Source organism: Cannabis sativa, chromosome 6 (genome assembly GCF_029168945.1).
Source record: "Cannabis sativa cultivar Pink pepper isolate KNU-18-1 chromosome 6, ASM2916894v1, whole genome shotgun sequence".
NCBI lineage: Eukaryota > Viridiplantae > Streptophyta > Magnoliopsida > Rosales > Cannabaceae > Cannabis > Cannabis sativa.
Genome location: NC_083606.1, coordinates 30,787,488 through 30,859,576, shown reverse-complemented (window position 1 = coordinate 30,859,576; position 72,089 = coordinate 30,787,488). Strand labels below are relative to the sequence as shown.

The 72,089-nt window shown below is 36.3% G+C and overlaps 1 pseudogene; it reads right to left on the bottom strand.

Annotated features, from left to right (window-relative positions):
* Positions 1-27,093: 27,093 nt before the first annotated feature.
* LOC133039230 (WD repeat-containing protein 55-like) lies at positions 27,094-68,989 on the bottom strand (annotated as a pseudogene).
* Between the last annotated feature and the right edge of the window lie 3,100 nt (positions 68,990-72,089).

Below are 72,089 nucleotides of genomic sequence, written 5' to 3'. Positions count from 1 at the left end.
ATTAAGAATTCTAGGTTCAAGTCATTCGAATGGACTGAACTAGAGTTCTTTATCTTATTCTCATAATTCTGATAAGCTATTCCTATCCATGTGAATGTTTAGATTTGCTTTTCAGTAATGTTCTTAAGTATTTATCACAAATATCAACCTAATGAAGATGGGTATAGAACTTTAAAATTCTCCCACTCAATTAAGGTAGTGTGAAACTTTTCCAAAGAACTTTTATAAGTATCAAACTTTTACTTACAACAGTAAAATCGAAATGGAACATACAATCAAGATCAAGAATTTATATTGATAATAGCTAACTCATTATATTACTTCCATGTTTAAGGAAAATATGTGTCACATAGGGAATTGTGGAATAGACTCCACCCCTAAGAATATACATATAGGGTACTTGTGGATAACCTCCACCCCTAAGTATATAGAGATTATGATCCACCCGTAAAAGGTTGTAAAGATCATTATTCTCTAAGTGTGATAGAGTTTATGTAGAGTTGAATACTATCCAGAGTTCATTAGATATAAAATATCGTTGAACTGCATAGTTTTCTTAACTTTTCTCCACCCCTATCAGATCAAAAGATCTTTTTATTAAACAAATTCTTAATAATTGTATTAGAATTAACAATTATTAATAAACATAGAAATAGTTTCTAGTGTTTATTTAATATAACTCTATGAAGAGTTGTAAATATTATAGAATTTGCATCAATAATAAAAACACTCACACATACAAATATATAAATATAATGTGGTAATAGTTGATGAAGATAAAATAAATGAAGCTCATTCTCATAAATTGCAACGGTTGAATTCAAAAATAAACTTTATTAATAATAATAAAAAAAAAAATGTATTGCAACAATATGAGAGAAACAGGGATAAATATCCCTAACTAAAATTTGAAATCCAAATTGTCTTTGAACTAAAACAATTAATTCAAAAATAAATTGAAGAGCTTCATCTTCATCTGGACGATTTCACCCTTGGTCCAGCTTTCCGATCCAACTCATCTGAGTTCAGGTAGCTTGGCCTATAAGAAGAAGAAAACAAATAAACAAAGTTAGTCCAGAATCATAAATCCAATTGGATAATAATTCACTAAAACTCTTAAAGTTTATAAATAGAAATACCTTGTTTCTTTGCAAGAAGTTTAGGACATTGGGGTTTCCAATGACCTTTTTCATTGCAATAGAAACACTTTCCTTTAAGTGTAGCATCACCAGAAGGAGCAGCCTTTTTATTCTTCATGACATTTGCTTCAGGTTTCATCGTCCCATTACCATTCCCAGGATTATGAGGTTTACTCCCTTTCTTCTTGGGTCCTCCAATCAAATTTTCATAAGTTTGAAGGTCATTGACTAATTCATGAAAGTCAATTTCCTTCTTATTCATGACATAATTTGATGTGTATGGTGGAAATGCTGGAGTCAGGCTATTCAAGATAAGGCTTACTTGAGTAGCACTGTCCATTTCAGCACCATGATCCTGGGCTTCTTGGAAATAACTTGACATGAGGAGAACATGGTCACGCACGTTTTGATGAGGTTCCATCCGTGCATTAATGTACTTCTTAGTCGCGTCAATGCGTGACTAAAGTGATGCCTTACCGAATAGCTCATTTAACTTCGTCATAACTTCAGCAACCTTCTCGGTTTTAGAAAACCGAGTTTTTGAGGGTGTCAACCATGCTAGAAATCATAAAGTATAGAGCTTTGTCATTTGCTTTCTACCAACGCTCATACTTTTCTTTCACAGCTTTGGATGCATTGTCCCCAGGCACTTCAGGTGACGACTTAGTTAAAACAAACAAGGAACTTTCTCCTATGAGAGCAATATTAATGTTCTCATTCCACTTAGTAAAGTTAGATCCATTCAGCTTATTTTCAGTCAACAGGGATAACATGGGATTCATTTTGATAATACAGGATACTACAAAATAATAGAAATCAACAAATAGAAATTAATAATGGTTTAACACAAAATCAATTCAGAAATTATAAGCACATAGCAAGTAGGAATGATATGAGAAAATACTTAAAAAATTCAATCCTAAATAATTTCCAAGGTTTTTCAATAAACTGATATCAGTGTCCCGTTTAGGCGAGAGTCAAAGCTACCAACTATTGAATAGAGTTGTCAGCTCATCTAAAATGTTAAACATTCTAGCAACCTTTTATTCGATCAAGATTGGAATCCAGCGTTGTCCCGTTTAGGCGAGAGTCAAGGCTATTCTATCTTATGAGCTTCTACCATTGTTTCACAATTTGCAAGTCAAATATGGTCGCCACCATTAGGGTGATCTATACCATATAAAACACTTACAAACTACTTATCTTTCGAGATTAAACGGTGCGAAATTGCTAATGAACGTTCCTCCATTAGGGAGGATTACTCACTAAAACAAACGCGATGTAAAACCAACAATGGAGATCGAATATCTTAATAATAATAAAGCTCATTCTTTAAAATGTATTTTCGTTATTATTCTAATAAATATATTCATTAAATTCGAAATTTAGAATTAGAAAATTCAAAAATAAGAATTTAATATAATATTTATAAAATTATACTTAGATGGTGATTTGAAATAAAATTAATTATTTCCATCTTAGTAATAATCTTAAATATATATATTAAGGAAATTAATTTAAGTTGTATTAATTTAAATTAATTAGCAACTTAAAAATTTCCTTGAGAATATATTTATTGTATTCGAAAAATAAAGTATAAAAATTATACAATTTTCAAAAAATAAATAATAAAACTTAGAAAAGAAATACTTCAAGCAAAAATATCACCTATCTAGATTTTCTATTGACTAGTTAATTCAATTTCTAATAATATATTTTAATTCATTTATTTTAAATTAATCAATTAAATGAAAAAAAATCATTGATTTAAGTTGGCCCAAGAATTAATTAAAATAAATAATTAATTTACAACTCAATCTATTTTTCAAAATAAAAAATTCAAAAATATTGCATAATTAAAATGCAAATTTCGAAATTGATTAATAAAATAAAGAAAAATATATATTTTGAAAATTATTTAAATTTAAGTTGAAAAATTAAATTTCAACCTAAAAATAATTTTCTATTTAATTAAGTGTCATGAAAAATAAATATTTAAGTATCATGATGAAAATCAACTTAGATATTTAAATTTTCGAGTTAATTAAATGTATTAAATTCAAGAAATAAATAATTAAGTGTAGAGAAGGCTTAATTATTAATTTCTAGTTTAATACTAGGAAAAATATACTTAAATAAAATTGTACCAAAATTAATTATTTAAATAATTAATTTCACAATGTATAAAATTTTTCTATTTAAATATTAGAAATAATAAGTAGTCTAGAAATAACTATCTAGAAAATATCTTATTTGACTAAGTATTTTTTCAACAAAAATTTGAAAAATATCTAATTTAAGTTGTATAGAAAAAATCTAAAACTTAAATAATTTCAAATTTAAATTTAATTAAATATCAAAAATTAAGTTATAACCACTTAATTTGAAAATATTCCATTTTAAGTTAATATTCGAAAAGATATTAACTTAAAAAAATCTCTTAAGAATCTTTAATAACTAATGCCTAAGATTCCTCAACTTGATTTAAAATTTAAATAAAATATTCAAATTTAAGTTAGATAAGAAAAATCAGTTGATACAACTAATTTATAACTTAAATAGGAATATTTAATTAAATAAGTTCTAGAAAGAATCTAGTTAGTTAAAATTCTATATTTAATTAAATACAAGAAAAATACAAATAGTTTGTCTAGAAATAATATCTAAAACTAAAAGTGTTTTTCTTAAAATTAACTTTAAAATATTAAAATGAAAATAAATTTCATATATTTTAAAAGATAATTATGTTGCTAATTCAATTTTATTAGGTCAAACTAATATAATAACCTGGTACAGTTATTCAAATCAGGCAAATGGGCCTTCACAATTGGGGTAGTTCATGTGAGGGGGTGCTGGGTTCAGTACGTCGTACCCACTTCTATGGCTCCCAACTCTCACACAAGGCCCAAAAGAGAAGAATTTAACCTTAAAATAAATAACTGTTATTAATTGAATATGTCCAATAACTAAATGGACCTAAATAAAATCTATCATAATGTGACATTTTATTTAGCAACAACCTATATGCATCTATATAATAAAATAAACACATAGGCTCACACAGGTACACACTTAGATGGATCCTATCATGTTGCTAGGTCATACACAGATAAAAGAAGATTGTAAAATTTACCTGTTACAAATTATTAACTTGACCAAGGGAGCCATGAGTTAAAATCAGATCATTGGATCTGTCAACAAGTTAACCATGGCTATTTGCAATCAAGTAATAATAGGTTTTGAAAACTTACACACAAGCTAAAACTACATACTCCTGCAACAAGGTTAGCTGGATAGTTGGAAGTAGGATTTATTTAATTTTTAAATAAATAAATTTCGAAAAATAAATAATTAATTAAATAAATAAATAAATAAAATATTTAATTTTGAAAAATAAAATAAATAATAATATTAATTTATTTTTCGAAAATAAAAGAAATAAAATTAATTTTAAATTTCGAAATTATATATAAAAAATATTTAAAATTAAACCTACAATTTTGAAAAATTAGGTTTCAACTAACCTAAATATCATTTCAAAATTTGCTAACTACTTTTAAAAATTAAATGTTATTTTATAAATAAAAATTAAAAAAAAGACAAATAAAATATCTTTTTTAGATTTTAAATTTAATTTAAATAAAATAACAAAATTTAAAAGTTAGCAAAATATCTTACATCTATTTAAAATTACATGATTATACTTATCTTATTTTAAATTTAAATAAGGTCAAATATTTTTAAAAAAATTTAATTTAAAAAAAAAATTTAATATCTGACCTTAAATTTAAAAATAAGATAAGATATAATCAAATTTAAAAATAAGATAGATAATTAAGCAAAAAAAAGATAGATATTGACTAATTTCAAATTCAAATTTCCCTAATATCATGAATTAAATAAAAAAATAAAATTAATTCATTATGATAATTAGAGTTGAATTAGGAATAGTAAATGTATAAATACAAAACTACACAAAAAAATCGGAACTTAAATCCATGAAAAAGCATGAAAAACGAAGAAAAACGAAAAATTTGGGAGTTGGGCGCGCATGGGCTGGCTTGGGCGTGAAACCTAGGCGCAGGGGGCTGCTAGAAGCCTCTCCGTGCGTGCAGGTGGGATTCAGCTCAACCCCGATTTTTTCGAAACTTCAAAAAATCATAACTAATTCAAATTAAATTGAAATTGAGTTCTGTAAAAAAGTAACTTGCTTAATTTTTTCCATACTATCCAATAAAAATAATTTCAGAAACAGATATTCAATTATTGTTCATGAAAATTCACAAACATCAATCAATCATCAAATAACACTCAATACAACCATCCAAAACATCAAACAATCGTTTTAAAGTCCAAATTTCATCCAAAACAGCTCGCAATTTTTTCGTTTTTCTTCGTTTTTTCATGCTTTTTCATGGAATTAACTTTCGATTTTATGTGTAGTTCTGTATTTATATATTTACTATTCCTAATTCAATTCTAATTATCATAATTAATTTATTTAATATTTTTTAAATTTAATTCATAATATTAGTGTAATTTAAATTTGAAAATAGTAAATATATATCTTTTTTGCTTAATTATCTATCTTATTTTTAAATTTGATTATATCTTATCTTATTTTTAAATGTAAGGTCAGATTTTAAATTTTTAAATTAAATCTTTTTTTAAATAATTTGACCTTATTTAAATTTAAAATAAGATAAGTATAATCATGTAATTTTAAATAGATGTAAGATATTTTGCTAACTTTTAAATTTTGTTATTTTATTTATTTAAATTACATTTAAAATCTGAAAAAGATATCCATTTATCTTTTTTTTTTTTTAAATTTTTTATTTAATTTTTATTTATAAAATAACATAAATTTTTTTTAAAAGTAGTTAGCAAATTTTGAAATGATATTTAGGTTGGTTGAAACTTAATTTTTCAAAATCGTAGGTTTACTTTTAAATTTAATTTTTTTTTAATTTCGAAATTTTTTCAAATTTTTTCAAAAATTTTCGAAAATAATTTTTTTTATTTAATTAATTATTTTTCGAAATTATTTATTTAAAATTAAATAAATCTTACATCCAACTATCCAGCTAACCTTGTTGCAGAAGTATGCGTTTTAGCTTGTTTGTAAGTTTTTAAAACCTATTATTGCTTGATTGCAAATAGCCATGGTTAACTTGTTGACAGATCCAATGATCTGATTTTAACTCATGGCTCCCTTGGTCAAGTAAATAATTTGTAACATGTATATTTACAATCTTCTTTCATCTGTGTATGGCCTAGCAACATGATAGGACCCATCCAAAGTGTGCCTGTGTGAGCCTATGTGTTTAATTTCATTATAGATGCATATAGGTTGTTGTTGCTAAATAAAATGTCATAGTTCTTGATAGATTTTATTTAGGCCCATTTAGTTCTTGAGCCTATTCAATTAATAACAGTTGTTCATTTTAAGGTTAAATTCCTCTCTTTTGGGCCTTGTGTGAGAGTTGGGAGCCATAGTAGTGGGTACGACATACTGAACCCAGCACCCCCTCACATGAACCACCCCAATTGTGAAGGCCCATTTGCCTAATTTGAATAACTATACTAGGTTAATTAAACTAGCTTAACCTAATAAAATTGATTAGCAACATAATTAATTTCATTTATTTTGAAATTAATTTAAGAAAATTATAGTTTAAAGAATTTTTTGTTCTAAGCTAAACTATATGTATTTTCTTGTATTTAATTAAATATAGAATTAAAACCATCTAGATTCTTTCTGAAGCTTAATTTAAATTTTTCATTAAATATTCATATTTAAGTTGATATTTAGTTATCTCTAACTAATCAACTTAAATCTGAATATCTTTTGAATTTCAAATTTCAAAATTAAGTTGAGGAATTTTAGGCATTGGTTATTAAGATTCTTTAAGATATTTTTTTTTTAAGTTAATATCTTTTCGAATATTAACTTAAAATAGAATATTTTAGATATTTTTTAAGTTAATATCTTTTCGAATATTAACTTAAAATGGAATATTTTTAAATTAAGTGGTTACAACTTAATTTTTGATACTTAATTAAATTTAATTTTGAAAATATTTAAGTTCTAGATTTTTTCTTATACAACTTAAATTAGATATTTTTTCAAATTTTGTGGAAAAGATACTTAGTCAAATAAGATATTTTCTAGATAGTTATTTCTAGACTACTTATTATTTCTAATATTAAATAGAAAAATATTATGCATTGTGAAATTAATTATTTAAATAATTAATTTTGGTACAATTTATTTTAAGTATTAAACTAGAGATTAATAATTAAGCCTTCTCTACACTTAATTATTTATTTTTTGAATTTAATACATTTAATTAATTTAAAAATTAAATATCTAAGTTCATTTTCATCATGATACTTAAATATTTCTTTTTCATGACACTTAATTAAATAGAAAATTATTTTTAGTTGAAATTTATTTTTTCAACTAAATTTAAATAATTTTCAAAATATATTTTTATTTTATTAATCAAATTTCGAAATTGCATTTCTTAAATGCTGGAATTTCGAATTTTATTTGAAAAATAGATTAAAGTTGTAAATTATTTATTTTAATTTTGGACCAACTTAAATCAATGATTTTTTCATTTAATGATTAATTAAAATAAATGAAGTAAAATATATTTAATTAGAAAATGAATTAATTAGTCCATGAAAATCTAGATAGATATTATCTGGTTTTTCTTGAAGTATTTTTTTAGTGTATTTAATTAAATAGAAAATTAATATTTAAGTTGATTTTCATCATCATACTAATATTTGAAATTTTTCTTATATATATTAAATTAAATAGGAAAATTATATTTTTTGTTGTAAATTAATTTTATTAATTAATTTTGGGCCAACATTAAATTAGAATAATTTTTCAAGGATTTATTTTTATTTTAACATGCATTTTTCGAAAACTGTATTCTTAAATACTTTAATTTTTCGAAATGCAATATATATTTATAGAAAATTAAATTTGAGTTGTAAATTAATTTAAATTAATTTTGTAACAACTTAAATTGAATATTTTTCTAAATATTTATTGGAAATTATTACTAAGATAGAAATAATTCATGTTATTTTCATATCCATCTAAGTAAAATTTATAAATATTAAATTAAAATTTATATTTAGAATTTTTCATTCTAAATTGGAAATTTTAATTAAATAAATATATATTTAAAATAAATAGATTAAAATAATGAGATTCAAAGAAAATACAACTCTCTTTAAATAATGAGCTTTATTATTAAGATATTCGATCTCCATTGTTGGTTTTACATCGCGTTTGTTTTAGTGAGTAATCCTCCCTAATGGAGGAACGTTCATTAGCAATTTCGCACCGTTTAATCTCGAAAGATAAGTAGTTTGTAAGTGTTTTATATGGTATGGATCACCCTAATGGTGGCGACCATATTTGACTTGCAAATGATGAAACAATGGTGGAAGCTCATAAGATAGAATTGCCTTGACTCTCGCCTAAACGGGACAACGCTGAATTCAAATCTTGATCGAATAAAAGGTTGCTAGAATGTTTAACATTTTAGATGAGCTGACAATTCTATTCAATGAATAATAGCTTTGACTCTCGCCTAAACATGACACTAATATCAGTTTGTTGAAAACCTTGGAAATTATTTAGGATTGTATGTTTTAGTATTTTCACTTGTTATTCCTACTTGCTATATGTTTAATAATTTCTGAATTGTGTATGAATTTATATTGAACCATGTTATTTTCTGTTATTAAGTTGTAGTTTAATTTCGAATCTTCATTGTTGGTCTAACTAGGTTTGTTTATCTAATGAGATAAATCCCTAGTGGATTTTCACCATTAGACATACATAATAGTGTTAGATCTCGAAAGATAAATATTGTATATGCGACATCTAACTGTTCATCAATTGATGACACCTTAGACTAGTATTTTTTACGATATGAAACAAGAAGATTGTATAAATAAGATTACTTTGACTCTCGCTAATCGAAGCATCGTTGGATTCTTATTTAAACAACGAAATTATCCTAATTCCTCTTAGCTTATTCATTTTGAATTAGCTCAATAACATATCATTGGATGAATGGTCTATAAATCATTTTATGTCATTCTATATTTTCTCTTAAGAAATTAAATGACGCATATGATTATAATCCCGAAATTCTATTCCCAATTGATATAAATCCTCAATCTTAGAAATCTCCTACTTTATGGGCAAATTTGACTTAGAGTTAAATTAGTAGTAGTGGTCCAAGAAAGAATTACTCATTATATTTGGTTGAATTTAAGTCTTTGACTTTAATTTTAGAATCCAAACAAAAATTTTCTTATATTTCTATTTCCAGGAAGCAATACAGTTACACTTTCCAAGTGTTTAATATCCATCTTCTATTAATGGATTCAAATTGTATGGAACATGAGTTTAGTATTCTGTGACCAGGATCCACTTGCACTATTCTAAGAACTCTTTGATGTAACTACACCTAAGTCATCAAAAGACACAACCACACATTTTTTAATCTATGGCATTTGTATCTTGTTCATAGTAGTTTTGACAAGATCAATCTCTGTAAAGAGTAATATGCCTATATCCACAAAAAGTAGTTCATCTCATTCGTAGATGGATGTACATTCAGGGGTGGATATGAGTTTTTCGTTGTATTCTTAAAACGATCACTTTAGATTTTACCTTATGCAAAAGAAATTCGAAATGTTTAAAAATTTTTCATGAATTTCTAGCAATGGTGATTAACCATTAAGGTAAGTGGTTAAAGATCTTGCAAACTGATAGGGGTGGAGAAATAGTTAATAGATATGCAGTTCAAAGATCATTAAATTGATTTTTGAATTATATCCAAACTTACCTCCCTAGAAATTTTGAGTTGCATATTGATGATTAGTTACTAGTCGTTGCCTAAATCCTTCTATGGTAATACAATTTTAGAATGATGTAATGGTTGTATACTTAATGTAAATCATTACTAGATTCATGGATGACCTAATCAAAATCTTAAGAAAAGCTAGAACTGTTAACCATGGTTTGTTAGCTATTCTAAGTGATTAGGGGTGGACCATCCCATAGTCAATAGATAAGAAAGTGTTTGTGTTGGAAATTATTTTACCAGGATCTTAGATCTACTCACAAGTATGTTTATTAACATCCAAAATAAGAACTTTCTAAAACGATAAATTAAACACATATAAAGTTTAGGAAACCTTACATTGGGTGCAGCGGAATTAAATGACTCCTTCCGTTCAGATATCTAGCCCTTGATTCCTTTCTGTAGCAGAGCATTATCAATATCTGAACCCGAATCTCTTTCTCTGAATCCTTGATGCTGAATCTCCTTTGCTGATGATCTTTCTTCACGATCTTCCTCACTATGATTGAGGTATCACTTGATGTGTGTGGGCACTACTCTAACCACTAAGGATTTCGAAATTCAAAGGAAGAAGAAAGAAGAAGTGGCAGCTAAAGATAGGGAGAGAGAAAGCTCAGGTTTTCTGAATCAGAAGAAGTGTTTTTCCTGAAGCCTTCACTATCTATTTATAGCATTCCACTAGGGTTTGATTTGAATTATATGGCATTAAAATAATGAAAAAATCAACTTAAAATACTTACTAAGGTGGCCGGCCATACACTTAGTGGATTGGGCCTTGCTTTTTGCAATTTTGCAATTTTAACACCTTTTGTATCTGATTTTCTCAAAATGCCAATTTCCTAATTCAACCATTTAAATACCAATTCGAACTATTTAATAACTATAAATAATTATTAAATAATATTGTCATTTATCATATTTATTAATTGAACCATACAAAGTATCATAATTAACAAATATGCCCCTATAAACTCTTTCTTTACAATTTCGCCCTTACTTAGTGAAAAATTCACAAATAGACATAGTCTAATTTGAGAATTATAATTGATTAATCAAAACCAATTACATGAGTCTTACAAGCAATATTATCTCAACTAGTGGGGGGACCATGGGTCTATATAACCGAGCTTCCAATAAGTAGATCAAGAATTTAGCACTAAAATTCACTAACTTATTAATTCTTCGTTGAATCCACGCATAGAACTTAGAATTGCACTCTCAGTATATAGAATGCTCTATATGTTCCACCATATAGACACATCATTAGTTATCCATTGTTATAATCCTAATGTGATCAATGATCCTCTATATGAATGATCTACACTGTAAAGGGATTAGATTACCGTTACACCCTACAATGTATTTTATCCTTAAAACACTTGACCCCGTATAAATGACATTTCAACTTATGTGAAATGATTACTCCACCATTTATGTTCGTTTGGTCAAGCTCGAAGGAGATCATCCTTTGCTTACTATTCGCCAGATAGAAGCTATAGATTCCATGTTTATGCTAGCGCTCCCACTCAATTGCACTACCGTGTTCCCAAAAAGTACGTATCACCCTGACCTAAAAGCAGGCTTAACTAACAATTCAAGGAACACGAATAGCCTTTCAAGATTGAGCCTAATCATAACAGGATTAAGATCATTTGATCTAGGATCAACTAGGCGATATTGACTTGAATAGATTTTACGGTAAGTTTAATTAAATCTAAGTCAAAGTTCAATATCGGTCCCTTCCGATGCATACTCCATGCATCCAACCTGAGCTTTACTTTAACCAATGCTCTGGAAAGAACATAGCATTTCTCCAAATGCAAGTAAACTTTGTTGTAGATTATCATATCAGTAAAACCCTATGTCTGATAAATCTAGGAAACTTTATTCACATAGTCATGTTTACTTTCCAATGTGTTGACGGCACAATAAACAGGATCAAGAATGTGAAAAGGGTTTCAGATGAATTTATACATTATGTACATATAATAATGAAATAAATCATGTGAACCATGCAACATTAAATGTTATTTCTGATCTATATTAATAAGTAAATCTGATTATATTGAAATGAGTTTTATTTAGGGCATAAAACCCAACAGTTTGTTCAAACAAATACTACTTTTCTAAGATAATGACTAAGTCTGAAAATAAAGTAGCAAATAAAGGAGATATTTATTTCTTGATTCCAAAAGTGTTCTATCATCTTATTTGACATATGATGATCCCACTGCCTCTGTTGTCTTGTCACAACCAAAGAGGTTAATACCATTTAGTTTTCTTAGACATAATTCACGGTACCTTGTCGTAGTGGGAGAGTTTCTAGGAACTCACCTTCTTATGACTTGGGAGACACTAGTGATTAAAATTCATTGTGAGTTTAAACAATTAATGGATTGTCAAGATAAGAAACTAAGAAGAAAAGCCAATAGAACTATGGTTTAATCCATTCACATGGAATAACCTAAATTATTCTATTACAAGGACATAAAAGGAAATTTTTGTTTATAAGTCTATTCAATGGACTTAACAAAACTTCCTGCTCCTAGTATTATAGGTTTGAGTTTATCTAAACCTATGGCTTGTGGTATACCTGGTAATTACTTACTCTAATGCAAGCAACTTACTTTAGTAAGATGCTGAAGCATTTTCTTTCTAATGGCAATCTATAGAAGCTTCACAACTTCTTAGGCATAGATTTTATTTATCTAAGGAAAAGTCTCAACTATTCCAGAAAAGATAAAGCCATGAAAGAATTTCTTAAATCAACAGTGAGAGGTCTTAGATATGCTTTTGTATGCCTTAGACCAGACACCTGCTGTTGAGTGGGAGTAATGAGTAGGTATCAGATTAATCCAGGAGAAGAACATTGGAAGACAATCAAGTAAATCTTAAGATTAAGAAGAGGAACTATATGTTAGTCTATAAGGGTGTGTTTAAAACTCTTAGACTACACTACATCAGATTTGAAAATTTACCTTTCTGCTAAGATGGTGATTACTCTGGGGGTGGAATAGTGATTTTGGAGAAGTGTAAAAACCTATCTGAAGTCTCTAGGTCTACCAGGAAGGGACTGAATGTTAAAGTTGCAGGAAAGGTACTTATTCAGTCTAAGGAAAGTTCTATACAACTTTGGCACCATTCCAAATTGCCTTAACTACTAGTGTTAATTTCCTGAATAACCAAGAAGTAGTTGCCAAAGGTATAGAATCCAGTATCCCAAGAGAGTAGACATATAGAGAGGAATTTCACATTATCAATGATTTTGTGATTAAGGAAGAGTAATGGTGGAGAAAAGGTTGTGGTTAATTCAACCTTTCAGATCCTATTACGAGGAGTTTACTACTACTACACTTGATTTGTATATCAAGGTGTTGAGATTATTTGAAACACACTTTTTGTTTTATATTAGTGCAAGTGGGAGTTTGTTGGGTTTTATGCCCTAAATAAAACTCATTTCAATATAATCAGATTTGCTTATTAATATAGATCAGAAATAACATTTAATGTTGCATGGTTCACATGATTTATTTCATGATTATATGTACATAATGTATGAATTCGTCTGAAACCCTTTTCACATACTTGATCCTGTTTATTGTGCTGTCAACACATTGGAAACTAAACATGACTATGTGAATAAGGTTTCCTAGATTTATCAGACACAGGGTTTTACTGATATGATAATCTACAACAGAGTTTACTTGCATTTGGAGAAATGCTATGTTCTTTCCAGAGCATTGGTTAAAGTAAAGCTCAGGTTGGATGCATGGAGTATGCATCGGAAGGGACCGATATTGAACTTTGACTTAGATTTATTAAACTTACCGTAATGTCTATTCAAGTCAATATCGCCTAGTTGATCCTAGATCAAATGATCTTAATCCTGTTATGATTAGGCTCAATCTCAAGAGGCTATTCATGTTCTTTGATTTGTTAGTTAAGCCTACTTTTGGGTCAGGGTAATACGTACATTTTGGTAACACGGTAGTGCAATTGAGCGGGAGCGCTAACATAAACATGGAATCTATAGCTTCTATCTGGCGAATAGTAAGTAAAGGATGATCTCCTTCGAGCTTGACCAAACGAAAATAAATGGTGGAGATCTCATTTCACATAAGCTGAAATATCATTTATACGGGGTTAAGTGTTTTGAGGATAAAATACATTGTAGGGTGTAACGGTAATCTAATCCCTTTACAGTGTAGATCATTCATATAGAGGATCATTGATCAAATTAGGATTATAACAATGGATAACTAATGATGTGTCTATATGGTGGAACATATAGAGCATTCTATATACTGAGAGTGCAATTCTATGTTCTATGCGTGGGTTCAACGAAGAATTAATAAGTTAGTGAATTTTAGTAATAAATTCTTGATCTACTTATTGGAAGCTCGGTTATATAGACCCATGGTCCCCGCACTAGTTGAGATAATATTGCTTGTAAGACTCTTGTAATTGGTTTTGATTAATCAATTATAATTCTCAAATTAGACTATGTCTATTTGTGAATTTTTCACTAAGTAAGGGTGAAATTGTAAAGAAAGAGTTTTAGGGGCATATTTGTTAATTATGATACTTTGTATGGTTCAATTAATAAATATGATAAATGACAATATTATTTAATAATTATTTATAGTTATTAAATAGTTAGAATTGGCATTTAAATGGTTGAATTTGAAAATTAGCGTTTTTGAGAAAATCAGATGCAGAAAAGATAAAACTGCAAAATTGCAAAAGTGAGGCCCAAATCCACTAAGTATGGCCGACCACTTCTGTAAGGAATTTAAACTGATATTTTCATTATTTTAATGCCAAATAATTCAAACCTAACCCTAGTGGAATGCTATAAATAGATAGTGAAGGCTTCAAGAAAATTACACTTTTCTTCTCACTTTTCATTCAGAAAAAACTGAGCCTCTCTCTCTCCCTAACTTTAGCCGCCACCTTGCTCTCTTCCTTCCCTCTTCAATTTCGAAATTCTTAGTGTGAGAATAGTGCCCACACACAACAAGTGATACCTCAATCACAGTGAGGAAGATCGTGAAGAAAGACTTTCAGCAATAAGGAGTTTCAGCATCAAAGAATCAGAGAAAGAGATCCAGGTTCAGATATTGATAATGCTCTGCTACAGAAAGGAATCAAGGGCTAGATATCTGAACAGAAGGAGTCATTATATTCCGCTGCACCCAATGTAAGGTTTACTAAACTTTATATGTGTTTATTTCATCGTTTTTTAAAGTTCATATTTAGGGTGTTAATCAACATACTTGTGAGTAGATCTAAGATCCTGGTAAAATAATTTCCAACAGAAGGTGCACAGTCACCTTATCTTTTTTCGAATCTTCAAAAAATCATAACTAATTCAAATTAAATCGAAATTGAGTTCTGTAAAAAAGTAACTTGCTTAATTTTTTCCATACTATCCAATAAAAATAATTCCAGAAACAAGATTTCAATTATTTTTCACGAAAATTCAGAAACATCAATCAATCATATAACACTCAATACAACATGAAACCATCCAAATAACAAACAATCGTTTTAAAGTCCAAATTTCATGCAAGTAAATCAATTACCATGGCTCTGAGGCAAGTTGTTGGAATTTATTTTACCAGGATCTTAGATCTACTCACAAGTATGTTGTTTAACACCCTAAATATGAACTTTCTAAAACGATAAATTAAACACATATAAAGTTAAGAAAACCTTACATTGATGCAGCGGAATTAATGTCTCCTTCCACTCAGATCTCTAACCCTTGTATCCTTTCTGTAGTAGAGTATAATCAAGATCTGAGCCCGAATGTCCTTCTTCTTCAAGTTTGATCCTTCACAGTCTTCCAATCTATGATTGAGTTACTGCTTGCTGTGTGTGGGCACTTACTCTTTCACTAGGGTCGAAATTTATGAAGAGAGAAAAGAGAAGAGAGGTTTCGGCCAGGTATAGAAAGTAGGGAAAGGCTCAGTTTTCTGAAGAGAGAAATTTCTGTCAGATAACTAATGATGTGTATTTTTGACTGAACCATCACTTTCTATTTATAGGCAACTACTAGGTTTAGGTTAGGAATTATTTGGCATTAAAATATTGAAAATATTAATTTGAAATCCCACAATAAGTGGCCGGCCAAGGTGTAGTTTATGGGCCCCACTTGATTTTGCAGTTTTAACAAATTTTATCTCTGTTTTCTCAAAAACGCCAATTTTCCAATTCTAACCTTTTAAATGCCAAAACTAATTATTTAATAACTAAAATAGATTATTAAATAATATTGTCATTTAATTTAATTATTAACTAGACATATAAAGTCCATTAATAAATAAATAAACCTAGAATCTCTTTTCTTTACAATTTCACCCCTGCTTAGTGAAAATTCATAAAATTAGACATAGTCTAACTTTAGAATTATAATTGATCAATCACGAATCAATTAATGAGTCTTAAAAGCAGAATGTTCTCAACTAGAATGGGGACCATGGATCTATATGCTGAGCTTCCAATAAGTGAACCAAATTTACCAAGTAAATTCCTACTTATTAATTCTTTGTTGAATCCACTCTTAGAACTTAGAATTGCACTCTCAGACTTATATAGAGCATATTATATATTTCACGATATCAATATGCTATCTCATTTAACCATTGTTATAATCTTATTGTGATTTAAAGATCCTCTATATAGATGATCTACATCGAGATGGGATTACCGTTCTCACCCCTCAATGTATTTTGCCCCTTAAAACACTTAACTACCTGTAAATGGTGTTTAGTGATCTAATAATTAGTCAGTTAAACAAGAGCTCATCCATTTACTTCTATTTGCTAAGCTCGAAGGGAATCATCACTTGACTTCTATACACCAGTAGAAGCTATAGATTCCATATTTATGTTCAGCACTCCCACTCAATCATACTATCATGTTCCCAAAATATACGTATCACCCTGACCTAAAAGTAAGCTTAACTAATAAATCAAAGAACATGAATAGCATTCCTGAGTTGAGCCTAAGCATATCAGGATTTAGATTCTTTTAATCTTAAGATCAACTACTGATATTGACTTGGAAAGATATATATATAACTGTAAGTTTGTAATATCTTAACTTAGTTGCAATATCGGTCCAGTCCAATGTATACTCCATACATTCGAAACTAGTATACTTTACTAATGTCCTAGAAAGAACATAACACTTACTCCAAGTGTAAGTATACATCATCGCTGATTATCACATTAGTGTAAATCCAATAACACTGATGAAACAGGGACCAAGTCTTTTGATTCATATGATCACAATCACATTCCACTGTGTTGACGATACTGTAATTGTGAATAAACATATGATCTAGATTTAACTGATTTTGTGTGTAAATGTAATAAACATATTAAACTATTAGCATGTAGAATTCATGCAAACATAAATCACTTCAAATTTCTTATATTGATAACTAATCAGATTGTAAAGAGTTTTATTTAGGGCATAAAACCCAACAAACTCCCACTTGCACTAACATAAAACAAACTGTGCAAATAGGTCAATCTGATGTCTTGATCTTCAGATCAAGTGTAGTATGTTTGAATCCACCCAAACTTCTGGAAACTAGTTCATAAATTCACTTATGAAACATCCTTTACTATATGCTTTACTCATCAAGGGATACTGAAATCCTTACTGTTTTAAAAGTACATCTGAATAAATAGAAGACATATCTCTCATATTTTAAAATATGTAATTGAGATAATACAGTGTAGACTTTTCTTCAGTGATATAACTTTCTTGGATTTTCGAATACACAAAGTTATAATTCTTCTCTAGTAGAGCTTAATTATTATAGAATAATTCCTCCACCCCCAAAGTAAGCACCATCTCATGAAATCTCGAAATGAGTTGGTGAGATACCAGGACAACTGATACACAGTTCCTTAACATATAAATCACTTTCATAAATATTTCTTGAATATCTTCTAATGTTCCCTATTTGATTACATCTCAGATAGCTCCCACTCAATAGCAGATGTCTGGTTAAATAATACTTTTAACCTCTGATTGTTTGGAGAGTTACCTAGTTATGACTTTTGTATTAGTCTGAAACTTTAAGTTAAGACTAAGTCATCAACATAGCAGACTAGTATTTACCTGTTCGGCCATCTCACCCCTATGCTGGAAAAGGGAAGGCCGTTATGGCTGAGATATCAGGTGATGATGGACTTCTGAATTTCTGGGCGGGCAGCCACTCTGCACTTTACTTCTTTTTCAGCTTCTTGACTTTCATACTTTGTATTTTTTGCTAGTTTTTGCTAACCACGCTGTTTTTGTTCTGTGTAGACATGTCTCGGCAGATGATCGGCGCTTTAAGGAAGAGGATGAGCGAAAGCTCTAGCGCCTCCCCTTCGGCCAAGAAGTCTAAGGGCGGAGAGGGGTCTTCAGAGAAGAGGCCTTCTGAAAAGGTCATTGACCTTTCTGAGGAGCTGACTACTGCAAATCCTTCCACTCCCAAATCTGCCAAGTCTAAGGAGTCTGGGCCACCAACATCTAGGTCCGAACTGGTCAGGAGGATTCCTGAGCGGGTGCCGGCACCAACTCCACCCGTGCCCGTGAGGCCAAGAAGGGCAAGGAGGTGATAGCTCACTACATGAATTGGCTGGTTCCTGAGGTCGGTGAGCAACTGGCTGGTGCTGATAACTCATCTCTGGATGGTGGGCGGAGTCTTGAAGGAGCTTACCAGGGTTAGTCTTTTCTTTTCGACACTTCCCTTTTAGCTTTTCATACTTAGCTCCATATGCTGACTTTTTCCTTTATGCAGGCCGGTTTGAAGTTGGCTTATACCTACTCCCAGGCTAAATCTGCTACTTCCAAGAGTGCGACTCTATCCGACACCTTGAGGGCGGAGGCGGACTTGGCCAAGAAGGAAGCTGAGGAGGCCAGGGCAGAGACTGCAGCTGTTCACCATGAGTTGGGTGAGGCCAACAAGAAGCTGTTGCCGCTGAGAAGAAGATCACCGTGCTGACCAAGGACCTCGAGGCTGCTGATCGCTTTGAGGAAACCATCGAGACCTTATCTGCTGAAGTTGATCTCTTCAGGATGAGAGGACTTCCCTGCGGCAGGTCCTTCTTCGGCTAAAGGAAGATAAGGACGCTCAGGCGGCCGAGGCGGACCGCTTGAAGGAGAAGGTCAATGCTTTGGAGACTGCCGACCTCGAGCTCTTCTTTGATTTTTGGAAGGCTAATCCCCAGGCCAACTTTGACTACTTGGGCGACGCCAAGGACATGTACCTCGAGTACTGCACGGCCAAAGTTGCCTATGGTGGGAAAGAGGTGGCTGCTTCAACCTCCGGCCAAGCTTCTGACCAGGCTGCTGATGCTTCTCCTGCTCGAACAACAGATCCTCCTGCTCCAGTCGGCTCAAAAGAACCAAATCCAGAGCCTGGGACTCCAGCCGTTTGAACATTGATCTTTTCATCTCTCTTGTTTATATATATATATTATATATGGCCTTAAGGCCTTTAAGACATCATGACCGGCCAAGCGGTCTTTAAACTTAGAATTATTTTTCATTTTTTGGACAACAGGCTGACCGGGCAGCTTTTAATCCCGGTACTTTATGCTCTTGTTATCCTTAATGAATTTCATTCTCTATTTATAATTGCAGGGCAATTGTGATTGTTTTATGTTTACCAAATGCTTTGTACAGGTGTAGGTGCCCCCCAAGTGATCGAGCAGACGTATGACTCTTGGTCACTTGTCTTTCGCAAATATATTGCTTTTCTGTTCGGTGTTTTGGGTTCGACTGAACCTTTTGTACCCACTTTAGGTAAATTATAATCATGCTGATTTTTTCGACTCAATAGAATTGGAAATACTATCTTTATTCTTTTATTGATCGAAAATGTATTTCTTACCGTAGTAACTTACATCAGAGCTAGCGATCCAATAGATCTTTTTAGCTTAACATGACATAAAACAAATAAGAAACTGTACTTTAAAGTGGTCTACCCGACCTGAGTACTTTTGTTTCTGAAACCTTTGTGCGTAGTCCGCCAAAGAGGCCATTCACTTATAAGCGAATGTTCAATAGTACTTTAATGTGGTCTACCCGACCTGAGTACTTTGAAATGGTCTATTTGACCTGAGTACTTTGAAGTAATCTACCCGACCTGAGTACTCATTGGTAGTATTTCCTTAAATGTTCTCCATTCCAGTATCGTGGTACTAAAATGAGTTGCATTTTTCTGTCATACTTACCCAGTTTGTATGCTCCGGAGTCGAGAACTTCGACCACCTGATATGGTCCTTCCCAGTTAGGTCCTAGTACGCCTGACGTGCTGTCTTTGGTGTTTAGGAATACCCTTCTTAGGACCATATCTCCCAGAAAGAATTTTCGAGCTTTCACTTGTTTGTTGAAATACCGAGCTACTTTTTGTTGATGAGCTACCAACTTGAAGTTTGCAGTTGCTCGTTTTTCTTCGATTTCATCAAGTGATTCTCCAAGGAGTATGTGATTGGTACCTTGATTGTACGTCAACATTCTGTGGGATGGTGGTTCGAGTTCGACGGGCAGCATAGCTTCATAACCGTACGCCATTGAGAATGGTGTCTGACCGGTTGCTGTTTTTTTCGTTGTACGGTATGACCATAGAACTTCGGGGAGTTCTTCCGGCCAATTTACTTTGGCATCTTCAAGTTTCTTCTTTAGTGTGTCCTTCAAGGTCTTATTGACTGCTTCAACTTGACCATTTGCTTGGGAACGTGCCACTGCGGAGAAACTTTTGATGATGCCATGGTTCGCGCAGAATTCAGTGAAAGATTGGCTGTCGAACTGCTTGCCGTTGTCCGAAACTATTTTGTACGGTAGTCCGAACCGGCATATGATGTTCTTCACTATAAAGTCTTGAACCTTCTTTGATGTGATAGTTGCGAGTGGTTCGGCTTCAGTCCACTTAGTAAAGTAGTCGACTGCTACCACCGCGTACTGCACTCCACCTTTACCTTTTGGTAATTGTCCGATTAGGTCAATTCCCCAGATGGCAAAGGGCGACGGACTTTGCATTTGTGTCAGCTCGTTGGGCGGAGCTCTTGGTATCTTTGAAAATCTCTAGCATTTGTCGCACTTCTTGACATAAGCTTTCGAATCTTCAATCATCGTCGGCCAGAAGTAGCCTTGCCTTAGAATTTTCTTTGATAAGCTCTGTCTGGCTGCATGATTTCCACAGAATCCGTCGTGAACTTTATATAGAAGCCGTGCAGCTTCATTTGGTGTGACACACCTGAGCAATTGCATTGAGAATCCTCTTCTGTACATGATCCAGTCTACGATGATGTACTGTGTTGCCTCCCTTCTCATTTTCTGAGCTTCATTTCGGTTATCTGGGAGTTCCCCAGAGTTGAGATAGGCTGCTATTGGCGTCATCTAGTTCAGAGATGTGTCGATCATTTCGATTTCTTCCGTGCCGGTGATGCTAAGCTCTTCAAGAAACTGGATCGGGACCAGGTTCGCCTTGTCACTTATATTAGTGCTCGCCAAACGGGCTAGCGCATCTGCTATTGTATTTTCCTCTCTTGGAATCTGCTTGAGGCTATAGCTTTTGAATTGTGCGAGCAGATCATGTATTTTGCTCAGATATGCTATCATTTTTTCTCTCCAAGCCTCGTATTCGCCAGACACATGATTTACCACTAGCTGTGAGTCACTGCAGATCTCATGTCCTCGACTTTCATTTCCTTCGCTAGTTTGAGTCCAGCGATTAGGGCTTCGTATTCAGCCTCATTGTTGGAGGCTTTGAATCCAAATTTGACCGCTGCATGCAGGTGTTGCCCCCCAGGTGTGACAAGGGCAATTCCTGTGCCGGATAGCTCATCTGTGGCCGATCCATCCACATGAATCTTCCAGGTCGGCTTGTTTTTAGTGCTGTTCGGCTGCGGTGTTCGCTCGGGATCGCCTTCTGGGATGCTTTCAGTTTTTCCTGTGCATTCCACCACAAAGTCGGTCAAGGCTTGACCTTTAATAGCAGTTCGGGGTCAGAAGTTGATTTCGTACTGCCCCAATTCCACCGCCCACTTGAGTAATCGCCCAGAGGCATCTAGCCTTTGCAGTATTTCTCGTAGTGGTTGGTCGGTGTACACCCGAACAGGATGAGCTTGAAAGTAAGGTCTTAGCTTTCTTGTTGCTAAAATGAGGCAGTAGGTGAGCTTTTCTATTAACGGATATCGGCCTTCGGTCTCGATGAGTCTTTTGCTGATGTAATAGACTGGATTCTGCACGCCATCTTCTTCTCTGATTAGTACGGCGCTTATGGCATGCTCCGTTACTGCTAGGTATATCCCCAGTTCCTCACCGTCCAGAGGTTTAGAGAGGGCGGGAGGTTTTGCGAGCTGTGCCTTTAGGTCTTGAAAAGCTCTTTCACATTCTTCTGTCCATTCAAACTTTTAGTTTCCTCGCAGGATGTTGAAGAATGGGACACATTTATCTGTTGATTTTGACACGAATCTGCTAAGTGCGGCGATTCGACCAGTTAGGCTTTGTACCTCTTTGGTTTTTGTTGGCGAGTTCATATCCAGGAGGGCTTGGATTTTTTTCGGATTGGCTTCAATTCCTCGAGCGTTGACGATGAAGCCTAGAAACTTTCCCGAGCTGACTCCGAAGGAGCATTTTAGGGGATTCAGTTTCTTGTTGTATTTTCTGAGGACTATGAAACATTCATTCAGGTCTTCTATGTGCCCCCCAGCCTTTCTGGATTTGACGAGCATATCATCCGCGTACACTTCCATATTTCTGCCGATCTGATCTTTAAACATTTTGTTAACCAGTCTTTGGTATGTAGCTCCGGCGTTTTTAAGACCAAATGGCATGACTTTGTAGCAGTAGAGACCCATATCTGTTCGGAAACTTGTATGTTCTTGGTCTGGCGGATGCATCTTGATTTGATTGTAGCCCGAATAAGCATCCATGAAGCTTAATATTTTGTGCCCGGCTGTTGCATCGACGAGCTAATCGATTCTTGGAACTGGGAAGCAGTCTTTAGGGCACGCTTTGTTGAGGTTTGTGAAGTCAATACAGACTTGCCATTTCTTGTTCGGCTTAGGCACGAGTACGGGGTTCGCGACCCAAGCCGGGTAAAAGGCTTCAATGATGAAGTTGTTGTTGCGCAGCTTTTCAACTTCGTCTTTTAGGGCTACTGCTTGTTCTTTATCCAGCAATCTTCGTTTTTGCTGAATTGGCCAGATATTAGGATCGATATTCAGGACGTGCGAAATAATAGAAGGATCGATCCCGACCACATCCGCATGTGACCAGGCAAAAACATCTAGGTTTGCTCTCAGAAATTTTATCAATTCCAATTTTACTCCGAGCAACAAACCCTTTCCGATTTTCAGCTTTTTGGCCGGGATAGCTGGATCGACCTCGATCTCTTCTAATTCTTCCACATGTCCAACATTGCTGCTTGGGTCCCCAAGTCGAGGATCCACATCTTCATCCTCGCCTTGGGAAGTTTCCTACTTGAGAGTATTTATTCCCTTGTTCGTGCTCTGGTTGGAGGATACTTCCTTCTTAGCCTTGGCCACTGCAAGGTTGTAACATTCCCGAGCAGATTGATGGTTCCCTCTAAGACACCCTACCCCATTTTTGTTCGAAAACTTTAGGCACGAGTGGAATATTGATGTGACAACTTTTAAGTCATACAAGGCTGGTCGGCCTAGCATTACGTTAAAGGCTGAAGGAGCATCCAATATAAGGAATTGTGCCATGATAGTTATACTCATTGGAGCTTGTCCAACTGTGAGGGGTAGGTAGATTTGTCCCAGAGGCGCAACTCCTTGGCCGGAGAAACCATCTATGGGCTGAAGGCATGGAGTTAAATCCTTGAGCTGGAGCCCCATCTTCTCGTAAGCAGTTTTAAACAAAATATTTGAAGAAGCCCCATTATCGATCATGGTTTTGGACACCATTTTGTTTGCTATCTGGACTTCCACGACTAGCGGGTCGTTGTGCGGAAATCTTATCTGGACAGCATCTTCGTCGTTGAATGTTATGGTTGGCTCTACTGCTCGTGGAACTTTAGGCTTCCTTTCTTCCACGGCCAGGATGACTTCTTCTTGCTCGTATTGAGCTGTGCGCGCATATCGTTCCCGAGCTTTGCCCGTGTCTCCAGCGATGTGAGGGCCTCCAATGATGACTTGCAAGTGTCCATCTATTGGCGGAGGCATCAGATCTTGGTTATTCTGACCTTGGTTGGCCTTGACATATTTTGTAAGTGCGGGTTGTTCTTCTTGATCAGAAGTTCTATTTCCCGCTTCAAGTTGTAGAATTCGTTGGTGTCGTGGCCGTAGTCTCCATGGAACCGACAAAACTTTGTCATGTCCCTTTTGCTGGTATCTTTCTTCATGGGCCCAGGCTTCTTGTACGGAATTAGCAATTGAGTCGCTATGTACACACTTTCTATATCTTTAATTAAGATAGTGAATGCAGTGTGTTTGGCGCGATCACGGGGAGTCTGTTTGGGTTTTTCGGTGAACTTTCCCTTCTTCCCGTTTCCTTGCTTGTGGTTGCTGCCTGAACGCTTGCCACTTGAATTGCTAGAATATTGGGGAAGTTGGGCGGACGTTCTAGTAGAAGGAGCCTTCGTTTTGTTCGGCTTTTGCTCACCTTTGGCTCGCTGAATGGCTTTTTCGAGCTTGATGAAACCTTCGGCCCGGTCAAGGAAATCACTCATTGAGTCGACCGGTCCGTTTTTCCTTATGTCCTTCCATAGTTCGCCAAGGACTTCAATTCCCTCCAGTATCGCGGAAAACTTTCCATCCTCAGTTACCCGTGACACCTTGGTCGCTTCCGTCATGAATCTACTGATGTATGCCCGGAGTGGCTCGCCTGGTCGCTGTTTTACTTCGACCAATTCTCCCAGATGCAATGGGAGTTGGAGTGAGGAAGAGAATTGTGCATGGAATTCCGAAGAGAAGGTTTTCCATGAACTAAACTTTCCTGGAGCCAACTTGAAATACCATTGCTGTGCGGCCTCTGACAGAGTTGCGGGGAAGATTCTGCAACATACATCTCCTCGTACCCCTTGTAAATCCATTTGCATCTCGAAATACTTGAGATGAGAGAGAGGATCTTCTCTCCCAGTGTACATCTTCCAAGTTGGCATCTTGGACTTGTGAGGTAGTGGCAGGAGGTTGATTTCTGATGAGAAGGGAGTTTCGCGTGCACGGTCTAACTCAAGATCATTGTTACGCTACCCAGCCATGCCAGGAAACATATTCTTCAGTTCGTCAAGCTGAGCCTGTACGGCTGGCTAACTTGATTGGCATTCTGGTCGGGTTAAGCCACATCAGCGTCTTTCTGAGCGGGGATTTGAGTATAGGCTCCGGACTGCACATTCGTTGTAGTATTCTGCTCGTCTGTTCCCCTTCTTCTGTTTAGGTCGTCCCTTAGGTCATGGGTTGTTCCCAACCTATCGAACATAGAAGAACCTGGCTGCCTTAGCGATTGGTTTGCTTGGTTGGCAGGTGGAATGGCTCCATTATTTTGCGTGGATCCATCGAGCATGACTCCTCCTGATGAATTCCCGAACAAGGTCTGTCCGCCTACCTCTTGGCCCACGAGTGGAACTCGTAACCGGGGATTGGACGGCTGACCGTTGGTTGTCTGGGAAGCATTCACCGTTGGGTCATCCTCGGTTTCTCCAAGGGGAATGACGCTCGGCGCCTGCTGGCCTACAGTCTGATAGGCTCTTCGTATCAGCACAGTGGCTTGCCGAGTATGATCTTCGATCTCTGCATGGTGAGCCCTTAATGCCTCCATCTCTTTATCCCTCCACTCCGCGAACATACGCCTCTGTTTGTCAAATGCGAGGTTTACTGCGACACGTAATTCCTCCTGATCGTGATGCATGGTATTTTTATGACCCTGCATGAGTCCAAGCGCAGCGCGGAGGTTTTGCAATTCAGTTGCGTCTGCGATGGTCATCTGGGCGTTGATGCCTGGTGGGACAGTCAAGTTAGGAATGTCCCGTCGTGTGCGTAACCGTTGTTTTCGCCTCTTGCACACTGTGCACGCTTTCAAGAATGTGAGTTGTCCCATCATTCACCACGCTTCCTGTCTCTCTAGGATTGACAGCGGGTGGAACCCTCGAACTCCCTGGGTCCTGCAACGTCGGATCCAACGTCTTTTAGTTTGCTGGGTCGGACAGGCCTCTACGATTTTGCACCATCGTGTCGAAAGAGCGATCTGTGATTCTTCTCTCAATGAAAGCACCAAAATGTTGACTTCGCTTTTAGCCAACGACAATGAGTCTTTTTGATAAGCGATAAACGATATGTCGTAATAAGAATATGTACTAAAGCAATAAGAAGACACAGAAATTTTATAGAGGTTCAGCCCCGAGCAGTTCGGTAATAGCCTAATCCTCGTTAGTTGTATTGACTTAAGAATAAGGAAGAAGATTCCTTTTCTTATAGCTCTTACAATAATATCTCTGAATATATAATTCTTAGATAGCCTTAGCTTATAGCGTTTCGGCGTACAATTTCTTCGTCCTTTGCCCAGTGAACATTCCTCACTATTTATCGGGCAGGAAACTTGAGGAGGAAGAGTTTCCTCTCTCGTTACAATGCGCATAAACAGAAAGATCGTGTGATCAATGCCAAATGCTAGGATCGTGGGATTGAGGCTGAATACACTGATAGTGGGATCGTGTCTATGCCACATCCATGCAAGTTGATCCTTGAGTTATAGGGATTGAGCTGGTGACTCACAATGCGCTTGGTTGAATTCGCTAAGTGTTGCTCATTCTGCACGGCTCGTTGAGTATTCCATTATGGACATGCCAACGAGGCATCCTGCTCGGCATGTTGATCTGACCAGATGCTCTAAGTAGTGTCCACGTGTCACCATTCTCGTGATGCCATGTGAGAGTGTCAATTTTGGGATAACACTAATGCTACTTATATCAAAATTTTTATATTGCTAAATATTAATAGCTCAATGTAATTACGAAAGATGATTTTCTAGAATGAACAACTTGTTTTTAAATTCATCATACATAACAATTTTCATGCTGGGGTGCCAAAAAAGTCCCCATTTGGAGTTGTTTGAACCTGTTTTCGAAACCATAGATTATTAAGAATTTTTTAAAAAATTGGCAAAATTTCTACTATAACTACAATATATATTGTAAACACATGGAATTTTTGTTGGCCTTGAACTAATTTAATTAAGCCTACAACTCATGAGATCAACATAAATCTATTACTTCAAAATCTGATCTAGGCATGGATCAAAATTCAAACAATGAAAAAATGACTAATAACTAAATCACTACAAGTGTTCCAAGAAGAAATAGCATAAACAAATAATACCTTTGGTTGACTTTGGCGGATTGACATCTTGTCTTCTGTAACGGCGGCTTGACTCCCTCTATAATTTTCAGAACCTTGTAATAGATCTTCCAAATCCTATATCTGTTTAAAAATATGCACATGGAGAGATTAATGGCTAAAAAATATACTGTCATATTTCAAGATTACCGCACCAACATTACTATAGGAGAGAGAGAGAGAGAGAGAGAGAGAGAGAGAGAGAGAGAGAGAGAGAGAGAGAGAGAGAGAGAGAGAGAGAGAGAGAGAGAGAGAGAGAGAGAGAGAAAGCGAACCTTCATCACCGGATCATGTGCTATACTACTTCCAAGAAACTTTCTATCATGGGAAAAAGCTACAAAACTAAACCACAACAATGTTAATAAAACATAGAAAAAAGAAAATATGAAACCTATTGCTATCACAAAATGTCAGCAAGATGATATTTACCAAGGCGCTCAACAGGGTACTCTGAATGTTCTGCAATTGGTTGAACAATTCTGTTAGGTAATATGTTTACCAGGCTGATATAGATAGATTGAAATTATGTAAGTATATGTATAAGATAAAAAAAAAAATTAAGAGAAATCAAATCAAATTCTAAAAAAAACCCTTACTTGAGTGAGTCCATTCTCTTATCCAGTTATAATTCTATCTTCATCAAGCTATAACAGTGGAATATTTATGTTCTCTAGTTTCCCTTCTTCAGGGTGATGTTTCGGGTTGGCGGGGTAGGCTTGTCGCCGTTGAAAAATGGAGAGACGATCGTATTTCTAATGAACTCAGGAACATCCTCTCTCATTTGAACGAAGTTCGTTGAGAGACTTAGCTCATCCTCTCTTTCTTCTTAATCCCGAAGATTTCCACTATAACCATAGAATAAATCACGAGTGGTAGACACCTGTTTGGGATTTTTTTTTGTAAAGACAGTTGTTTTTTTTTTTTCGTTCTCCTCCTTTGTTTTTTAATAGTGTTTAAAAACAATGTAAGTACCCTTTTTTTTTGTAACTAATGTTGATAAGAAGAATACGAGACTCTACCTTGTTTTTATTAAGCTTTTTGTTTTAAGTACTTCAAATTAACTCAAAAAAAGAAAAAATAAGAGTAATTTGCGGCAAAACCCCCTTAACTATCAATTTACTTGCAAAAAACCATCCAACCTCATATTTTGGTGGGAAAACCCTCCAAAGTACTATTCTGTTTACATTTTAAGATGCCGTCTGTCCAGCTCATAATTTTGCCCACGTGGCAATGACAAGTCACTAAAAAATTATCCTATGTGGCCATATTTTACAAAATAAAAATAAAACTTTAAGAGTAATTTGCGGCAAAACTCCCCCAACTATCAATTTACTTGCAAAAAACCATCTAAAAAACTTTAAGGTTGGATGGTTTTTTGCAAGTAAATTGATAGTTGAGGGAGTTTTGCCGCAAATTACTCTTAAATTTTTTGTTTTTATTTTAATTTTTATTTTGTAAAATATGGCCACGTAGGATAATTTTTTATTGACCTGTCATTGCCACGTGGGCAAAATTAAGACTTAACGAGGCTGAATAGACGACACCTTAAAAATGTAAACGAAACAGTACTTTGGAGGGTTTTCCCACCAAAATATGAGGTTGGATGGTTTTTTGCAAGTAAATTGATAGTTGAGGGGGTTTTGCCGCAAATTACTCAAAAAATAAACACGATAAAAAAATATTATATGTATGTTTCATCGTAATTATATATTTTTATAATTCTAAATATTTATATTGATTTTTTCATCGGTAGTATTCTTAAATTAAAATTTATAACATATAAAACTTGATTGTACTAATAATGTTGTGGTACCACACTATCGTCGTCAAGCTAATGAATATGTGTAAGCGACCTGGTTTGATAATGAAAATTAATTCATATACGTTTATGTTTTCTTTTTTATTTTAAAAAAATAATAATGATAAATAAATAAATAAGCAAAAGAATCAAATAAGGTGAATGATGTCATGTGATCACTCTCTTAATTTATCACTCTTCACTTTTATCACTCTTCCCTTTTTGTTTAGTAGAATTTTTTTTTTTTTAAAAGAACCCTTTATTTTTAGAAAGGTTGTGGCTGGCTACATTGATCTATAAGATCAGCTAAAAAAACAAAAGGACAAAAAACAAAAAAAGACAAAAGATCCAACATTAATCTCATAGCAAAGAAATTAAAGTTGTAGGATTTTTTGCAGGGTCGAAAACATCAGCCCAAAAAAAAAAACACAAGAGGCTTCCCTTATCATATATATATATTAATAGTAAAGTAGTATATATTATATATATTATATATACATTACTCATCTTTAACCGCCTCATTACTCATCTCTTTTTTTTAGAGGAAACTTGTGTTGCTTCTCTTGTACTGTAGTATGCATAATTTCATATACAAATATATATTTTTTTATGAATTGTAATGTATATGGCTGTGGATAAAAGGATTTTCTTTTGTGTATGTGTTTATGCAGATTGAATGGAACTCCATACTATGGGCCATAAAAGAATGACAGTTTCTTCAACTGTAGAGAGTGCAGTTTCATCTGAATGTGATGACGCTCCACCTTCTCGTGATGAATTATTTTCTATTATCTATGAGAAAGACAGGGTTTACCTTTATCAGGACTCAATGAGAGATCATATAATTTCTGGCCAAAATCTTCCATTGCGTTGTCATTATGAAGGCAATGATTTTGAAATTGACTATCGATCACTTTCAGGCGCAATCAATGGTTGGAAGGAAAGGAGTATTTCTGTGTCAACACATTTTCAGGCACTTTTGAAATTAGTGGGTATATTATCTTCCATGTGGGTATGCTCGGGTATTGAGATATTTTGTGATGTGACTATTTTGAACCAATTAGTGAGTTGCTGGTGTCCTACGACTCATACAGTTTTGGTGAATTGGGATGAGTTTTCTATAACATTAGAAGATGTATATGCTCTCCTTTTACTGCCTATATGTAGTATTACTTCCGCGATTGAACCTCTGTTGAAAGATGAGAGAGACCTGTTGTCAGCCTTGACGGAAGCATCCAATGATTTAAAAAAAAAATGATGCCACGCGTGATATGCACGATTGGATAACCCATATCCATAGAGGTAACGACTATAGTCTTGTGGAATTGGCTGCTTGTATCACTTTATGGTTAAGTAGGTACGTTTTTCCCTCAAAACAATCCAGGTCGGTATGTCGTGCTTTATACCCCTTAGCATGTAAAGTTGCATGCAGGAAGCAACTCCAAATAGGAGCTTTTTACCTAGGAACTTTGTATCATAACTTAGACTCCATAGTTCGTGATATAAATTCCGGAAGTATGAAGACAATTAGTGCCGTGGATGCTTCTTTCCTCCAACTGTTTATTTGGGAGCGTTTTCATAAGCTTGCCCCACCCCGCAAATGTTTGAAGGATGGAAGCTCTCGTGCTTGGTAAATGTTTCGTTCTCGTTTAAAGGGCTCAATACAGTTGACTGATATCGTTGACTATTTCAGAATTCAACTTCCGCCCATATCTTACCAACATAGATGCTTATTTCACCTTGGACATGTATGATGGAAGTGTGGTACCATTAACGAGCAAGGTTCGATCGAATCTGAATATTTCTCGTGGCGATATAGGATTTTGGTTTGCTATTTGTCTTCCTCGGTGGTTGTTGTGCCTTCAAGATAACTCAAAAACTCTTTCTTGGTCTTTTATTTCATATCAACCTGATCGTGTGGCTAGACAATTTTGATTTGACCAACATGTTCCTCATGATCGTAAGGCAGGGAGTCTAGAAAAGGCATCAAAATCATGTTTGTTAGGTTCTCTTCAAGTTTCAAAACGTTCGTATGACTTGTTCCAACTCCCATGTAAGGAGAGGCAGGGTGGGGTATCCTCAAAGTTTGTGACTTGTGGATGCGCCAAAATAACATATGGTCAGTCTATCAAAGTAAGAATCGTGATCACGAAAAGGGTATGGACTCTACCTTATTTTTTCTTATCATGCACATCCATTTATTACATATTTATGTATTGATAATGTCGGCCCCCCTTTTTTTTATGCCTTCATCACTTTGTCATATTCACATTTATATATGTGACTACGCATATATCATGCATACCCATATTTATATATATATATATATTAATCATTACCTGATCTTTGATAGGTCCTACAGAAGGAGAGGATCTTACCACTGAAATTGGGGCACACATTACTTCACAAGAAACACAGCTTGTGGACCCTCCTGGACATGGCTTGGTTGGTGAGCGTCATTTTCCTTCTAGGTCAATATCGGATGACAAGAAACACAGCTTCACAAGAAACACAGCTTGTGGACCCTCCTGGACATGGCTTGGTTGGGGCACACATTACTTCACAAGAAACACAGCTTGTGGACCCTCCTGGACATGGCTTGGTTGGTGAGCGTCATTTTCCTTCTAGGTCTATATCGGATGATATGATGTCAGCCTTTTTGGAGGGTGACCAAAGTGTTTTAGGTGATGTATGTTGGGGTAGTAATTTATCTGAAAAAGGTGCTGAAACTCATACAAATCACAGGTTGCAATGTTTGCCTTGTTCAGCAAATAGCAACCATGATGGGGCCATTAGTGGATTAATTCAGACTACCATTCCAGTTGGACCAATTCCTACGATTGTATCCTTTGGGGTACGAAAGTACTTAATTCTCCTCTTCATTCTTGCTTTATAGTATATTATGAATAATTTTCTTATACACATACATACATATATATATACTTACAGACGGGAGGATTCCTTGACTTCCCAAAAACTTCAAATCTATTCTCTCAGGATTAAGAGGATATTTCAAGTCGTACACCAACCATGGCTAACGTTAGTCAAAATGCCCATAAAGCATGCCCATCAGCTCCTACTGATAATCCTTTAGTGATTGAACACATTCAAGTAGAATCTGAGTATGGTATAGATTTAGCGGCACTTGTTGGCTTGGATTCAGAATGTTTGGCCCCACTTGGGCCTTACACATCACGATTTTGCTCACTTGATACCTCACTGGACAAGGAATTTACCTCTTTCTTTGAGAATCTTTCCTCAATCAAGAAGTCACTATTTATTCAGCTAAGTTCTCCTTGTTTACCCTTGCTTCGCTTAACATTTGAAATCTCTGAGCAACACTACTCTCATTTGTTGGAGTATTGGAAGATACTTTGTCTTATTTTCTCAGAACGGCCTTCCATGTTAGGAAAAATTGTTGAATTCTATTTTGAGGTTGTCAACTCATCTATCCGCTATCGTCATTTGGTGGGAGAACTTGAAAAGATGGGTGAAGAACGGGATATAAAGGTTAGAGAAGTTGAAGAGCTAAATCATAAGATAGCAGGTATGAAACAACATTGTAAGGATCAAGGCTCTCCATCGAACACCTGGGTTTATACTCCCCCTTGATAATTTCATGGTATAGACCCTTTCCTTTTTTTTTAGCCCACTGTCTTGCTTAGAAGCGTTTACACAATAGTTTGTCTTTGAGGTAGAATACACATGTACTGTATTATCTTATACATATATATGTCTATATATATATGTGTGTGTCTCCAGTAGTTATGTTTTGAGATAGCTTCATTTCTTTTGTAGTGACTATCCCTTGTACCAGTTGGTGCATACACATATGTCTAAGTGTGTGATTGTGTAAATTGTCGTTGTTTTTTTTTTACTGCTTGCTTTGTAATAGGCCATTTTAGGTATTTATAATGCATATATACATATAGAACGACATTTACATTTTAAGTTAGTATTATTTTTTTTTTACAAGTTATGTTTTACTCTCACTCGTGTAGAATGTAAAAAGTAGAGAATGTTTTATCATTTCAAAAGCTAAATCAGTTAATATGCATATATATAAATATATATTGTATGACACCAAGAGTAGAGAATGCGAAGATGCGTATATATATTAAGTTTTATTTCTTAGATCTCATCTTAATAAAATAAAACTAAACTAGTTAATATATATTATGTGATACAAAGAGTAGAGAATGTGAAGATATAAATATATGTATTAAGTTTTATTATTATTATATATATATATTTAGATCTTGAGACCTTTTATTATCATTCATGGAAAAGTACTTCTTAATGTATTTTATATTTGCAACAGGAAGTGTTTGTTGGATAATATTTTACCAGGATCTAAATTTACTAACAAGTATGTTTCATCAACATCCTAATATGAATTCTAAAACAATGAAATAAACACATATAAAGTTTAGGAAATCTTACATTGGGTGCAGCGGAATATAATGACTTCTTCCGTTCAGATCTCTAGCCCTTGATTCCTTTCTGTAGCAGAGCATCACTAAGATTTGAACCTGGATCTCTTTCTCTCCTTCCTTTGATGCTGATTCTCCTTCTTGTTGGTTGATTTTCCACAGTCTTACACACTATGATTGAGATACCACATGATGTGTGTGGGCACTCACTCATTCACTCAAGGATTTCGAAATTTAGAGAAGAAAAGAAGAGCAAAGGTGGCGGCTAGAAATTTTTCTCTGAAGGAATGATGTGTATCATCTTTTCCTGAAGCCATCACTACCTATATATAGGTAACCACCTAGGTTTAAGTTAGAATTATTTGACATTAAAATAATAAAAAAATAAATGATAAAAGCCTACAATAGTGGCCGGCCTGGGCTTTGGATATTAGGCCTCACTTATGCAATTTTGCTGTTTTATCATTTCTGCATCTCATTTTCTCAAAAACGCCAATTTTTAAATTCAACCATTTAAATGTCAATTCAAATTATTTAACAACTCAAATTAATTATTAAATAATATTGTCATTTAATATATTTATTAATTAGACATATAAAGTCTCTTAATTAATAAATAAACCTAGAATCTCTTTTCTTTACAATTTCGCCCTTGCTTAGTGAAAATTCATAAACTAGACATGGTCTAACTTTAGAATTATAATTGATTAATCAAAATCAATTAACTGAGTCTTACAAGCAGTATGGTCTCAACTAGTATGGGGACCATGGGTCTATATATCCAAGCTTCCAATAAGTAGATCAAGAACTTATATCTTAAATTCACTGACTTATTAATTCTTCGTTGAATCCACGCATAGAACTTAGAATTGCACTCTCAGTATACAGAACGCTCTATATGTTCCACGATATAGATACGTCATTAGTTATCCATTGTTATAATCCTAATTTGATCAATGATCCTCTAATAGATGATCTACATTGAATAGGCACTAAGTTACCGTTACACCTTCAATGTAGTTTATCCTTAAAACACTTAGCTCCGTATAAATGATATTTCAGCGAAGTGAAATGAGATCTCCACCATTTATCTCTATTTAGCCAAGCTCGAAGGATATCATCGTTTCACTTCTAAATTCCTACAGAATTTATAGATTCCATATTTATGTTAGCGCTCCCACTCAATTATACTATCATGTTCCCAAAATGTACGTATCACCCTGACCCAAAAGTAGGCTTAACTAACAAATCAAAGAACATGTATAATACTATTGAGATCGAACCTAAACATATCAGGATTAATATCATTTGATCTAGGATCAACGGGTGATATTGAATTGAATAGATATTATGGTAAATTTTAATATATCTAATCAAAGTTCAATATCGATCCCTTCCGATGTATACTACATACATCTGATACAGGTAAACTTTGCCAATGTCCTGGAAAGGACATAACACTTATCCAAGGTGTAAGAATACCTATCGCTGATTATCATGTTAGTCTAAATCCAGTGAACTGACAAATCAGAGAATAAACTTTCGAACATATAATTAAGATTATATTCTACTGTGTTGACAACACTATAATCATTAACAAATTGATATGTTCTGGACTTAAATTGAATTCATACATTATGTAAATAATCATGAAATAAATCATGTGAACCATGCAACATTAAATGTTATTTCTGATCTTTATTAATAAGTAAATCTGATTATATTGAAATGAGTTTTATTTAGGGCATAAAACCCAACAGTGTTACTCATGTGTTAGGATCTAAGAGGGTGCAATAGCCGCTACCTTTTATTTCTTTAACGGTATAGGGTCCTTCCCAATTGGGTACAAACTTGGTTGCATGCGTCCCTCGCATCACATGGTCTGCAGTTTTTAGTACCATATCCCCTTCTTGGAATATTCTTGGTCGTACGAGCTTGTCATATGCTCGAGCTACACGCCATTGATACTGTAATAAATTACCTTGGGCTTTATCTCTTCGTTCATCAATTAGCTCTAATTCTTCTAATCGTGCTTGATGTACATCCATTCCCGCAGCCGTAGCTAATCTAGGTGATGGCACAGCTATTTCGGCAGGTAATACTGCTTCTGATCCATAAACCAAAGAAAATGGTGTTAACCCTGTAGATCCCCGTTTTGAAGTGCGATAGGCCCATAGAGCTAAAGGGATAAATTCGTGCCATATTGTAGGACTGTCGTGCACCATGCGACTTAAGACCTGCAATAATAACTTATTGAACGCCTCAGCAATGCCATTTCCTTGTGGGTAGTACCTAGTTGACTTCCCATGAAAAATTTGATAGTCTTCCAACAATTTCTTGGTTGCTTTTCCAGTAAATGGAGTGCCATTATCTGACAAAATCCTTTTCGGGAGACCAAAACGACAAATAATGTGTTCTAGAATTAAAGTGGCCACAACTTCAGTAGAGGCTTTTCTCAAAGGAATTGCTTCTGACCATTTTGTGAAACATTCTGTTGCAGCCAAAATCCAAATTCTTCCTTGAGAAGGTGGTGAAATTGGACCTATAAGGTCCATAGCCCAAGTGTGAAACGGCCAAGGGGTGGTTACGGATTGGAGAGGAATGGCTGGCGCGTGAATTTTGTCTCCAAAAATTTGGCATTTTTGACACTTTTTTGTAAATTCCATTGTATCTGCTTCCATGGTTGGCCAATAATACCCTATGCGAACGATTTCTTCAAATAGTTTCCTCCCCCCTTGATGTTCACCACAGTTCCCGTGGTGGACTTCTTCCATGACTTCCTCAGCCTCTTCTTTACTAATGCAGCGTAACAATTTTCCATTGAATATTCCTTATATGGCCTTCTCCAATCATCAACCTTAGTCATTAAGATTGCCTCAGTGCTATTAAACATGAGTTGGCAATGTGGGCAATCTCTTTGTAACTTTGCAGCGTCTTCCTCCATTTCTAACCAATAATAGCCTGCCCTCTGCAATCTTCTTGATAATTTGGGACCTTTTATTCCACACGTGATGTTCTGAATCTCCTTCATTCGATTGACAACCTCCTCTTGGTTTAAACATCTTGCCAACACCCCGTCTGATGATCGGTATTAAAGTGTTCCTTCAATGATGACATTATGCTATATTTCCTTAAGATGAGTCATTTTTGGTTTTGTAATTTTATCGATCATTTGGTGTGGCCAATCTTTGCCTGTGGTTTCTCTCTTGTACCTTGAAGTGATTAAACACTTCTGATTGATTACTTTAACCACTAATTGAATTTCTGACACTTCAATTTTGGAAGCCATAGTAGCTAAAGCATCTGCATACCTATTTTGTGTTCGGGGCATGTGCTCAAAGCGACATTCGCTATAATTCTTCGCTAGTTCTTGGACCATTGTTCGATATATTGCTAATGATGATTCCTTCACAGCGAATTCCCCTTTGACTTGTTGAATAACAAGTTTAGAGTCCCCTCTAATCGTAACTCTGCTAACTTCCATGCTTAGTGTGACCGTCATTCCCAAAATAAGTGTTTCATACTCAGCTTCATTATTAGTACAATCAAATGATAATTTATAAGCCTGAATATGATTCTTACCTGTTGGATTGGTCAACACTATTCCTGCACCTCCCCCTTTAGCGGTCAATGACCCATCAAATGTGATTGTCCATCTTTCTTGTGTTTCTTCATCGCAAATCATGGCTTCAGGTAATACTCCAGGGATCTCCTCTATGATTGATTCTTCATGGTTGTCTGGTGAACATGCCAGTAGATCAGACAAGGCTTGACTTTTTTGCGCTTTAGGATACATGACAGTTATATAAAACTCGCTAAGCATCAATATCCAACGAGCTATTCTACTGGAAGGTATGGGTTTACTCAACATGAATCTTATGGGATCCGCTTTAGTCATTACCACCACCTTATGCGCCACTAGGTAGTGTCTTAATCGTTGTGCTGTGTACACCAAAGCTAAGCATTGTTTTTCAACATAGGGATAATTAGTCTCAGCTCCTTTCATTTGTCTACTGAGATAGTACATGGGTTTTTATTTTCCTTCAACCTCTTGCGCTGATGGATGCTTCAGTAACAGCCAAATATAACAATAGTGGCACTCCTGGTACTGGTGATATCATAACTTGGGAGGAAGACAATACATTTTTAATCTTGTCAAACGATTTTTGCTATTTTTCTCCCCAATTAAAAGACATACCTTTTCTCATTAATGATTGGAGCGGGCCTGTGAGTTCTGCCAAAGCTGGTATAAAACGTCGTAGATATGAAACTTTTTCGAGAAAGCTTTTCAATTCTTTGGCTGATTGCGGTACCTTCATGGCTAGTATAGCCTGTTGGAATTTATTTTACCAGGATCTTAGATCTACTCACAAGTATGTTTATTAACACCCTAAATATGAACTTTCTAAAACGATGAAATAAACACATATAAAGTTTAGGAAACCTTACATTGGGTGCAGCGGAATAATATGACTCCTTCCGTTCAGATATCTAGCCCTTGATTCCTTTCTGTAGCAGAGCATTATCAATATCTGAACCTGGATCTCTTTCTCTGAATCTTTGATGCTGAAACTCCTTTTGCTGAATGTCTTTCTTCACGATCTTCCTCACTATGATTGAGGTATCACTTGCTGTGTGTGGGCACTACTCATACACTAAGGATTTCGAAATTGAAGAGGGAAGGAGAAAGAGAAGGGTCAGCCAAAGATAGGGAGAGAGAAGGCTCAGTTTTTTCTGAATCAGAAGTGTAGAAATTTAAGTGTAAATTTCCTAAAGCCTTCACTATCTATTTATAGCATTCCACTAGGGTTAGGTTTGACTTATTTGACATTAAAATAATGAAAAAATCAGTTTAAATTTCCTACAAAAGTGGCTGGCCCTATACAAGTGGATTTGGGCCTCACTTTTTGCAATTTTGCAGTTTTATCTTTTCTGCATGTGATTTTCTCAAAAACGCCAATTTTCTAATTCAACCATTTAAATGCCAATTCTAACTATTTAATAACTATAAATAATTATTAAATAATATTGTCATTTATCATATTTATTAATTGAACCATACAAAGTATCATAATTAACAAATATGCCCCTAAAACTCTTTCTTTACAATTTCGCCCTTACTTAGTGAAAAATTCACAAATAGACATAGTCTAATTTGAGAATTATAATTGATTAATCAAAACCAATTATATGAGTCTTACAAGCAATATTATCTCAACTAGTGCGGGGACCATGGGTCTATATAACCGAGCTTCCAATAAGTAGATCAAGAATTTAGCACTAAAATTCACTAACTTATTAATTCTTCGTTGAATCCACGCATAGAACTTAGAATTGCACTCTCAGTATATAGAATGCTCTATATGTTCCACCATATAGACGCATCATTAGTTATCCATTGTTATAATCCTAATTTGATCAATGATCCTCTATATGAATGATCTACACAGTAAAGGGATTAAATTACCGTAACACCCTACTATGTATTTTATCCTTAAAACACTTGACCCCGTATAAATGATATTTCAGCTTATGTGAAATGAGATCTCCACCATTTATTTTCGTTTGGTCAAGCTCGAAGGAGATCATCCTTTGCTTACTATTCGCCAGATAGAAGCTATAGATTCCATGTTTATGCTAGCGCTCCCACTCAATTGCACTACCGTGTTCCCAAAATGTACGTATCACCCTGACCTAAAAGTAGGCTTAACTAACAAATCAAAGAACACGAATAGCCTTTCAAGATTGAGCCTAATCATAACAGGATTAAGATCATTTGATCTAGGATCAACTTGGTGATATTGACTTGAATAGAGTCTACGGTAAGTTTAATTAAATCTAAGTCAAAGTTCAATATCGGTCCCTTCCGATGCATACTCCATGCATCCAACCTGAGCTTTACTTTAACCAATGTTCTGGAAAGAACATAGTATTTCTCCAAATACAAGTAAACTCTTGTTGTAGATTATCATATCAGTAAAACCCTGTGTCTGATAAATCTAGGAAACTTTATTCACATTGTCATGTTTACTTTCCAATGTGTTGACGGCACAATAAACAGGATCAAGTATGTGAAAAGGGTTTCAGATGAATCTATACATTATGTACATATAATCATGAAATAAATCATGTGAACCATGCAACATTAAATGTTATTTCTGATCTATATTAATAAGTAAATCTGATTATATTGAAATGAGTTTTATTTAGGGCATGAAACCCAACATAGCCTTAGTCTTATCTTCGTCTATCCTTATACCATTTTTGTGTACAACAAATCCCAAAAATTTCCCAGCGCTTACACCAAAGGTACATTTAAGAGGATTCATTTTGAGCTTATACCTTCTACTTCTTTGGAATGCTTTCTCGAGGTTGCAAATGTGATCAAATTTGTTTTTGGACTTGACAACAATATCATCAACATACACCTCTATGCTTTCATGTATCATGTCATGGAATATTTCCGTCATTGCTCTTTGATATGTGGCACCAGCATTTTTCAGGCCAAACGACATGATAGTGTAGTAGAAGTTTCCGAACGGGGTTCAAAATGCCGTTTTCTCTGCATCTTCGTTGGCCATCTGGATTTGGTTGTACCCGCTAAACCCATCCATAAAAAGAAAACATTTCACAATTTGCTGTTGCATCGACTAAAGTATCAAGATTTGGCAAAGGAAAGTCATCTTTTGGACAGGCTTTATTAAGATCCCGATAATCAACACAAATTCTTATTTTTCCATTCTTCTTCTTCACTGGAACAATGTAAGCTAGCCATATTGGATGCTTGCACGTACGAATGAAACCTGCTCTTAATAACTTTTCAATTTCTACCTTGATCGGAAGTTGTACTTCTGGCCTATAATTCCTTGAAGTTTGCTTTACAGGTTTTGCCTCAGACAATACGCTTAATTTGTGAGTAACCAACCTAGGATCTAACCCAGGCATATCTTCATATGTCCAAGCGAACACATCTCAATACCTATGTAGCAATTCTATCAATTCAGCTCGTATGGCTACAGGAAAATAGGCAGAAATGAACACAAGTTTCCTTTCTTCAGGATTTTCAGACAAATTAATTTCTTCCAACTTGTTAGTTTCGGGTTTTGGCTCTTCCTGTAGCTCAAGTGACATTGACCTATCTTCCACCTCCTTTATAGTACTATCAACTTGTGGATGAGATAGAACGAACTTATTCATAACCTCTTCTGCCATAGCAATGGTGGGGTTAGGCATACTAGCCGACCCCGCACACCGTCATAAACGATATGCTCTTTTCCCATTAGGTAATGTAACTTTTTGAACCTTCTTTTCTCTTTTGGGTTTCGCAATTGAAGGACTACATGTTGCTTCATATTCCTCCCATTTTGGTAAGCGTGCTGCACGTGGTTTTATAACCATCCCCATGTTATTTTCGGCAAGCTCGTCAAAGAACATTGCCTGGGCCATGTGAGCTTCGTCTTTAGCAAAAGGTGCCTTGGTAGCTGTGATATGAACATCTTTTCCCCGAATGTGCGCCTTGACGCATTGGTGCAATGTCGATGGTACGCAATGATGTGTATGAATCCAGTGTCGTCCCAACAAGAGATGGTATGAAGTGTCTGCTTTTATCACATGGAACCGAGTGGGTCCTCTGATTGGTCCAACCTCTAGTTCAACAGTTATATACCCCATGGTTTTTACAGACTTAGCAGCAAATCCAGTGAGCGTGATTGGTTGCGGGATTAACCCCCCTTTTACCTCTTTTATAGCAAAATATATTCCAAGTGGCATGAGATTTACTGAAGCTCCATTATCTACTAAAGCACGTTTAATTTTCAGGCCATTAATCTTCGCCTCGACATATAACGATCGATTGTGAAGGAAAGGAGACGTTTGTATGTCAGCATTGGTGAAAACAATTGCTCCTTCAGATTTTTTAGCAATATTATGCATTGGGCACCCCACCATATAACAAGAAGGGCCGTGTTGTTGGGAAATTTTAAGCAAAACTTCTGTAGCCTCAGTTCTTGCATCTTTCCCAAATTCTAAGCAATCAAAGAAGTTACTCGAAACAATTTAGTCTTTAACAACAAATCTACCATGCTGTCTGGTTTTGGTGGTTCTTCTATAATTTATTCGATATGTATGCCCCGTGATATCCCTATTGAAATGGGGGAAACTCTTCTGTGCACGTCATAGCAGCTCCTCCGTTTTGATGTTGGGGAAACGGTATTTGTTCCACTTCATCTTGATCTAAGATAATTTCCCCTTTTGCTAATCGCTAATGAAAAATTTTCCTCAGAGTGTAGCATCCCATGGTTGGGTGGTTAATCTTTCGGTGGAAGTGACAGTAGAGTTCATGCTGCTTTTCCTCTAAAGTAGGTAGTTTTGTGACAAATGGTAGTATTACCTCTCTATCCCTGATCCATGCCTCCAATAGGCTACAGATTCTTTCTTTGTTACAAGGGAATTTCGCCGATTTATCATTTCGTCGACCTTTTTTATGAACTTCAAATTTTTGTTTTTCTTGTGCCATTGCTATGTCAACACCACGTTTTGAACCCTTCCATGGGCGATTTTGATCGTTTTGGTTAGACGGCTTGGCCAGTCGACAGACAGTAGCTTCAGTATTCCTTGATTTGGCGATGACCTCTGTAAAATTGTATATAGCATGGTTTTCAATATGTAAGCGATATTCACCAAGCATACCTTTGATACACATTTTGACTAGATCTTTTTCAGCCATGGTTTCGGCACAATCAAGAGCTTTTTGTCGAAACTTTTGAGCATAATTAACAAGTCTTTCTCCGAAGCTTTGTCTTTCTCCAAACAAGTTAGCTATGCTCCATTTATCTTCAATCATGAAGAATTTGGCGCAGAATTGAGAGACCATATCGTCCCAACTCCTTACACTTCCTGAAGGCAAGCTTGCAGATCAAGAGTAAGCGCGATCAGTGAGAGATTTTGAAAACTCTCGGATCCTTAGTTCGAAATCATGGGCGTACACTCCCAAATCATCAATGAATTGGATGATATGTTCTTTAGCATTGCCGAATTTCCCATTGTACTTTCTAAATACAGGACTCATATAACCTTTTGGGTAAGGCTTCATTGCAACTTCCAAGGGGTTAGGTGGGTGAAAATCGATAGAAGTTACCGATGATGATGACTTCCCTCTTTTGACTTTAAGAAGACCGATCAATTCATCTTTTGTAACAGATTCAGAGGAAGATCGGACTTCTTCACCAACCCTTTCAGCAATCTCAGAAATTCTGATCCCTCAAACATTATCAGGTGTTGCTTGAGTTCTTTGTTCAATAGTATGTACTTGCCTTATTTGAGATTCATTCATCACACACTCTTCAGGTAAACCGCTTCTATCAATAGATGCTTCTTGGTGTGACTGTGGCAAAAGTGAGCTCAACAATTGCATCATGCCGTCTTGGGCTTTTTGAAGCTTTTCCAATCTTGTTAACACAACATCATCTGTGTTTGTCAGATTGGTACTATTATTATCATTTCGCAAGGTTTCTGATCTGATGTGATTGTCTTGCTCTCGGGTATCGGAGATAGACATTTAGATTCAAATAAGAGAACAAACTTGAGCGTTTTCCTTTATGTATTTATAGGAATAAATATATATATTAAGGAAAACACTCCCCAGTAAAGTCGCCAAAATGTTCAGGGGTTCCAGCCAAACATTTCATAATATAAAAATATATTACTTTAAATATACACATTTATCATATATATAAATATTAACATATAGCATATATATATGTATATTGCTTTAAATAAAAATAAGACACAAATTTACGTAGTTCAGCAAATTGTATTTGCCTACGTCTACGGTAGCAAACAATCAGTTGTGCATCTTTATTAATGTGAAATATTACAAGGATCAAATAGCAAATGATTTTTACATTCTTAAAAAAAAATGATCAATCTCGGGCATACGTGGTGACCTTGGTGAGCTGATGTGTTGGAATGTAGTGTGAACGGTTTGGTTTTTATAAAGGTTATCAAATAAGCAGCCTTGTTTTTATAGGAGCTTGCTAAATAGGCAGCCTGGTTTATATAGAAGCTTGCTAAATAGGCAGCCTGGTTTTTATAGGAGCTTGCTAAATAAGCATCCTTGTTTTTATAGGAGCTTGCTAAATAAGCAGCCTGGTTTTTATAGGAGCATGCTAAATAGGCAGCCTGTTTTTATAGGAGCTTGCTAAATAAGCAGCCTGGTTCTTGGCAGAGGTGATGGGATGGTTGTGTGTAGCAAGAGAATTGATGAGACGGGATGGTTGTGTAAGAAGAAAATTGATGAAACGGGATGGTTGTGTGTAAGGAGAAAATTGATGAGACGGGATGGTTGTGTGTAAGGGAAGAGAATAGGGAGCAATGATGAAAACTGAGATTTTTAGAGAGAAAATCTTCTTTTCTTCTGATGTCTTCTTTATGTGTCCTCAACCTTCCTTTTATAGGAGTTGAGTACATAACCTACCCTGAATACTATTGGAAATTATTTTACCAGGATCTTAGATCTACTCACAAGTATGTTGTTTAAACACCCTAAATATGAACTTTCTAAAACGATAAATAAACACATATAAAGTTAAGAAAAGCATACATTGATGCAGTGGAATTAATGTCTCCTTCCACTCAGATCTTTAACCCTTGTATCCTTTCTGTAGCAGAGTATAATCAAGATCTGAGCCCGAGTCTCCTTCTTCTTTGAGTTTGATCCTTCACAGTCTTCCAATCTATGATTGAGTTACTGCTTGCTATGTGTGGGCACTTACTCTTTCACTAGGGTCGAAATTGATGAAGAAGAAAAGAGAAGAGGGATTTTGGCCAGGTATAGAAAGTGGGGAAGACTCAGTCTTTCTGAAGAGAAAAATTTCTGTCAGAAAGGCTTATTGAAAACTTATGATTTGACTGAGCCATCACTTTCTATTTATAGGCAACTACTAGGTTTAGGTTAGGAATTATTTGGCATTAAAATAATGAAAAAATCAATTTGAAAAACCTCAATTAGTGGCCGGCCAAGGTGTATTAGTGGGCCCCACTTGATTTTGCAGTTTTATCAAATTTTATCTCTATTTTCTCAAAAACGCCAATTTTTCAATTCTAACCTTTTAAATGCCAAAACTAATTATTTAATAACTAAAATAGATTATTAAATAATATTGTCATTTAATTTAATTATTAATTAGACATATAAAGTCCATTAATAAATAAATAAACCTAGAAACTCTTTTCTTTACAATTTCACCCCTGCTTAGTGAAAATTCATAAAATTAGACATAGTCTAACTTTAGAATTATAATTGATCAATCACGAATCAATTAATGAGTCTTACAAGCAGAATGTTCTCAACTAGAATGGGGACCATGGATCTATATGCTGAGCTTCCAATAAGTGAACAAAATTTACCAAGTAAATTCCTACTTATTAATTCTTCGTTGAATCCACTCTTAGAACTTAGAATTGCACTCTCAGACTTATATAGAGCATATTATATGTTCCACGATATCAATATGCTATCTCATTTAACCATTGTTATAATCTTATTGTGATTTAAAGATCCTCTATATAGATGATCTACATCGAGATGGGATTTCTTTACCGTTCTCACCCCTCAATGTATTTTGCCCCTTAAAACACTTAGCTACCTGTAAATGGTGTTTAGTGATCTAATAATTAGTCAGTTAAACAAGAGCTCATCCATTTACTTCTATTTGCTAAGCTCGAAGGGAATCATCACTTGACTTCTATACACCAGTAGAAGCTATAGATTCCATATTTATGTTCAGCACTCCCACTCAATCATACTATCATGTTTCCAAAATATACGTATCACCCTGACCTAAAAGTAGGCTTAACTAATAAATCAAAGAACATGAATAGCACTCCTGAGTTGAGCCTAAGCATATCAGGATTTAGATTCTTTTAATCTTAAGATCAACTACTGATATTGACTTGGAAAGATATATATAACGGTAAGTTTGTAATATCTTAACTTAGTTGCAATATCGGTCCAGTCCAATGTATACTCCATACATTCGAAACTAGTATACTTTACTAATGTCCTGGAAAGAACATAACACTTACTCCAAGTGTAAGTATACATCATCGCTGATTATCACATTAGTGTAAATCCAATAACACTGATGAAACAAGGACCAAGTCTTTTGATTCATTTGATCACAATCACATTCCACTGTGTTGACGATACTGTGATTGTGAATAAACATATGATCTGGATTTAACTGATTTTGTGTTTAACCATAATAAACATATTAAACCATTAGCATGTAAAATTCATGCAAACATCAATCACTTCAAATTTCTTATATTGATAACTAATCAGATTGTAAAGAGTTTTATTTAGGGCATAAAACCCAACAAATACAACCTCCTTGCACTAACCTTATCCCTTAATCAACTTGTTGATCGATAAGGTTGTATCTCATTCGTAATTAACTGCTTACCCAAGGGTTTTTTATTAAAGACCATAACTCTTCCTATTATATCCTTTTATTTATCAACACATACCTTCAGCAAAGCATCAACCGAGTTCGGAGAGAGATCAACAAAGCGATCACTGCCAAGAGAAAGGTTATTTAGTATTAAAAGAGGTACAAAACACAGAGCTTACAACACTAATGATTTTTTAAAAAAACAAAAATTAGTAATACATCTTCAATATGAAATACCTGCAATCTTTAAAATATCCCCAAGAGTACAGTAAGAGTGTTCCGGTTTGTGATCCACAAACAACTTTTCGACCATTCTGTCAAAACAAAAAAAGCCACTTAAATAACTCAGTACATAGGGTGAAGGTATATGCATTCCAATGTTCAATTTATCTTCTTCGTATCTAATTTCAATAATAATTAAGACCAGATCAAATCTTCTATGGCAATCTCTTAATCGTTAAAATGGCAATGGCAACCAAGGAAGCATGTTAAACATTGTGAATCGAAAAAAAAAACATAAAAAAAAAAGCAATGTGGTACAAAACAATCAATCATAATTTAGCATTTCAAAAAGAGGTGGAAAATGGTACCTTCATGATAACAACGAAAAGTAGCTCATCTTCTGAAAACTCAGATTGAGATTAGACCTAACAAAAAGGGAATCAAGAATTGAAATTTAGATACCGTTGGTCGGTTGGCAATTTTTTAAGAGATCGAAGATTAGAAAGAGCATCTTAACCTTGTTTCTTCGAAGATTGCAAACAGATAGAGTCCCATCTCCACTAAATGAAAAAAAATGTATTAAGGAAATCATAATCAAAGGATAAAAGGGTTTGAATAATATGTTAAAATATGAAAAAGGAAAAAAAACCTTGTTCCCAAAAGCTTCATGGAATCGGACGTAAAAGTCATGTCAGAAATGTACTCTTCATGAACTTTAAAAGAATTTGTGCAAGTGCGTTGTCTGGTATCCCATACCTGCATTTAGTCATTAAAAGATAATTACCATAGTAATTAATAATTAGTTAAGACACAAGACATAAGATAATAAGATACATGATGATGATGATGATGATGATACTTTTGGAAATATTTTACCAGGATCTAGATTTACTACCAAGTATGTTTCATTAACATCCTAATATGAATTCTAAAACAATGAAATAAACACATATAAAATTTAGTAAACCTTACATTGGGTGCAGCGGAATATAATGACTCCTTCCATTCAGATCTCTAGCCCTTGATTCCTTTCTCTAGCAGAGCATTATCAAGATCTAAATCTGGATCTCTTTCTCTCCTTCCTTTGATGTTGATTCTCCACAGTCTTACACACTATGATTGAGATACCACTTGATGTGTGTGGGCACTACTCTATCACTCAAGGATATTTCGAAATTGAAGAGAAGAAAAGAGAGAGAGTGGTGGCTAGAAAGTTTTCTCTGAAAGGAATGAGATGCTTGTGCATTGTTTCCTGAAGCCAACACTTTCTATTTATAGAATGCCATCTAGGTTTAGGTTAGAATTGTATGGCATTAAAATAATGAAAAATATAAATGGTAAATCCTATACAAAGTGGCTGGCCATATTATTGGATAATGGGCCTCACTTTGCAATTTTGCCATTTTGTCATTTCTCAATCCCATTTTCTCAAAAACGCCAATTTTCCAATTCAACCATTTAAATGCCAATTATAATTATTTAATAACTAAAAATTAATTATTAAATAATATTGCCATTTAATATATTTATTAATTTAGACATATAAAGTCTCTTAATTAATAAATAAACCTAGAATCTCTTTTTTTTACAATTTCGCCCTCGCTTAGTGAAAATTCATAAACTAGACATAGTCTAACTTTAGAATTATAATTGATTAACCAAAATCAGTTAACTGAGTCTTACAAGCAGTATGGTCTCAACTAATATGGGGACCATGGACCTATATTTCCGAGCTTCCAATAAGTCGAACCGAATTTACCAAGTAAATTTCCTAACTTATTAATTCCTTATTGAATCCACACTTAGAACTTGGAATTGCACTCTCAGTCATATAGAACGCTCTATATGTTCCACGATATAGATACGTCATTAGTTATCCATTGTTATAATCCTAATTTGATCAATGACCCTCTAATAGATGATCTACATTGAATAGGCACTAAGTTACCGTTACACCTTCAATGTATTTTATCCTTAAAACACTTAGCTCCGTATAAATGATATTTCAGGGAAGTGAAATTAGATCTCCACCATTTATCTCTGTTTAGCCAAGCTCGAAGGATATCATCGTTTCACTTCTAAATTCCTATAGAAGTTATAGATTCCATATTTATGTTAGCGATCCCACTCAATTATACTATCATGTTCCCAAAATGTACGTATCACCCTGACCCAAAAGTAGGCTTAACTAACAAATCAAAGAACACGTATAATACTCTTGAGATCGAACCTAACCATATCAGGATTAAGATCATTTGATCTAGGATCAACAGGTGATATTGAATTGAATAGATATTACAGTAAATTTTAATATATCTAATCAAAGTTCAATATCGGTCCCTTCCGATGTATACTCCATACATCCGATACTCGTAAACTTTGCCAATGCCCTGGAAAGGACATAACACTTATCCAAGGTGTAAGAATACCTATCGCTGATTATCATTGTTGTCGAGTGAATTTCGCAACACCAAATTATATTATTTTATTAATACAAAAGAGAATTTTAAGAGAAACGACAAGTGCGAGTATTCAACCTAGAATGGCGAGTACTCGAGTGGGAATGGGAAAACAATCAACAAAACTGGAGAATATGAGTAAGACAGAGAATTATAGTGGTTCAGTCAGATTGTGATCTGCTTAGTCCACTGTAGCCAAGGATTCCCCTAGGTGCCATTTCATGGTGGATCACCTCTTTATATACAAAGCATGTGTCCAATCGGTTACACAAGGATCACATTCATTGTTAATCCATTATTTACATATTGAATTGCAATAATTAAACTAAACAATGTTAACATTAATAAATGAATGACAGTTACTAAGTTCATCAACGTATGCGTCTTCCGTACCTGCGAGTTGACTGTTCATATTCCGATGTACAACTCGCAAGGTTATCATTATGTTTAGGAAGTCTGCGTCTTTAGATAGTCGCTTCTTGTAGACATTGTGTGCTGAGCTGATAGAACCTAGACATGCGAGTCTATATCGCATTATAAAGGCTGTAGGGTTCCTAAGATCAACTCGTACTTACAGAGAATTGTTCTCCTGGTTTATACAAGGACAAGGGGAGGATGATCGCATATATTCGATATATGCGATCTACACTCTTGTCTCGGATACGATTAGACTTCGGTCATGCTCGCCACCTCTCGCTGGTTATATCTTAAGCGAGGTTTAAAACTTCGAGGAGTCCCTCAGGGACATCTCAGCTTTCTGTGGAAAATTTGAGTATACGTGTCCTTTTAGTGGGGGTCTGGTCTCGAGTTTCTAGGTGAGAGAAATCTCACTATAACACATGCCCCTAGTTTCGCGATGTGACAGGTGCAGTCACAAGGGAAACTACATTCGAGAGACAGGTGAAAGGTTGTCACAAGGAGGTGACCTTTGGTTGTCCATTCGAGGGTTTCGAAAAATGATGGCTATTACTTTTATTGCATTTATGGTGCCACGTCACAAAACTCTTCGGTTTCTGTGTAGGCGTGGCCATCTCTGGCCGTTGGATTGGGCGACTCTAGGCATTCCAACTGCCACGTGTCATGATCCCAATGAATGAGGGATTTGGGTATTTAAACCCCCTAATTCGAACTGAAAATCCCCATTTTCCCTCATTTTCCTTCAACTCCCTTAACTTCTTTGTTCCTTCACTCTCAGAAAAACCTCTAAGAAAAATCTCCGTAAATTGCCCAGATTTTTGCCTTTATTCGTGGGTTCCTCTGGATTCTTCATTGCTATCAAGGGCGATTCGTGGAAACAGATTTATCAAAGTAAAAGGTTAGTTTTTGAATCTTCACCATGCTTCGTTTTCCGTTTGAGTGGGGACTATATTTTCTGGGTTTTGAGTGTGTATGAGGGTATGTTTAAGGATGAATGTTTATAGATGATATGCATGAGGCTATGTTTTTTAGGTAAAAAAAACTGGGTAACTTCATAGAATATGACCTGTAAGTTGGCATAACCGCATACGATATACTTGAATAGGCACTGTTTCATGCTTTGAATACTCGTGGGTATTCAGATGAACAACTCGAATACTCGCGGCTATTCAGATGAACAATTCGAATGCTCGTGTATTGACAAGATATACTTACTTTTGATTGTTGGCTAGATCTTTTAGGATTTTATATGCTGTGAATTAAGTCGCGAGAGCATTAACTGAGTTTCCAAATGGTGGGTGTGTCACAGTATTCTAATGGTCATATACGCGGTTATATGTCCCTTGAGATACTGTGATACACCCAGCCATATGTGACATGCGTTAACGTTCAAACGAGCGTACTCTTTGGCTGGTAGATATTCTCGGAACGGTGGGAGTACCCCAGTAACTTCAGGGTCATGCTTGAAAAACGCATGCCCCTTGAGTCACTGGGTTTCTCCCAGCCGTTTCTGGAGGTATATCGCTTGGCCCAGGATGCGTGACTTATTTGCATTTTTAGTATTATCTCCACTCGCATATTGCTGGGGCGGTCAGCATTCGCAAGGATGCTGACCATTCTATCAAGTGCGACTTTATAGTTTAATGCGGGTGAGATCACTTATTTTGCTTTTGACACATTCATCACGCTGAAAAGATCTTCTATCTTTCAGATGAGCGACTTGTCGGATAGCCAACAGCTCGGCTCTAGAGGCTGTGCATTCGATGGTGAAGTTGACCTTGAGGAAGACAGCTTTCTCCAAACCTCGATTTCAGAAGAGGAGGCCGTACCAATAGAGCTAGGCCCGATGTCTTCTGCAGACATCGAAAGAATGGTGCAGGAACTTGCCGAGCCTGGGACCATCGACATTCGAGATAGCGAGTCCACAGTGTCGGCCCGCGACTACCTTATTCACTCGAGGCATTCTCCTGACGTCGAGGTCGAGGAGATGGACGATGATTGGATGGCCCCTGCTCGCGAGTCAGGCTAGGATGAAGAGGAGGCGGAAGAGAGCGGGACAGACTCGGTTGACGACACTCAGCTGAATGAGCCCTTTGCGTGTGAAGATCTGATTTCGAGGGTTTCCAAATTAGATTTCACTACCTTTGTGAGGTTAAATTTGCTGCGACTTGCGTTTCAGCGACCTAAACCGTCCCAGAGGGTGCATCTTCCGTTTACCAACCCTGCGATTATACCCACAGAGGATGTGGTAGTCTCAATATCCATTCTCCGATGTGGGGTATCGGTCCCCTTCCATCCTTTCATCGCAGCTATTTTCGGGCGATACGATGTATCACCTTTTTAGCTAACTCCAAACAGTTATCGCACTGCCCTAGCCTTCTATGCGATGTACATGGAATATGTTCATAGGGCTCCCTCAGTAGAAGAGTTCAGCTATTTCTACGACATAAAAAGCGTAGGTCTTCATAACGGCTTCTACTGTTTTAGAAAATGGGCGACTTCTGAGATCAATGGAGTAGAAGGAATGGTGTCGAACATGGGGGACTGGAAATCGAAGTGGTTCTACGTCTTTAAAGTCCCTGGGATTAGAACTGACTTTAATCGCAGACCTAGTATGTCGCGTGTTTTTTAACTTAGGCATTTTCTGAATTACTTTTGAGATCTTATGCTAACTCGCTCTTTCTTATTCTCGTAGATAGACCAGCTCGACCGGCACTTGACGCGACTCGCAGAGAGACAGCCAAAATCCTCGGGAGCCTTCCGGTACAAGATCGCGACTGGCGATTACTGTGTATAACTGCGAAGTTGCGAGAACACCAGCTGATTCCTGAGAACGCAAGTCTTCAGAGAGAGCCAGTATACAAAGAACCGTCTGGGAGGCAACAAGAGCGGATAGACAAACGCCTCTCCAAGCAAACTTCTCGACCAATCTCAGGTAATTTATCTCTTGTTATAAACTGATGTCTTGAGTTTTATTTATACTTATCTTTCATTTATCCTCGCAGATATGACTTTTTTGAAGTCCGCGCCCGTCCTTAAGATCAAGCCGAAGGGTGGAGCAACGACGACCTCGCCCGTTGTCGCCCAGAAGAGGAAGAGCGATGTGGTGGCTACCCTTGCCGCAGACTCTTCCAAGAAGCTGGCCAAGACCATGCAGGACAAGGGGAAGAAAGTCCTGATCGAACCAACTGTTCGAGCTCGCGACTTTTGGGCCATGCAGGAGAAGTTTGTGGGCGAGGAGTTCATGTCCAAAGCGGAGAAGATCCCTTCTGAGGAGCTTGTTCCGCGCTCTGTGGAGTTGGCCTTGCAGTCGATGACCCTGTTCCTAAAAGCTGCTGCCGTAGGTTCGAAGGAAGCCGACTCGTTGAAGAGGCACAATGCCCAGCTTCAGGAGAACATGAAGAGGCTGAAGCAAGAGGCGGCTAGGAAGGATAAAGAGCTTGAAGAACTTTGCAAGGCTAAGGAGCAGGCTGAGCTCAAGGCCAAGAACTCGCGGGCGAAGATCGAGGAGATGACTCGCGACTTGGAGGCCGAGAAAGAGAATGGGAAGAAACAATATGATCAGGCAGTTTCTGATTACATTTACACCACTCTTTCCAAGTCCCAGACTTCGACTTCTCGATCCTCGGAGCTGAAGCCGCTGAAATGGCCGAGGCTTTTCGCGCTATGTTGCCTACTCAAACCCAAGGTGGTGGAGGGAACCTTCCTGAAGAGGTCGAGGGTGCGGATGCTGAAGAAGCCGAGAACGAGGTCATCAGCAAAGTCGCGGATGAGACTGCTCCTGTTGTTCCAGATGCTTGATTTTCCTCTATGTTAAAACTGTTATGCTCTTTAATTTTACTTCTCTTTTTTTTTTATATATGCGGTACAGGGGTACTCGCGCTTTGTACTTAGATAAATTTCTTTTTAGTTTGGACAAATTTATATCCTCGCGGGGATAATTATCCTTTAACATTTTCGCAGTACACGGGTACTCGCGTTTTCTATATATATATATTTGCGACTTTAATTACAGCTTGGTGTAATAAGTAGAAATATTTACATGTCTTTTGATAAAATGTTGAAAAATTTAATGATCATGAATCAATTTCCTTTATATAATCAATAGTACATTCTGGCATATATACCCCCCTATACTTAGGATTTTTTTTTTTTATGAAAAATATCTAAGTATAAGTACAAGAGTAAACATAGTTTAATAATGCGAGTACTATTGATAATATAATTTTAAACTCTCGCCATTCCAAGCTCGTGGAATCGCAGTTCCATCGAGTGTTGCGAGTCGGTATGTGGCATCACCAATTTTTTCTGCGATGAGATATGGTCCTTCCCAATTATCCCCAAAGACCCCATGTGATGGGTTTTTGGTATTTGGCATTACCCTTCTAAGGACCAAGTCTCCTGCTCGCAGGGCTTTTACTTTCACCTTGGAGTTAAAGTATCTTGCAGTTAGCTCCTGGTAAGACGCATTTTTTAAGTGCGCTTGGTCACGCTTTTCCTCCAAAAGATCAAGGCAGAATAGCTGTTTCTCATTGTTCTGCGAGATGTTGAAAATATCTCTGCGTAGGGAACCTGCCCCAATCTCAACTGGCAACATGGCCTCGCACCCGTAAGAAAGTGAGAAGGGTGTTTCGCCAGTTGTAGATCGAAGAGTTGTATTATAAGACCATAGGACTTGAGGTAACTCGTCTGGCCAAGCCCCTTTGTGATCTTCTAGTTTCCCTTTAATGGTGTGCTTGATTATTTTATTAACAGCTTCAGTTTGTCCATTACTCTGTGGGTAAGCAACTGCGGAGAATGCCTTCTTGATTCCCAAATCGTCGCATAGTTGTCGCATCTCTTTGCAGTCAAACTGTTTTCCACTGTCTAAGATGAGTTTATGCGGAATGCCAAATCGACAAATGATGGAGGTATAGACAAACTCGCGCAATTTTGTTGTTGTGATGGTTGCGAGCGCTTTGGCTTCGGCCCACTTCGTGAAGTAATCTACTGCGACTACCGCATATTTGACTCCACCTTTCCCTTTGGGTAACTCGCCGATTAGATCAATTCCCCATATTGCCAAGGGCCATGGACTTGTGATAGAATGGAGGTTACTCGGAGGTTGGTGGGTATATGTGGCTATTCGCTGACACCTGTCACACTTCTTTGCAAACGCGAGAGCATCTTGTCGCAAAGTTGGCCAGTAATACCCTTGCCGCATGATTTTAATGCAAGGGAGTTACCTCCGGTATGATTGCCACAAATCCCCTCGTGTACCTCACGAAGTATGTAACCACAATCCTCTCCACCGATACATTTGAGAAGAGGTTGACTAAAACTCCTGCGATACAACCTTTGGTCATATATTACATAACGTGCGGCTCGCTGTCGCAACTTTCTTGCTTCTATTTTATCATCGGGCAAGAGCCCTTTTTCCAGATATGCGAGGATAGGAGTCATCCAGGTAATCTCCTCAACAGTATCTATTTCCATGATTACTTCTTGATTTATAGTTGGGTGAGCCAATACATCTACCGGAATCACATCGAGCAATTCAGCTTCTCTAGTTGAGGCCAAACGGGCCAATGCGTCTGCGTGTGCATTTTGAGCACGCGGTACTCGAGACACGACTATATTTTTGAACTTCTGCATCATTTCGTGGACAATGGCTAAGTATTTAACCAATCTCCCGCCTCTTGCTAGGTATTCTCCATTCACCTGGCATACCACGATTTGGGAGTCGCTAAAAGCCTGAAGATACTCGACTTTCATCTCGAGAGCAAGTTTCAATCCTGCGATTAAAGCTTCATACTTGGCTTCATTGTTAGATGCAAAAAATTCAAAACGTAAAGCAGCGTGTACCTTGAAATTATTGGGACTGATTAACAAGATCCCACTACCAGAACCTTCGCTATTTGAGGCTCCATCGACGTACAATGTCCACGTCTCTCTGCTAGCTATAGCAATGTCGCTTCTGTCCTCTATGAGTGCTACCTCGGTGCTGGGAAATTCAAGTATAAAATCTGCCAAGGCTTGCCCCTTGATCGCAGTTCTTGGTTTATACTTGATGTCAAACTGACTCAACTCCATCGCCCATTTTAACAATCTCCCCGATGTTTCTGGTTTCGCTAGAACTTGTCTTAAGGGGTAGTTCGTCAAAACTTCAATGTTGTGAGCCTGGAAATAAGGTCGCAATTTTCTTGAGGATATTATCAAGGCGAAAGCCAATTTCTCCATTTGGGGATAACGCGTCTCGGCATCCAGTAATCGCTTACTGACATAATACACTGGGTATTGGCATCCTTGGTCCTCGCGTATTAGTACCGAACTAATCGCATATTCTGAAACGGCTAAATAGATGGATAGGACTTCTCTGGACAATGGCTTTGACAAGATCGGAGGTTGCCCCAAGTGTGTTTTTAAAGCTTGAAAGGCCTGCTCGCACTTTTCGTTCCAATGGAACTTTTTGTTGCCTTTCAAAATCTGAAAAAACTCCTTGCACTTACCAGAAGATCTGGATATAAAGCGGTTTAAAGCTGCGACTTTACCTGTGAGGCTTTGAACCTCCTTTGGCTTGGTTGGTGATGGCATTTCCACCAATGCCGTGATCTTCGCGGGATTGGCTTCTATTCCTCGCTGATTAACCATGAACCCAAGGAATTTCCCAGAGCCAACTCCAAAGACGCATTTCAGTGGATTTAAACGCATCTTATACCGTCGTAATATATCGAACATGGTCTGTAAGTGGGCAATATGATCCTTCGCATGTTGTGATTTCACGAGCATATCGTCAACATATACCTCCATGGTTTTTCCAATGAGATCTGCGAACATCATGTTCACTAGCTTTTGATAAGTCGCACCTGCATTTATTAAACCAAAAGGCATTACTTTGTAACAGTATAATCCTCGATCAGTAATGAACGAGGTATGCTCCTGGTCTGGTTCATACATCGGGATTTGATTATATCCCGAGTATGCGTCCATGAAACTCAAGAGTTCGTGACCTGCAGTGGCATCAACAAGCTGGTCAATGCTAGGAAGGGGAAAGCTGTCTTTGGGACAGGCTTTGTTTAGATCTGTAAAGTCAACACATGTGCGCCATGAGCCATTAGGCTTTGGCACGAGTACGGGGTTTGCTAACCAGTTGGGGTAAAATGACTCCCGTATAAAGCCGCAGGCAAGGAGGCGGTCGACTTCTTCTTTTAGCGCTTGGTACCTCGCGGGGTCCATTTTGCGGCGCTTTTTTCGGACACCTCGCACCTCGGGGTCAATGTTCAAGCGATGACACATGACTTGCGGAGATATCCCGACCATATCTGAGTGTTTCGAAGCAAAAACATCAAGATTTTGCTTTAAAAAGGTCGTTAATTGTTCTCGCAGCTGAAAATTTAATTTAGAACCAATTTTTAAAACCTTGTTATTATCTACAGGATCTATAGGTACCTCAATTGTGTCTTCTGCAGCTTGGGCTGCGGCGGTGTGATCGAGGATTCTTGGATCCAAGTCTAGTTCATCTATATGCGGCACTTCCTCGATTTTGAGGATCTCCTGGCGAGGAGGTGGTGCCTCCAAAAAGTAGATAACATTTACCAACCTTTTTTCTGCGAGTTTAACTGCTGCGTTGTAACACTCTCGCGATTCTGACTGGACTCCCCGCACAGAACCTACTCCAGCTGGAGTAGGGAACTTCATTGTCAGATGATAGATCGAGGTTATGATCTTCATCTCCTTCAAGATTGGTCGACCAATTACGGCGTTATACGCTGAGTACTGGTCGATTACTGCGAAATCTGCCATTGACTTGGGCATCCTTTGGGCAGTTCCCAAAGTGATTGGGAGTTTGATCATTCCTTTTATTGCTATGACATCTCCCGAAAAACCATAAATGCTCGATGTCATAGGTCGCAAATCCTTCTCCTGCAACCCCATTTGTTTGAATGCTTGGAAATTCAGCAGATTCACTGAACTCCCATTGTCAACAAGTATGCGATGGACATTATCCCCACCAATATTGGCGACTATCACTAGTGCATCAGAATGCGGGTAATGGACCCATCTCGCATCACTCTCCATAAAGGTGATGTCATCGCATTCTTTCTTAAACAGCTTCTCGGGCCGCTCACTAAGATTATTCACATTGGTAAGCGGCTTCTCCTTGGCTTCTCTGGCATATCGTTCTTGTGATTTGCGAGAGTCCCCTGCGATATGAGGTCCTCCAATTATAGTCAGGATGTTGCAAGGTATTCTGGAGCCACTCGCATTCTGGTTTTCTCCTTTGTCATCCGCTTGGGGACGACTTTCCTCGCTCTTCTTATACTTGTCGAATTTCCCTCTCCGGATTAGCTCCTCGATTTCATCCTGCAAGACCCAACATTCTAAAGTAGTGTGACCTATGTCCTTGTGGTACTTACAGAATTTTTTAGGGTCTCTCTTGTCGCGATTTCCCCTGATGGGGGGCGGCTTCTTGAAGACTCCGTTTCTTTCTTCGATTGCGTAGATATGGTCTCGAGGGACTGCGAGTTCAGTATAATTGACGAAGCGAGGTCCACCTTTCCTTTTTGGCGAGGATTCCTTCTTTGGAGGAGACTTGGCCAGCTTCGGACTTCGCTGTCTTCGCGGGCTGCGTCTTCTTGGGCTTCGGCCCCTTGAGTTCTTCCCTCGTGGACTGTGAGATCATGACCGCTGTATGGGTGACCGGCGCTTGTCCTTCCCTTTCTCTAACTCCGCTAGAGAATTCTCGATTCTTTTGTGAGGTTCGGCCATGGCGAAGAACTCCACTAAGGACTCGGGCCTTCGAGCCCGTAGCTCCTTCCAAAAGTTGGTCCTCGGCAAGATACCTGTTATCAGCATGCAAACAAGCGAAGACTCGGGGGCCTTCTCGACCTTCGTTACTTCTGCGTTAAAGCGTTTGAAATAGTCTTGTAAAGACTTACCAGGTTCTTGTTTGATGTTGGCCAAAGTCGTATAAGGTGGCCTATACGTCATTGTGGCCTGGAAATGTGTGAGGAATAGGTCGACGAAGGTTTCCCACGTCGATATCGATGCCTTGGGTAATTGGGTGAACCAATCATGGGCATTTTCCTCGAGTGTTGCCGCAAGAATGCGGCACTTTGCGAGCTGCAGTACCTGGTCCACTTCCATTATAGTATTAAATTTTTCAAGATAATCTATCGGGTTAGAAGTACCTTTATATTTGAGGGACTCGGATAGACGAAACCCTTTTGGAAGTTGAGCCTGTCGCACTTCTGTAGTGAAAGGCGAGGTGCCATGCAACTTATATATAGGCTTTCGTTGCTGCTCGAGCATTTTCAAAGCCTGCAGAAGCATGCTTTGGTCAATCCCTCCAGCCGCAGGAGCCGGGGTTGCTACAACTGTGGGGCTCGCAACTACTGCGGCAAGATTTGCTGGGACATTAATCCCAGTGTTCGCGATCGGTGCGGTAGGCGGGTTATTATAAGTGTTGGCACCCTGATCGTCCGCATGGGGATCACGGAGTGTCTCAATATTATGTGGGACGTGAGAGCGTGCCCTGAAAACTGCGTTGAGATGATCACGTAGTTCACCTCGGTGTACTTGATAACGTCCTCCCTGTTGTGTCTGTACAGAGCCGGACCTTGTGTACCTGCTTGGAGTGCGACCATGCGATGACGAAGAGGCTGACTCTGCGTCGTTGTCTCTTGACGGTCGGCTGCGAGGATTACGCGCTCAGGATCTTCATCGATTTGTGTGCTTTGGTTTGGATACCTTGCGGATTGATCCCTCGACGTTGGATGGTTCAGGTCCAGACCTTCAGGGTTGGTTCTTCGTTCCCTGCGTACACGGTTAGTATGACGTCTAGAAGTTGTTACCTCAAGGTTATCGGTGCGAATAGGAGGAACTCGAGGAGGGCGTCGGGCTCGGTTTTGTCCATCTACTTCGGCCTGTCGTGCCCGCAGTTGATCCTGAATCGCAACATATTGATCAGTGGTGAGCTGGATCATTCCCTCGGATACCACCGCCGGAGTGACGGGGGGAAAATGCATGGTTGCTGGTGGTGTGGATGTGTCCCCAACTTGAGGGTCAGTCGTTTCTGGGAATAGGTTGAGAGGTCTGATATTGCTTCTTCCTACTCCACCGTTAATGACGTCCACAGGTGGCGCTCCAGCTCCAGATAATGGTACGTTCATCATCCCAATGTTGATGGACCCGTTGTTAGCTCCGTTAGCGTGATTTCCAGCCATGATGATATTGTTCTTTAAAATGAATGAAATCTTAGTCGTTCCCACAGACGGCGCCAAATGTTGTCGAGTGAATTTCGCAACACCAAATTATATTATTTTATTAATACGAAAGAGAATTTTAAGAGAAACGACAAGTGCGAGTATTCAACCTAGAATGGCGAGTACTCGACTGGGAATGGGAAAACAATCAACAAAACTAGAGAATATCAGCAAGACAGAGAATTATAGTGGTTTAGTCAGATTGTGATCTGCTTAGTCCACTGTAGCCAAGGATTCCCCTAGGTGCCATTTCATGGTGGATCACCTCTTTATATACAAAGCAGGTGTCCAATCGGTTACACAAGGATAACATTCATTGTTAATCCATTATTTACATATTGAATTGCAATAATTAAACTAAACAACGTTAACATTAATAAATGAATGACAGTTACTAAGTTCATCAACGTATGCGTCTTCCGTACCTGTGAGTTGACTGTTCATATTCCGATGTACAACTCGCAGGGTTATCATTATGTTTAGGACGTCTGCGTCTTTAGATAGTCGCTTCTTGTAGATATCGTGTGTTGAGCTGATAGAACCTAGACATGCGAGTCTATATCGCATTATAAAGGCTGTAGGGTTCCTAAGATCAACTCGTACTTACAGAGAATTGTTCTCCTGGTTTATACAAGGACAAGGGGAGGATGATCGCATATATTCGATATATGCGATCTACACTCTTGTCTCGGATACGATTAGACTTCGGTCATGCTCGCCACCTCTCGCTGGTTATATCTTAAGCGAGGTTTAAAACTTCGAGGAGTCCCTCAGGGACATCTCAGCTTTCTGTGGAAAATCTGAGTATACGTGTCCTTTTAGTGGGGGTCTGGTCTCGAGTTTCTAGGTGAGAGAAATCTCACTATAACAATCATGTCTGTCTAAATCCAGTGAACTGACAAATCAGGGAATAAACTTTCGAACATATAATTAAGATTATATTCCACTGTGCTGACAACACTATAATCATTAACAAATTCATATGTTCTGGACTTAAATAGAATTCATACATTATATATAATCATGAAATAAATCATGTGAACCATGCAACATAAAATATTATTTCTGATCTTTATTAATAAGTAAATCAAATTATTTGAAATGGGTTTTATTTAGGGCACAAAACCCAACAGATACAACCTGAATACAACCACAATCATCACCAGAAGCAATGGTGGAATTCGTTAAACTGATTATCTTGTTAATGGCATCCTTGGAAAAAGAGCAGGCAGAAAGTGTAATTAGTTTTCCATAAAAGAGAGAAATATAGTTAGAATTAATGAATAAAGCGAAACTCACTCACGAGCATCCTCAGAACGAGCAATGGCAGAACCAGTTTCAACATCTGTGGCTAGAATTAAACAATCCGGTGATCCCGACACAATAGCTGTGATGTTAACACAATCATTTTCATATTATCTTGATCAATAAAATACATACATAAACATCTATATATATGTGGTGAAAACACCCTCAATTCTTGGCCAAAAACAGTGCCAAAACAACAAGAACAACAATTAACAAGTAATCAACATAAACTTCAAACCAGAAAAGAATTATCAGAATTGGACAATAAAAGATTAATAGACTTACCTTTGAATCAAATGAAATCTTATTCAATCTTTAAGCACCTTAAAAATCCAAACTAATTACTCCAAATTGAGTCTAAGTGTTAAACACATTACAAAACAAACCTCACATGGTTGAAGTCATCTCTAAGGATGAGCAATTCTACTTTTACAACCCTCCTATACACTCACAGAACTGGTACAAAAACTAGAGAGAAAGAGAGAGGGAATTCTAGGTGAGAGAGGCTCGGATTGGACTCTTTTGAATGAAGCCTTGGTGCTTTCTTTTATAGGCATTGGTTGAATCAAGTTGGTAGGTATTACTTAGGTGTCAAGCTAGATAACTAACTTAACTAACCAATGACAATGGTTGAATAGAATGATGAAGTGGCATTAGCTCATTGGGACAAAACCTACAACAAATCCACCTGGTTTGTTCCAAAGAGCTAATGACAGAAGAGAAGCTTAAGAGCTTCTGATATTGACCAGATTCAAGCAATGAAGAAACTTGTTTCTTGTGACACTCTTAGTAAAGATATCAGCTGGGTTATCATGAGTGCTAATCTTCTTGACTTGAACCTGTTTAGATGACACAATGTCTCTAATGAAATGAAGTTTGATATCAATGTGCTTTGACCTCTCATGAAACATTGGATTTTTCATGAGATGCAAGGCACTTTGATTGTCACAATATACTGTAATGTCCTCAGATTTGAAGCCTAGGTCTTCAGTTAAACCTCTTAGCCATATAACTTCTTTAATGGCCTCTGTTGCTGCCATATATTCAGCTTCTGTTGAAGACAGAGCAACAACTTTCTGTAGGTTAGACTTTCAACTAATGCAGCGTCCTAGTGCAGTAAATACAAATCCAGTTAAGCTCCTTCTAGTGTCTAAATTAGCTGCAAAATCTGAGTCAACATAGCCATATATTTCTTCTTGAAACTGACTATCCTTGCAGAATACAATTCCTGTATTCAGAGTACCTTGCATGTATCTCATGGTCCATTTAAGTGCTTCCCAATGTTCTGAACCAAGATCTGAGATATACATGCTTACCATGCTCATGGCATGAGCTAAATCTGGTCTTGAGCAAACCATAGAGTACATCAGACTTCCTACATGGCTAGCATATGGAATCTTACTCATTTTTGCTCTTCCAACATCTGTTTTGGGTGATTGAGCAGCAGACAGTTTGAAATGCTGTGCAATAGGTGTAGCAACTGGTTTGCTCTTAGACATGCCAAATTTGGAGAGAACCTTCTGTAGATAGGAGGCTTGAGACAAAATAATAACTCCTATTGAAGGTCTCTTAATGTCTATGCCTAGAATCTTGTTAGCCTTGCCTAGGTCTTTCATTTCAAACTCCTCACTAAGTTTGCTTTTAAGCTTACTGATTTCAGGTTTTGACTTACTGAAAATCAGTATGTCATCAACATAGAGCAATAGATATGTTTGATTATTGAAATATACACAAGAGTCATACTTACTTTTGGTATATCCAATGCTCTGCATGTAGGTGTCAAACCTCAAATTCCATTGTCTTGGTGCTTGTTTGAGGCCATATAGGGACTTCTTGAGTAGGCAAACATCATCAGGATTACCATTTTCAAACCCCATAGGTTGTTGCATATAAATTTCTTCCTCTAATTCTCCATGCAAGAAAGTTGTCCTCACATCCATTTGCTCAATTTCTAGATCCAAACTAGCTACCTTTGCCATCATTGCTCTTATTGAAGCTTTTTTAACAATTGGGGAAAAAATCTCTGTGTAGTCTACACCCTCCTTTTGAGTAAACCCTTTTGCTACTAATCTTGCCTTGAACCTTGGAGGTTCATTTTCAGATCCTTCTTTATGCTTGAATAACCATTTGCACCCAACTGGTTTGTACCCTTCTTGTTTCTTCACAACTATCCATGTTTTGTTCTTTATGAGAGAATGCATCTCATCATGAACTGCTTGCAGCCAAGCTGCAGCATCCTTACTCCTCATAGCTTCCAAGAAGCTCAATGGTTCTGAACTATCTATCTCTTCAGCAACCATAAGTGCAAAAGCAATGAACTTAGCATATCCAAATCTGTTAAGGGCTTTGGTCTGTCTCCTCTCTCTGTCTCTTGCTAATAGATACTCACTTAGATCATGTTGGCTTCCTCTTTCATCACTTCCAGTAGTCTCAATTTCACTTTGAATTACAGGTGTAGGTGTAGATTGAGGCTCCACCTCAATTTGTACATTTTCATCTAGTGTAGTTTCATTGTTCTTTGAGGGCCTTTCATCTTCCTTGAACACTACATCCCTACTAATCATACATTTCTTAAATCCAGGTTCTAGACACCATAGCCTGTAACCTTTGACTCCTTCAGGGTAACCCACAAACATGCATCTCAATGCTCTAGGTTGGAGTTTGTCTTGCTTAACATGCATAAAAGCAGTACGGCCATAAACTCTTAAATGTTCTAGGTTAGGAGCTTTACCTGTCCACATTTCTTGAGGAGTTTTAAAGTTGTTAGGCACTGAGGGTGATCTGTTGATTAAATAGCATGTAGTTTTGATGGCTTCTCCCCAAAATGATCTGTCCATTCCAGCACTCAATAACATGCATCTCACCCTTTCAAGCAGAGTTCTGTTCATTCTCTCAGCAAAACCATTTTTCTAAGGTGTATTGATCACTGTTCTACGCCTTTGGATTCCCAACCTGCTACACCATTCATTAAACTCATTTGAACAGAACTCAAGGCCATGGTTAGTCCTCAATACCTTAATTTTGCTCCCTGTTTGATTTTCCAGCAGCCTTTTCCAATTGTCAAATGTAGGCAGTGCTTCATCCTTGCTTTTCAATAGATGAATCCACACTTTCCTACTGAAATCATCAACCATGCTTATGAAATAGTGAGCACCTCCTTTGGTTTGAATTCTAGAGGGTCCCCAAAGGTCTGAATGCACATAGCCAAGCTTTTCAGTGGTGTTGTGCTCAGCCTTAGGAAATTTCAGCCTGCATGCTTTTCCTAACACACATTCATCACAAAACTCAAGTCCTTCTATCAATTTCTTCTTAAAAAAACCTTGCTTATTCAACTCCTCAAGTCCTCTTTGGCTAACATGTCCTAACCTGAGATGCCAAAGCTTGACATGACTCAGCTTTTCTGAATTTACAGCAGGTGCAGCACTCCCTGTTATAGTGTTGATATCCAGAAAATATAAACCATTCTTAAGTGTTCCCTTGAACACAATTTCTGACCCTTGGTCAATTTTTATTACTCCATTCTCAATTTTGACAACAAAACCTAATCTATCAAACATTCCAATAGAAAGAAGGTTTCTTTTAAGATTTGGCACATACCTCATATGCTGCAGACTTTTCATGATTCCATCATGATTCTTCAACTGAATTGTGCCAATCACTTGTATCTCACAAGCCTTGTTGTTCCCCAACAGAACTGTACCCTTGTGATCCTCCAATTTTGAATCAAACAGTTCATTATTTGGTGTCATGTGAAATGAGCACCCTGAATCTAAGATCCATTCACTTGATCTTGAGCTAGACACAACAAGTGCATCTAATGACACATAACCATCTGCAACATCAGCAACACCATATTTCTTGAACTTGTGTTGATTCTCTCTCTTTGACTTAGCCTTCAAAGCCAAGAAATCATCTCTAAAATGCCCTTCTTTCTTGCAGTAGTAACATTTCTTCCCTGCTGCAGCATTGGAATTGGAATTCTCTGAGTTGTTCTTTGAATTGAACCTGGACTGGTTTCCTTTGAAACCACTTGTGCCATGTCTTCCTTTGAACTCTCTTCTTGGGACTTTACCAGTAACAATGAGCAAGCCATCACCATTGTTATTCCCTTTCTCATAACCTTTCTTCTGAATTTCCTTAGAGTTCAGGGCTGCCTTTACCTCAGTCATTGTCAATGTCTCTTTTCCATACAAGATTGTATCAACAAAGTGTTCATACATCTTGGGAAGTGAACTTAACAGGATTATAGCCTGATCTTCATCCTCAATTTTCACTCCCAGGTCATTCAGATCTAAACTGATCTTGTTGTAGTCATCTAGGTGCTTCCTTAGTTCTTTAGTTTCATCCATTCTCAATGTATACAGTTTCTTCTTGAGGTAGAGTTTGTTGGCCAAGGATTTCTTCATGTAGATAGAGGCCAACATGTTCCAAAGGCCTAGAGCCTTTTCTTCATCAGCAACCTCCCTTAGAACCTCATCTCCAAGACTGAGCAAGATAGCACAGTGTGCTTTTGTCTCAATTTCTAGTTTCTTTCTTTTGTCATCAATCCGGTCCAATGAAAAGCTCTAATTTTAATCCTCCACAAACTAAAATCATTGGAGCCAGTAAATTTGTCAACCTCGAACCTTGTAGAAGTCATTTCAGATCTGATAGAATAATCTTAGAGTAAAAATATTCTATCAGCTATTTCCCAAAATAAATACCAATAATGAATTTCTCAAATGATTTTTATTCTAATAAACAGTCACGAAGTTACAATATCGAGCTTTCGAGAGGCTCGTCTCTCCAAATTCCCAATCTTTCGAGAGGATTGGTCTCTCCACAAAGAGTCTACTCTTATCTAATTCCAAGATAATCTAAATGAGGTTGCTCCCTCTCTATTTATAAGCATTAGTCTTAAAAAGACTTGGGCCACCTAGGATTACAATTGGACCAATAGAATTAAAACACTAAGATAACTCAACTTGTGTACATAAGAGACTAAGCATTTCATTTAATCATTTTCTGATATAAAATAAGTCTTAGGTTTATCAATACCCCCCCCCCCCAAGAACCTTCACCTTGTCCTAAAGGTGAAAGCTTAGAAATTGTTCTTTAATGGTAGAGATATATTCCTCTGTTGCTTTAAAATCTTAGAGAAAGTGCCACTTGATCAACACTTCATGTCTTGCAGGTAAACTTGGTGATAGGCTAAGATTCGGTTTGCATTTCCCTCTATCAAAAATCCATTGAATGTAGAAGACTCTTGGTGTACTTGGCACCCCACTCATACAAGTTTCTTTGCCAACGAAGATGATTAAACTCTGAAATCTTGTTAGATGGCGTCTTCTTCTCTTCAGGCGGCAGCTTTCCATCGTGTAGGTGCTGTTGTGGCTGAGAATAAATGTGTCTTTCTTTCAACAAACAAGTGCTCTTTCTTAAAAAAATCCACCTTGAAATCGACTCCTTCTTTGGAAGTGCCTTTGCAGTCTCTTCTCTATTGTTTTGTTGTTTTCCATCCTTGCAAACTGCTCCAACCAGCTGAGTTTTTATCAGCGACAGCACCATCTGCTCGAGTAGAACAATGTTCTTTTCGTTACATACGATATTATCCACGCCATCAAAATTTTTCTCGTCAAATGTTGGCATTTTTAGTTCTCTTAATCACTTCTCGTGTCTGGAACAAGTTCCTGATTCTCCTCTTTCAAAAGATCTCTCGATGAAAAATTGATTTCCATGAAATTCCCATGTAGGTGGCACTTTGGCAGCTCCATGGTTGTGTTCTAACTGAATGTTATTGGTTCTTGCCATAATAGATGCTCCCAGGCTCCTCTTCCTCTCCATATCTTTTGAGTTGGATGTGTTTACCACTTCTTCTCCCGGTTCTTAAATGATTCTTGACTATTCTAGGGCAATTTCCATCGCTCAATCCACTTTTCTTGGACGTTTTACCCTTAATTCAGCCATTAGTGATGGTACTAACCCAGTAAAAAATGTGCCTAAATGAACTTCTGGTGTTATGTTGTCAAATAGAGCTAAGAGCCGGATAGAATTTTTATTTTTTTCAGTCATGAAGCTCTCTTGCTTGACTTGCAGAAATTGGTCATAAAGGGACCCCATTTGTGTTTTTGAAATGCTTCAGCACCAATTTTTTCATCTCTTCCCAGCTTAATATGTCTCGCGTTTTAATTTCATATTCATACCATAGTAGAGCATCCCCTGAAAATGAAATGACGACAACCTCCATCTTCTCGTCGTTGTCATATCCATGAAAAGAGAAAAATCTTTCTGCTTGTAATATCCCTATATTTGGATTCTCTCCATCAAAACTCAGCATCTCCAACTTCTTGAGCCAATTTTTATGTCAGAATTGCGAGTCTTGCTGGTTCTTATCAAAAAATTCCCTCTCTGAGGTCCGATTCATACAGAATCCTGCCATAGGAGTGATGCCCGTGGTCGTTGATCGTTGTTCTAGCAATGTCACACTGTGTTGGTGTGCCATGGGGCTCATTGGGCCCTTGCTTTCCTCCTTTTCCTTATGGCCAACAACTCCATTAACATCTTTTTTGGGTTCTTGGACAGTTCTTGATTTTTCTTGAACTTCCAAGAAAGTCTTGAATTGTTGTTGTAACATGTCTCGAAGAGATTCTTGCAATTGCTGATTAAGTTGTCGCGTTATCTCTTGTATTGAATCATGAAGAGATCCTTTGATTCTAGAAGATGCACCTTTCATATCTTCACAATCTTCCTCCAAAACCATGGAAGAAAAACCGTTCTTTGCTTGTTTCTTGGGCACCATGTCCGCAACTCACCGCACCAATTTGATAGAATAATCTTAGAGTAAAAATATTCTATCAGCTATTTCCCAAATAAATACCAATAATGAATTTCTCAAATAATTTTTATTCTGAAAAACAGTCACGAAGTTACAATATTGAGCTTTCGAGAGGCTCGTCTCTACAAATTCCCAATCTTTCGAGAGGATTGGTCTCTCCACAAAGAAGTCTACTCTTATCTAATTCCAAGCTAATCTAAATGAGGTTGCTCCCTCTTTATTTGTAAGCATTAGTCTTAAAAAGACTTGGGCCACCTAGGATTACAATTGGACCAATAGAATTAAAACACTAAGACAACTCAACTTGTGCACATAAGAGACTAAGCATTTCATTTAATCATTTTCTGATATAAAATAAGTCTTAGGTTTATCAAGATCAGGTTCTTGAAGCTTGAAACTAATTCTTGATGACTTGAATTTGGTTCTTGAAGGTTTGAAGATGAGTCTTGATCACTTGAATGCAGTTCTTGATCTTCAATTCAACCTTGCTCTGATACCATTTGTGGTGAAAACACCCTCAATTCTTGGCCAAAAACAGTGCCAAAACAACAAGAACAATAATTAACAAGTAATCAACATAAACTTAAAACCAGAAAAGAATTATCAGAATTGGACAATAAAAGATTAATAAACTTAGCTTTGAATCAAATGAAATCTTATTCAATCTTTAAGCACCTTAACAATCCGAACTAATTACTCAAAATTGAGTCTAAGTGTTAAACACATTACAAAACAAACCTCACATGGTAGAAGTCATCTCTAAGGATGAGCATTCTAATTTTACAACCCTCCTACACACTCACAAAACTGGTACAGAAACTAGAGAGAAAGAGAGAGGGAATTCTAGGTGAGAGAGGCTCGGATTGGACTCTTTTGAATGAAGCCTTGGTGCTTTCTTTTATAGGCATTGGTTGAATCAAGTAGGTAGGTATTGCTTAGGTGCCAAGCTAGATAACTAACTTAACTAACCAATGACATTGGTTGAATAGAATGATGAAGTGGCATTAGCTCATTGGGACAAAACCTACAACAATATATATATCATACCGCAGCCATCGTTAATGAAGCGAACAGCTCTGCAAGATTCTGTGTGGGCGTGCACTTCCAACACCCTAACAAACAAACAAATTTTAATTTAAAAAGAAAAGCCAAAGGAAATGAGAGACTGACAGTGACAGAGAATGGTTTAGATTATTATACCTTTAAGGAGTGGAATCAGCAGTGTAGCGGTACCTACAAGAATATCAACAGTATATACATGAGAAGAAGAGGAAGATAATAATGATAATGGTGATGAAGACGAAAGGTAAGGTTTTAGAAAGAATATTACAAGAGAAGATCGCCAGTAATGAGTGCAGCAGAAAGAAGGTGATCTGATGGATGAAAATCAATGTCAAATGGCAATGACCCTAAATTATTCTCCATGTCTTCTTCTTTCTAAGATTGAGAGGTCTGGGAATCACAAATTGTGAAATAGACACTCACAAATTTGTCATATTTGGGATTTTATCATGTTCCTACAAGAAGTAATCATCAATTAAGCTCGTGAATTTCCTGGGAACATGAAAAGAAAGTGTAATCTAATAAAAAAAATAATTACTTAAATACATGGGTCGCTTACTAAAGACATAACTGGTAAAAGTGGAAGACGATGAAGAAGACGAGCAGAGAAGAATGAATGGTCGAGTTGAAGAAGAGAGAGAAAGAATGTTGTTGAACCGTTTTTTTTTTAATTTTATTATATAAAAAATATATAATAATAAAGGAAAAAAAATCGGTCAAGAAAAAAAAACTGAAAAAAAAATGTACATTATTAATTAATAATATATCCTCACTTTTCTCTCCACTAACTCATAACTACCCACCACTCACCTCTCCACTATCATCAGATAACATACATTGTAAAATTGAGTTTAAAAAGAGAGAAAGAAATGAGACGGGGAAAGAAAGGAAAGAGAAGAAAATTCTGCCAAAATTTACAGTGAAACAATACTCATCTAAAATTCTTAAGGGTAAGTATTAGGGTTCTCACTTATCTTCTTTTCTTCTCTCATAGATTTTCTTATTTTTTTTCTTTGGTCCACTTTGATCTAAGCTTTCTAAGCCATAAAAGATCTTCAAAAGTGAGATATAGCTAAAGGAAAAATAAGAGAAATATTTTTTTTTTTTTTATTTAAGCGTTTATATATTACAATCATGTTTTATAGATTTTTATGTTTCTCTTTGATTCCCTAGACTTCAGAAAATAAGTCAATATGTGAGTGCATAATCAAAGAGGAAGATAGAAATCTTAACAAAAAAAAAAAATTAACTGTTATGCTTCCAAATTTTTTATAGATTTTTATATTTTTCTTTGATTTCTTAGACTTCAGAAAATAAGTCAATATGGAATGTAAATTAAAGATGAAAATAAAAATCTTGAATAATGAAAAATGTTATGCTGTCAAAATCTTTAATAATCAATTTAAAAAAAAAAAATAGAATTAATTGTTTTTGACTAAATCGTTTTTTTTTTTTTTTTTTTTTTTTTTTTTTTTTGTGGTTCAAAGATTATTATTTTATGGTAAAATAATTTTATTGGGTTTGAAGAGATATTGAGCTTGAAGAGAGACATGATCAACCTGAAAATTCAATCGAAGTAAATCAGTATAGCACAAAAGGTTATTTGGGCTTATGAATTTTAGGCATCCAGATTGAAGAAGAAAATAGTCTCAGAATTTTATGCATATATTAATACACATATAATTCATTTGAGTCAAGTTTTTCATTGATATATATGCATAGCAAAAAAACGTGGCCGTACTAAGCCCACTCACTAATATATATATATATAGGGATATGATTTTGTCCCGTTATTGTACTTTCACGGATTGTAATCCGTAATGTATGGCAGCCCTCAGATGAGAGAGTTATTTGATCTGACGGCTGAGATTGATGTAGGGGTAATTAGGGTTAAAAAGTAGAAACGTACTCTGACACTCATTTAATGTACCCTGAGACCCATCTAATGTACCACGGAATACATTCCGTGAAAGTACATCACGGGACAAAATCATATCCCTATATATATACATAAATATGCACAGATGTTATATACATATTTATTTATATATATATATATATTAGTATTGTACTATTTACTGTGGCTAAGAAAAATTAATGTGTACTGTGAATCAAAAAAAAATGTACAATTAATTTAATGAAAGAGAAATTGAAAGCAAGTTTCCAGTATCAAATATATGACAAGATATAGCAAAATAATACATATCTTTATCTTTTGTCAAAACAAATTTCTCTCAACCGTTACTATTCAAATTACTTTCATAGTTAAAGACACCAAGTCAAGTAAGTTTGAATTATTTCGCAATTCTCACTAAAATAGAATTGTAATTCAAGTGATCTCTAAATTTATTCATGTGAGATTAAAAATGAGTTTCCTTCCAAAATAAACTATGTCTCTAAAAAATACAAGATCAAAAATCTTCTAACAGTATGAACTACGTTCAATTTGATCCCATTTTGGGTACGTAGGCAACCTAATTGCTAAGATTAGGTATAGTCACAAATCCTCAAAATCTCAAATGAGATCATTCACCTCATCAAATCCAAATGAGGTCATCTATCTCAAAAATCCCAAATGAGGTCATTTACCTCAAAATATTAAAGTTATCGAAGATACAAAATCTTTTAACACTCTCTGAACTGCGTTCGACTTGATTCCTATAAAAGGATACGTAGTCAACTTAGTTGCTAAGACTAAGTGCAGTCACCGATACTGCAAAATGGTATAAAACACACATCTCAAAATTCCACAAAAGGTCATCCACCTAGAAATTTTTCTAAATTTCTTTTAAAAAGCAAAGGATTCCTGAAAATGGTCATCTACCGGAATCCTTATATCCAAGTTCTAAAATACCGTATTCTGAACTACTAGTGGCTTGATCCTTCACAAAGAATGTATGTAGGTAGCTCGGTTAATTAAATTGACTAAGTTCAGCTGTAACTCCAAATTTACCCCAAATTTCCCTAATTTATTTCAAATCATTTAATATCATCGTAATTGGAATCAAAGGGTATCTCCTTCAAATAAAAGAATTGTAATTAAGAGGTTATTCTTATAATCTTGGATGGGTCGAACTTAAATTAATAAACTCTTATGCTATAAATTTGGCATATGTGAAATTGTGTTTAGCATTTATTTTTAATATTTTAAATGTAAAATTTTTGCTTAACAAATGTGTTGGGATTTTATTAGGTTTTATCGCTACAAACAGAATATTGGGCTGGGCTACTTAATGGGCTCAAAAAATTCTGGAGAAAATTACACGGGCCTCACAACGAAATCTGAAAAAAGAGAAGGAATTTTTGGTAAAAATTTACAATTTTACTGCCACAAAATTTTTTTAAATAAAAATACTATCTTTTTATAAAAAAAAACAAAAAAAAACAAAACGAAACAATTAAAAATAGCAGTAGAATAAGTAAAAAAATAATAGTAGAACAACAGTAAAAACTTAACATAGTT